This window comes from Cibotium barometz, chromosome 14, assembly GCF_041138505.1.
Source record: "Cibotium barometz isolate CiBa-2024 chromosome 14, ASM4113850v1, whole genome shotgun sequence".
Taxonomy (NCBI): Eukaryota; Viridiplantae; Streptophyta; class Polypodiopsida; order Cyatheales; family Cibotiaceae; genus Cibotium; species Cibotium barometz.
The window spans coordinates 47368320-47440408 of NC_141059.1; the positions used below are offsets into that span (position 1 = coordinate 47368320).

Sequence of the window (72089 nt, forward strand, 5' to 3'; positions counted from 1 at the left end):
GAATTTTCAAGTTTGTTAGTGCTTGAGAGGCCATGGAAGATCCCGCTCTTTCCCATGCCATCGTACCCAAACACCTCAGATGGTGACCAAACTTTGTGAGCATGTGGTGAGGGAAGCACATTGCGCTTTAGGCCCAAGCCGTAGGGCTTACCGAAGGGCTCGGGCCCCCTTGTCTGGGTACATGCGCCAACGATCAGCACATGCTCTCAAAGTTTGGTCACACCATTAGAGGATGTTTGGGTACGATGGCATGGAGAAGAACGGGAATTTCCATGGCCTCTCAAGCACCAAGAGACTTGAAAATTCCACACTGGGAACTAATTGATATGCCAAACATCCTCTGATGTTCATTGGGAACTCATTGATATACCAAACATCATCCAATGGTGACAAAACTTTGTGAGCATGTGGGCCCCCCCACTCGTCTTGCAAAGTTTGGTCACCATTGGAGGATGGTACGATGGCATGGGGAAGAAAGGGATTTTCCATGGCCTCTCGACCACTAAGAGACTTAAAAATTCCACATTGGGCGCTAACTGATATACCAAATATCGTTCGATGATGACCAAATTTTGCAAGCATGTGAAGAGGGACCCCCCACATGCTCGCAAAGTTTGGTCATCATTGGATGATGTTTTGGGTACGATGGCATGGGGAAGAGCGGGATTTTCAACAAATAATATGATAGCCAAAGAGTTAAAAAAATTCATAAACCATGAAAATCAACTAAAATGCAATGATCCTCAAGAAAGACATAACTCATAAAATATAAACATTAGTTAAGTACATTAGAATGTGAGACAACCTAGCTTCTTTGGGTTTAGCCACTAACTCAATAGATCAAAGCATAATGTAAATGAGCTACCTCAGCTTGTCTGAGGTTAGTCACTACCAATAAATCTAAGTACAATGCAAGTCAAAAACCTAGCTAGTCTAAGTTTAGTCACTAACAACGGGCACCCAATTAATATCATCATCTCTAACTGGTGGTCAACATGCACATTGAGGAGGTTGTGCCGGGTGCTGTGCTACGGGGGTGGTTAAATATCTACGGGAAGGTGTGCCTCAAAGGAAGGATCATAAGCTGGTGTTGGTGTACTCGGGAGCTCAGGAGTCCCAAAAGCTGCTATAACCCTCTCCCTCTCTCGATGCCGTGCTATTGCAAGATGTCTCTATCTGTAAACCTAAGATCTATAGTAAAAAATGGTATGTGCTCCACTCTACGCACGTGTAAGATCCTCTACTATAAGGAAACGCTGCTCATGTGAAGCAGTACTGCTTCCAGCACCATCCCTCAAGGTGCCATTTGACTAGCACCACCCACATGCTCGTGTGCTGTGAGCTGGCTCTCCCAAAGAACTCTCTGGTATCCATCAAACTCATGTGCACTCCACTCAATCTTTGGAGGCACCTCGGGCTCCTGAACTCTATTGTCAATGGCATCAAGTACTAAGTTGCTAGCTGATGTAAAATCTAGAGGCCTACCAGTCCTAGCATCGACTCGAGTGAAACCTAGATGAAGATCATCAATGTTGAGAATTCTGTATGTGGCTAAGATTGACTCGTGCTTTGGTAAGAGGGACATGCCGATAAACGTACTAGCTCCTAGGTGATGTAGGACAAATGGAAAAAATGTCCACATCCCAGAGCATATCCACCGGTACTATTTATGTCCTCGAGGCATAGAGCGCAGCAGGCGTCGCAGAGAAATGGTGGTGCATCCTGAGAGAGAGATCACCGAAAACCCTTTGTACGGGCCATGGATGCAAGGGAAAGTAAGGAACTATCACATTAAAAGACCTACGGAACTCCCAAATATGCAGGATTAGCTACTCTGCCCTGTGTTGTGTAATCCTCTCCATGATCATATGTTGCTCTGCCCCTCAGCGCTAGCACTCTCTACCTTAGTCCTGGCCTACTAAAAAATTAAAGCATATAAAAAAATTGATTAGTCTCTCTAATTAGATATAACTTAAAGAAATTTATAAGTTTAGACCTTAATTATAACTCTTTTACATACAAAAGAGAGACCTACCAGGATGTCAATTTCTCTCCCCTAGCGCGCCTTAATTATAACTCTTTTACATACAAAAGAAATTTATAAGTTTAGACCTTAATTATAACTCTTTTACATACAAAAGAGAGACCTACCAGGATGTCAATTTCTCTCCCCTAGCGCGCCTTTGTAGTGGCTATCTCTGTCGTCTGCAATGTTGCTCTAAGATGATCAATCTCTACTCTCACCTTTAGAAACTCTTGTGTGAGTCTCTCACTTTTTGATGTGGGACCCTACGTGACACAATCAACCACCATTAATTTTAAAAATATAGAAAAGTAGATATAAAGATGTAAACAAACAACTATGAAAAACCTAAAGAAGCAATGAATATATATAAATACCTCATTTGTCGGCATCGATCATAAAAATAGATGCACCACGTGTTGGATGCTCTCAGTGGTACTACGCATGCAAATCCCCACATGAGCAGTGTCTCAATAGTAGACAAAGGTACATTGTTTTTTGGAGTCCATCGAAACCATATCGTAGGGGTAATCATGGGCTGGAACTTCACCTATATCAGGATCTATTTCCATGGCATTTATACAAGTTCTTTTATTAGATCCTTCCAGGTAGAGAAAAACTCCTCAACTTCATTTAAGGCTTCTACATATTATTATAAGTATTGTTCTTCCCCCTTGAGACTCAGTCCAAAGGGGTTGTGTTGTATTTCACTGGTAGGCTTCCTGCAATCCATGAGCTTGCTCTTTGTATAGACCAAGGGTTTGATATTGGTGGATAAAGTATATTATATGAGTCAAGGGATCTTTGAAGTTTTATTGAAGATTGAAGAGGATAAGTGCAGGTTCAGCTTCTCTCCTTATGCCATAATTAATCAAGAGGTTATGCATGTCTTTCCATGGCAACCTGTTAGACTAATCAAGGATGCTATGCTTACCCTATATAGGTAGATTTGATTAACTTGCCATATTTTTTATGGCCTAGCCTTAAGGATATTGCATCTTCATTAGGAAAAGTTTTGTTTTCTCCATCTATTAACTTGCAAACAGGAATAGAGTTGGTTTCAAAAACTCTAGAAATAAATACTGGACTAGCATGGTAGTGATATACCTGAAATGGGGAAATTTGGTAGGGTCTTGCTTTCATTGTGGTAATTTAGGACATTTCACCAAAAATTGTTCCACCTTAATTGAATCTACTTTGACACCTAGAGCTATTCAGATACAACAATCTCATCCTAATATCATGTCTAATAGACCATATGTCAAACCTTTGGATAGAGGGAAGAGGGCCATTGACAATGATGGATTTACACCTGTGTCTTATAGGAAGGCTGCCATGAGATCTAAACCTAAATTTACCTCTGGTTATGCAAATCACAATCTGTATGTATCCTTAATACACCTCTAACTCTAGAAACTATTGCATCATTTAATGTTATTGACAAATTTGGGAAATCTTCTACTTCAGAGGATGCTGGTATAAATCTTGAAATTTATATGAATGAGGTTGAGGATGATATAGAAGTTATTAGCTCAGATTTGATCTAATTATTTCTCCCTGATTGTACATTTATCTGAGTATGACTAGGCTAAATCTTGGTGAGTTTATGTAATAAAAGACCTTTTATGGTTAATACTTTGCTGCTTAAGGATGCTCTCTTCAATTCTTATATATTGCAACATTTGGGGACTGAAAAAACCCTGGTATGGATAGCTTACCTAAAGCATTTATGATGGAATTCTAGGATGTATTGAAACCTATGATCATTAGGTTGATAAATGGTATATGGTTACATCAATGGATGGATCCCATCTACAAGAAAGGGGTCATAAAACTGCTACCAAAATAATTATTTTGTTCATCTTTTAGCCATTGGAGGCCCATAACTATGCTTGGCATAATGGATAAAATCTTGACAAAAGCTATCGCCATCAGAATGAAGGAAATATAGTCACCAAAGCCAATCAAGCTTTGTGGGAGGTAGACCCATTCTCGATAACATATTTACTATGCAGCTGTGTATTGAACATGCTTAGTTATCTAAACAAGAGCTCTTGATGCAGCATCTTGACTTTGCAAAGGATTTTGATACTGTGGATTGGAATTTCATAAAATATATTATGCAACAAATGGATTTTGGGCCTAGAATGTCTTTTGTGGTTTTCCTATTGGCTTATTCTTTTGTGGGGATTAATGGGAGACTCACTGATGCAATTCTGATCAGCAGATGAATGAGACAAGGATGTCCACTCAGTCCTTTGTTGCTTGCCATCCTCTTTTTTGTTTCTTAGAAGCTCAAGTTGATAAAGGAGAATTAGTTAGCTTACAAGTCCAAAAAAGGAAAATCATGGGACTTGGGTTTGCTGAAGTACTGCATTTGAATATTAATAAATCAATTTTAATTGACTTAACAGATGCAGGGTTAGAATAGTTCAAGCTATTCTCATTCCTTATGTGTTGTATTTCCTACCTCTGTTGGACTGGAAATAAAGTCATATTAAGAAGTAATTTTTTTAGGGTAGTTCTTCAGGCAGTAATCCCCTTGCTCTAATTGGATGGAATGCAATAACTCAACCCAAAGACTGGGTGGTCTTGGGATTCTGGATGTTCACATGCATATGCTAGCTAGGAGAGCCACTTTCCTTTTCACTTTGGTGTCATTGTTTATCTTCACATATTTATTTTCATGGTGTGTGGTCTTTGGATAATTGGACTAAACTCTTATCTAATGCTCCTCTTAAAATTGGTTACAATATTGCTCAAATGTTAGTTAGATCATGATGGAAGTTTTATTGTGCTAAGTTGATTTGGAATCGTACAATCAAATATACTGGGAATTCATTGGTTGGTGAAAATGTATTTTGGAATTTTATTTTTAAAAGCCTCCTACTCTGATCTTAAAGTAACATAGGAAATATCTATGTAAGAAAGGTGTGAATACCACATGGAAAATGATGGACTCTAGGGGGAGTTACATTTCTTTCTTTATAGTCAAAAGAAATCTTAGGTTGGGCATGGCTTACAAAAACTCTTGGCATCTACTTTACACAATGGTCTTTCAATTATAGGTAACTCACAAACACAATCTTGTAGATAGATTTAAAGATTGGTCCTTGCCTCATTCTGATGTAAACTAGTGGACTACTTCCACAAAGCAACTTTATACTCTTAAAAAGTCAGGTGTCTGTGGATGTCAAATGTAATATAGCATGGCATATTAAAAAATCCAATGTATGGTGGGGTGTATAGTTACTTAAGCTCTAGTCATTATTACGAGTTGGGCTTAAATTTAAGGTTTTCTTAAGGAGATTATTAATTGCATCTTTGCCCTTGGCTACTACCCTGGAGCAGAGCGGATTCTGTTAGTCTGTTTAGCCTGGAAGTCCCTCATGTGAATAGCCCTACACACAGGCACTTTTTACCGTGTTCTAGTGGTAGGGATTTTTTCCCTCTGTGAACACACTCTTGTGTGTTAGCCACATCATCCATAGGGCTAGGGCTTCTATTCGTACTCTTGTACTCCACTTATTTCTTATCATCATTATCGAGTACTTTCCAGCATCGAGCTTCGTCTCTCTCGCTCTCTGAGCTTTTGTCACTGTGTGTGCATATGTGTCTGTGTGAGTGTATAAAGCATCTTCTCCCTCATCCAATATTGGTATCAGAGCTAAAATTTATGGCCTCGGCTTTAGTGTCTTGCTTTTGGAGCATGCATGCATTTGAGTGTCAGCACCTACCATTGACATTCGCACCTCCTCCTGCCTCGACTTCCTGCCACCATTCGCCTAGACGCTCTCCTCATTGGCATGGCCACCTGTTGTCCTTTTTAGAGCTAGTTTCAAAGCTTGGTTGTAGAGCCATTACCTCCTTGCCATTAGTCTCTGAAGCGGTGAACTTTGTACATTGTTGGTGCTTTACATCTATGATGTTGTACATTCTTTCATCTTTGCTGTCGCATAGCTCCTAGGTAAGCTCTTGCACTTCTCACTTTCCATAGATCTAGGGTTTTGCCTCCTCTGTACATCGGTCAGTTTTCTTTTTGTTGCCATACATTTTGGCCAACCCCACACACTAGCACTACACCCAGATCAAGCTTTCAGAAACTTTTGGCATTAAATTTCGGCATCGAGTTTTTTTGTTTCTGTTGTTTGCTATTGTCTGAGTGTATTGGCTTTCAGTTTTTAACATTGGATTTCTGCTTTCGTCAATTTGACCTAGTCATACATTTAGCTTTCCATTTGGCACTGGACTTCTGTGTCTGTCAATTCTACTTTGTCAACCATTAATCTCCATTCATCAGCTTAGCGTGGTCAGCAGATCAACCTTTGGCTTTCCATAATCAGCATTTGCACGTTCAACATTTAGCTTCAGTTGTACTTGATCATTGATCAACCATTCAGTTGCTTCTATCGATTTTTCCCAGTCAACAATTGAACCTTCGATTTTCAGCTCACGACATCAAACTTCCTCGTCCATTAGCTATATTCGTTGGCTTTGACTGGTTAGCCATTCAGCGTTTGGATTTCCTCGTTTAGCCATTCTACTTTAGGCACTCTGCATTAGAGCATTCCACTTCAGCATTCAACTATTTAGCATCAACTTTGAGCATTCAGTGCTTAGCTTATGGCATTGCTCGGCTCTTCGATCTCCACATTCAGCCATTCGATTTTGGCCTTCAACATTCGACTCTTGGCTTCCCACTTTCAATGTTCAGCTAGGCTTTCCGTAGAGTCAACTCTCAATGCTTGACTTCCGCATTCAGCTTTCATCCATTAGCGTTCAGAACTTGATTACGACCTCCAAGTGAGTAGCTTGGCTTTCAGCTTTCAGCTCTCTGCATTTGGTAATCAGCTTTGAGCGCTTGGCATTTGACATTCAGCTTTCCCCCATCAGTAGTCAACACTTGATTACGGCTTTCACGTTAAGAGATAGCTTTTGACCTTTGGCTCTATTAGCATCATTCAGTAGTTGGTTGGGTTTACACCATTGGCCAGGTTTACTTTCTTGGTCGGGTTTACCCCCATCAGCATCATTCAGTAGTTGGTTGGGTTTACACCATTGGCCAGGTTTACTTTCTTGGTCGGGTTTACCCCCATCAGCACTCGCCTTTCTACTTTGGCACTCTGCTTTCAGCATCCGGATTTTGGACTTTCGCCTTTGACATTCGGCGTTTGGCTTTCAATTTTCGTCAATTGATTCAGTCAACCATTTCAGCATCCATCCCATCAGCGCCGATTCAGATTCCCCCTGCCGCGTTAGCTGGTTCCATGTCTGCCACACCATCAGCTAGTTCCACGTCCGTCAGTCAACTAATTCTGACCTGATGACTCCGCCTTCAGCTTCCGACTTGCTGCCTGCTGATGCCACATCAGCTTCTGACCTGCTAACTCTCGTTCAACTTCTAACCTACTAACTCCATTTCAGCTTCTGACCTACTAACCTGCTGATTCCGCATCAGCTTTTGACCTGCTGACACCACGTCAGCTTCCAACCTGCTAACACCATGTCAACTTCCAACCTATGGACAGTAGATTTCGACCTATAGTTTCTGCTTCCCCGTTGATTCTACCTACAGGTTTCAACCTGTAGATTCATATTTTGGTAAGTTTGCAAATGCATTGAGCAAACATTTGAGGTACTTTAAGCCACTTGAAGCTACTGCTTGTGTCAAATATACTTCAGTTTGCCCGTTTCTTTACAGTATAAAATGTCTCACGACTTAACAATCAGATGCAGGATTGTTTTGGCTCTAAATCAGTCCCCTGTTGTGTTGGCTGCCATTGAGTCAGATTCAACAGCCCAACTTTTCCATATTGCTCTAATGCCATGGGTGATGCGTTAATTGAAGAGGATGTGGCCATTGTGATCTCCCGCTAATAGCCGTCGAACACGCTCTGCCTCTGGTCATGCATCTTATTTTAATGATTCCACCCTTGTTGCTTTCGCATTACATGAGGAGCCACCTTCTCTTCTTGATGCCTTAGAAGATGATCATTAGGTTACAGTCATGCATTTAGCCTTCTGATGCCCTGCTAACATTCAGCAAATTTAGCAGAAATTGGCCTTAACGATTTGCTTGTGACGTTACAGCATGCATTTGATGTTGCAACAGACATTGGGCTTTTACACTATTTGGTTATCTAGTTTATAGCAATTGAGGAGGGCATCTTGCGAAGGTGGTTTTGATGCATCCCCTTATTATCAGTGAACATTCGGATACCTTATTACATATGCAGTACCCGTCTTGCAATTCAATATGAGTGTTTTCCAGCATCGAGCTTCGTCTCTCTTGCTCTCTGAGTTAATCGTTGTCTCTGTGTGTGTGTGTGTGTGTGTGTGTGTGTGTGTGTGTGTGCAGATCACCTTCTCCCTCATCCAATAGATTCACGGATGGGAAATGCAATAGATAATGTAAAATAGCACCATAGACATACAAGCATGCATTTTGATATTGCCTTGATGTCAACAAATGGTGGTGTCAATTGATTAAATTCTTGTTTGATGCTTTTGGTTACAAGCTGACAAGATTTTCTTTGACATTTGGTACATTTCAAATGGCTTCAGAAGATTTGCAAGTTATCTTGCAGATGATCAGAGTTTGGTTCCTATGGTTCATTTTGTTGACTAGAAACAGAGCTATGTTAAATCAACACACAACGTTTAGAGCTAGTCTTCCTTAGGTTATAATAAAGCATCAAGTACTGATGGATTGTATAGTAGCTGATCAGGGTCTCAAAAGAGACTCATCAACATAGTCCATATGACGTAAGATGAGATATTTGAAGTAATTTAAATTCTAATTTCAAAAAAAAAAGCAACCCATAAGACTTTGGATGCGATTTAAAAAAAAAAAGAATATAGATCTTAGAATATGTTAGTGTCTTGTCTATAAATATATAGAATATAGATCTTCGAATATGCTAGTCTCTTGTCCATAAACATATAGCATGCACATGCATAAGTATATGCAATTATGTAGATCTTCACATATGTATGTGTGTAATTTTGCACACTGTTCCCTCGCCTCCATGCCCAATTCTAGTTCTTCAAAACTAACAAACTTTTGAGCTAAATTTTAAGTAAGGCACCGTGAATTTAGTAAAAAATAAATAAAGCTCAGAAAATTTATATTTCACGAGTAAAACTGAAAATGTTGCAAGTCCGAGACTTCCAAATTAAACAACTACCAAACATCAAAAATATAAAAATTCAAGTTGAATTCAAGTTATCTTATAAAAAAAACAAAACAAAACCAAAATGTTAAGAACCAAGATGATGTGTCGAAATTAAGAGTGTATTAGCACTAATTAGCTTAGGCACATAAAACACACGCCCTGTGCGCATGCTAGCATGGAGCAGGGCATACTTATGGAAAGCATGGTTAAGAGTGTAGACAGATAGGCTTTGCCACTAAATAACTTTACCAAGTATCCACTGAGACACTTTGGCCATGGGATCACTGACCGGCCTCCAAAGCATGGTGATGGCAAAACACGTTGGAAAGCCAATGCAGAAGCCCACGAAGATTGCAATAAGGAAGTCATGATCACCAATATCTGCTTGCTCTAATGAGTGATTATTAGAGCTCAATGTCCTGCTGTCACTCGGACAGGGCTGGTCGAGAGGAAGCCCGCACAACCCCGGCTTGTTGCCAAGAAAAGCCTGAGGTGGGAATGTACTCCACTGGTTGCACTGAGGGATTAGACCCCCCAGATTGTTATGAGAGACATCCACAACACTAAGAAATGTGAGTGAGCACAAGGCCTCAGGAATCACTCCCACCAGATCATTTCTAGACACATCCAACGAGTTTAATTGCGTTAATTTGCTGAAGCTTTCTGGGATCTGTCCAGTGAGATGGTTGTTGGACAAGTTCAAGAAGACCAAACCATCAAGGGAGCCGAGCTCAGGCGGGATGGGCCCAGCAAGAGCGTTGCTAGAGAGATCTAAAGACACTGTGGCTGGGAGGAGGTAAGGGAAATGGAGCTCTTGTTCTTTGGCTTCTATTGAGAAAGTCTCGCTGTAGACGATACGTAAGGAATCGGAGGAATCGACTTCATTATACAGGAAGCCTTGTAAGAGGAGGTAGGAGAGGCTTTGGGCGGGGATGCTTCCACTCAGATTGTTGTGGGAGATGTCAAGCACCTGAAGCTGAGTGGTATTCCATTTTGTGGATGGGAGGGGGCCGGAAAAACCATTGAAACTGAGGCTTAACAGGCGGAGAGACTGAAACTGCTGAATCCATGGAGGTACCCCACCCTCTAGGCTATTGTGTGAGAGGTCCAAGATTTCCAGATTTGTTGCAAGCTTGCTGAGACCGGGCGGAATAGAGCCATTGACGAAGTTGTTGTCCAGCTTGAGGATTCTGAGATTAGTAAGGTTAGAAAGGGAGGAGATGGGGCCTCCGAGATTGTTTGAGGAAAGGTCTAGGAATTGGAGATTCGTAAGGTTAGAAAGGCACGAGACGGGGCCTCCGAGATTGTTTGAGGAAAGGTATAGCAATCGGAGATTAGTAAGGTTAGAAAGGGAGGAGACGGGGCCTGTGAGATTGTTCGAGGAAAGGTATAGGCTCTGGAGATTAGTAAGGTTAGAAAGGGAGGAGACGGGGCCTCCCAGATTGTTCGAGGAAAGGTATAGGAATTGGAGATTAGTAAGGTTAGAAAGGGAGGAGACGGGGCCTCCGAGATTGCTCCAGGAAAGGTCTAGCAATCGGAGATTAGTAAGGTTAGAAAGGGACGAGACGGGGCCTCCGAGATTGTTCGAGGAAAGGTCTAGCAATCGGAGATTAGTAAGGTTAGAAAGGGACGAGACGGGGCCTCCGAGATTGTTCGAGGAAAGGTATAGGAATTGGAGATTAGTAAGGTTAGAAAGGGAGGAGACGGGGCCTGTGAGATTGTTCGAGTAAAGGGCTAGGTGCCGGAGATTAGTAAGGTTAGAAAGGGAGGAGACGGGGCCTCCGAGATTGTTCGAGGAAAGGTCTAGCCATTGGAGATTAGTAAGGTTAGAAAGGGAGGAGACGGGGCCTCCGAGATTGTTCGAGGAAAGGTCTAGGCTTCGGAGATTAGTAAGGTTAGAAAGGGAGGAGACGGGGCCTGTGAGATTGTTCGAGGAAAGGGCTAGGAATTGGAGATTAGTAAGGTTAGAAAGGGAGGAGACGGGGCCTCCGAGATTAACGTTCCAGGAAAGGTCTAGGCTTCGGAGATTAGTAAGGTTGATCCTTCAGTAACAAAGCTGCGGCCAACATAAGCAAACATACCTTCCATCTTCCCCAGCGGCCATCCATCCCGACACACAAACGCCACCGCCACCAAATTTTGGAGAAGACGTATAAATACTAGAGAACGAGAGAGACTCATCACGCCCAACTAAGCGTTTTCACAAAGGAAAAGGAAAAGATGAACGTGAGATGGGACTGAAAATCCTAGTGCCTCTAATTCTATTTTAAAAGAAAAAAATCACCTTTTATTTGGTTGGCTTAGGAGGCTTTAAAGGAGTCATGATTTGAATGGGCGTCCCTGGTACATAACTGAGGGGTGGACATTTTAGGTTTAAGGTTCTATCCTCTATACAGGGATGGATCATTACCCCTTGAAACCAATCAAAATAGAACGACCATGGCCCGTTTTTTTCCTTCATCAATGTACACATCAATGGTAAAGTTTTCAAAGTCCTCACTAAAGTTTTAGAAGTCCTTTCAAAGTACACATCAATGGTAAAGTTTTCAAAGTCCTCACTAAAGTTTTCAAAGTCCTTTCAAAGTACACATCAATGGTAAAGTTTTCAAAGTCTTGGTCTCTATTTCCAAGGCAAGCTATAATTTCAATCCTTTTTTCCCCAATTATTTGAGCCTTGAAAAAACACACTAAAGCACAATTTTCACCTACACCATATGTGGAGTCTCACACATTCAAGACCTCCCGATGTGCTATAGTGGCCCACAAGTTAAAATTTGTTATTTAACATGAATCACAAATTGTGTTGTATTCGTTATACTTTGTTATTAGTAAATGGGAATAAGGTTGATTCATCATTAAGTCTAACAACATTAATAAGATGTACTATCAAGTGATGAACAAAAAAAGAAGATAGCATACAGCTACAAGTCATGTACCTTCTCATTTGCATTCAAGAATGTCTCGTGTATGAGTTTGGGATGACAATTAACTTAAGTAAGATGCACATACGGTAGCCTCTATCATATTTTCAACCTTCCATTGAGATATGAATTGCTTGGCATCACGTACTTGGATTAGCTAGGGAAATTTATTTATACTTTCCACCTTGTGGGAGTGAAGCAACATTTAGCACATGTTCTTGTGAGCATATGCAAGAAACTCATGAACAACAACACATCTCAACTCTAATTGGCATGCAAGGTCATGATGGTTAACCAAGTTTGATGAATTACATTAGCTCTTGTTGGTCCCCTCCTTTTAGAAGGGTATTCCCACTTCATCTCCAACAGAAGTCTCTATGGAAGAAATGCTACCTATACTCATATGCATATGCGACAAGCTCCTCTAGCATCTAGCAAAATGGAGTCCACCTTACCATAAAATGCTATCACCTTACCTCTCCATCATGGGTCATAGACCCAACAATCCATAAGAAAGCCCACTTAGTATTAAAATCTTATTTTTTTAAATTACATTTAAATTCTTTTCACCAAAATTAAAGAAAATTGTACTTTTGAACAAGCACATTTTAATATAATTACAACTATATCTTAAGAGAAAGTCTTCCTTCTCCCGCTGATTTGAGAATGATTTTTTGAAGATTAAATTAAATTTCAAGCTAAACTCAACCTAACTAACCTAAGCATTGCCACGGCATTTAACAAAGCGTTGATTCAAGGTTTTCACAAAGGAAATTAGTGCCTCTAATTTTATTCTAAAAGAAAAAACAAACTTTTATTTGGTTGGTGCAAGTGTTAGTGGGCTTAGTGGGCTTTAAAGAGGTCATGATTTGAACGGGCGTCCCAAGATTGGGCATCATGGTACGAAACGGAGGGGTGCACATTTTAGGTCTAAGGTTTCATCCTTTATAGGAATGGATCATTTCTCCCTGAAACCAATCAAAATAGAATGATCTTGGCCTGTTTTTTCTTCATCAATGTACACATCAATGGTAAAATTTTCAAAGTCCTCACTAAAGTTTTCAAAGTCCTTTCTAAAATTTTCCAAAGTCTTGGTCTCTATTTCCAAGGCAAGCTATAATTTCAATCTTTTTTTCCCCAATTTGAGTCTTGAAAAAACACACTAAAGGACAATTTTCACCTACACCACATGTGGACTCACACAATCAAGACCTCCTGATACGCTGTAGCGGCTGATACGCTGTAGCGGCCTACAAGTTCAAATTTGTTACATAAATCACAAATTGTGTTCTATTGGTTATACTTTGTTATTAGTAAATGGGAATAAGGTTGATTTATCATTAAGTCTAACAACATTAACAAGATGTACTATCTATCAAGTGATGAACAAAAAAAGAAAAAGAAAATAGTATGCAACTACAAGTCATGTACCTTCTCATTTGCATTCAAGAATGTCCCGTGTATGAGTTTGTGATGAAAATTAAATTAAGTAAGATGCACATGCAGTTGCCTCTAGCATATTTTCAACCCCCATTGTGAGAGATTGTTAGGCGTCACGTACTTGATTAGCTGGGGAAATTTATTTACACTTTCCACCATGTGGGAGGGAAGCAACATTTAGGACATGTCCTTGTGAGCATATGCAAGAAACTCATGAGCATGAACACATCTAGACTCTAATTGGCATGCAAGGTCATGATGGTTAACCAAGTTTGATGAATTACATTAGCTCTTGTTGGTCCCCTCCTTTTAGAAGGGGGTTCCCACTTGATCTCCACAAGAAGTCTCTATGGAAGAAATGCTACCGATACTCGTATGCACATGCGACAAGCTCCTCTAGCATCTAAGACCACCTTACCTTAAAATGCTATCACCTTACCTCTCCATCATGGGTCATAGACCCAACAATCCATAAGAAAGACCACTTCGTATTAAAATCTTTTTTTTTGAAAATTACATTTAAATACTTTTCACCAAAATTAATAGGAAATTGTACTTTTGAACAAGCACATTTTTATATAATTATAACTATATCTTAGGAGGAAGTCTTCCTTCTCCCACAGATTTGAGAATGATTTTTTGAAGATTAAATTAAATTTCAGGCTAAACTTAACCTATCGTTTCCCAAACCGTACAAGTTTGTAAGCTCACTGTCTGGGGACACCAACTCAAAGAAAGAAGACTTTATCTTTTACGTTACACTGAAATTCGTAAACTTATTTAAAAAATTACGGAGATGCCAAATTTCACGAATGAAAACAAACAAGTTGGAACAAAAGACACTTAAATGTGAAGCTTCAGTAACTTCAATTTGAAGCTTCAGTAATATAATTCATTATTCAGTAATATAATTCATTATTTGTAAATTATGGCCCTTTCACAAGAAAATGCTTGAAGGAAAAACGACATGTGCAAGCCGTTTAGTATCCTATCCAAGTTCCTAATATGCATGACATGCAATCTTAGTTCATTTTGCCATAATGCCTATTGGAGTGGTAATCCTTTCTGCAGAGTAGAGCTGATGATTTCCACTTCACTCTTCAGCAAACTACATCAAAAATGCTGAACCAAACCATGCACACAGATTTCAAAATTTTAGCTTTTCCAAAACATATTCTTGCTGTCTGTCTTCAATTGTCTCTGCCTGAGAGAGAGAGACACACACACACACACACACACACACACAGAGAGAGAGAGAGAGAGAATCTCGTATGTCATCACTTCCACCATCAAACTTTGACACATGCAAGGACTGGCGTGGCTCAACCAACGGTGGTCTTGTTCAAGTTCTCCAATTGGCCAAAAGCTGTCATGCCGGGGGGAATGAAAACCACGTCTCCTGTTCATCAACAAGACCCTGTTCACATAATTATCATGAATGTTACATACAAACTTCTTCCACTACTACGGTTAACTATTTTCCAACAAAATAGCAAGTGAAAAACCAAAATTTCATACCTCCATTCGTTTCAATACATGTTCAAAGCTGCCAACCTACATTTTATTTTATTTTTTAAACATAAGCCTCAGGTGCATATAAGAAAACAGAGAGAGAGAGAGAGAGAGAGAGAGTATTTTAACAGCATATCCAATCGTATTATCTATATGACGGCACGGAAGGGCAGGGAACACACACACTGAGGGTGGGCTTTGATCCATATGACGGCATGGAAGTGCAGGGAGTGGGACTTGAACTAAGGGGGGACTTCACGTTACTGTTTGATGTTAGGAAACTTAAAATATCCTACAAATCACTTTTTTAAGTTAACGTGTAATTACACAAGCCACTACCTGTATGTCAGTGTTCACTTGAAGTGACAGATGGACCTTTTGCTGCACTTTTGATGCTCTTTGAAGTGCTTGGTCTAAATCTTCCTGCAAATAACCAGTCATAGAATGAACGTTTTCTTATTGCCAAGGTAATAAATGAACCCCTGGATAGCTACCATTGAAGAAACTGTAACCCCTGGATAGCTACTGTGTATAGTTTGGCTCCATTGAAGTTTCAGAAAATTTTGTTTGATTCAAGCAATCTTGGTTTGCTAGATGAAAGTAGAAGAGACTATACCACACCTTGCAAAAGAAGATCGGACAAAATCGTGTGTCATTGCTTCTCACGATCAAGTTATTGGACTGCCATTACACAATTCAAATCAGCATGATCTCTTGGACAACTTATTCCAAAAAGTTTGCAACGTAAATCCAACTTAATGTCGAGTTATTGGACTGCCATTACGATTCAAATAAGCATGATATCTTATTGGACTGCCATTACCATTCAAATCAGCAAATAAGCATGATGCCTGGGCACAATTTATCCACTTTTTCCATTGGACTAGCTCTGAATGTCGATATTTAGGTTGATTAGAGCCACAAAACTTCCTTACATGTTCTGACATCAGACAAGCCGCAAAGCCACTATCTTCCTAGCAACCCCCGAGACTAGACAACCCCAGGGGCCTATCAATCAGCAAAGCCTTTGCCAGGTTTAGTATTGGGTCTTAGGCATAGTTAAAAAAGCAACTTCTTTTTCAGGAAGTAACTCCTAACTTAAGAAAGATTTGGTTACTTTAAGAAGAACACTTGCTAATGTTGGGTGAATAATTCTCATATAGCTCTTTCTTCTGTTCTCCTATCTTCTTGATATGTGATTCTTCTTAACCATTGCAACTGTACAAGACTCGAACAAGAAATTTCAATCCTCTTTGTAGCCTAAAATCTCCCCACAATTCATTTAACAAAATATCAATGGAACAAAATTACAGCAAAAAGAAAATTCATAATCAAAAAATAAGGTTGACTGTACCTGGAAGACCGGCACTCCATCAAACGATGTGCCTTTTTCTTCAATGTGCCCACTTACCTGGAGAGTGTTCCACCACAAGAATGTAGATTATCATAAGATTTGCCACAACCCACCCCCCCTCCCCCCAAATTTATTTCATTTAAAAAAAAAACTTGAAAGGCCATTAGATAGAGTGACAACAAAGTTAAATCCCACTAGTGCTTAATGGTATCCTCATGCAACTACACCATAGAGAAGAAGATGGTGTCGGACTCACACACTCACACACACATTAACCTGCACATTAGGGTTAGGTGCAGGAAGAAGAAGCTCACACAAAAATGAGAGAGAGAGAAAGACAGAGAGACAGAGAGAGAGCCAAAAGTGTGGTGGCCACAAAATGCAAGTCAACCCTTGCATGTGTGTCACATCCATATAATATAGAAGTACAAAATGTAGAGTGTTCTTTCACACTTGATATCCAAGGGGAAAAACCACATGGGAAAAAGTGCCCTTGGTTAAGCCCTGTTCACACATAGCACTACCATAAGTGAGCATATGCCTACAAATCCCCCCTGTACTGAAAGTGTGAACCTGTACAAGGTAGTAGATCACTCTCTGTATGAGAGTAAGCCCAAAGCTTTGCGGAAAGCTTCAAACTTTTCTCGAGGTAAAGCCTTTGTGAATAGATCTGCAACATTATCCTGTGTAGGGCCTGCATGTAACCTCTCTCTGACATAGTGATAATGAATCTCAATGTGCTTGGTACGTGCATGAAATACGGGATTTCGTGCCACGGCCATAGCACTCTGGCTATCAGTGAGAATGGCGGTGGGTGTTTGCTGACACTCATGAAGATCAGTCAATAATCTCTTCAACCATACACAATCTACTGTAGCTGTGAAGACTGCCCTGTACTCAGCCTCACAAGTAGATGTGGCAATAGTGGGTTGCTTTTTGCTCAACCAAGATATGCATGAACTGCCAAGAAAAAAACAATTCCCACTGGTGGATTGCCTGGTATCATAATCACTAGCCCACTGTATGCATAAAGCTACAAGCTGCCCCCCTTGGGATAGAACAAACCAAGATCCAAGGTACCCTGAAGATAACGAAAAATGCGTTTGACTGCTTGCCAATGCTTTGTGCCAGGGCTGTGCATGAATTTGCCCAACAAAGACACCCCAAAAGATATGTCTGGCCTAGTGTTACACAAGTAAATGAGGCATCCCACTGCCTGGCTGTAAATGCTAGCCTCAAAAGGCTCTCCAATATCATGCATAGTAAGCCGTACACCTGGTTCTACTAGAGTAGAAATGGGCTTACATTCATCCATGTGAAACCTTTTCAGCAAACTTTTTATGTACTTAGTTTGTTGCATAACAATACCATTATCTATATGCATAAATTGTTAGTGTAAAGGCCCCAAATCTGACATATCAAATTCAGCTTTCAAATCAGTTTTGAAATCTGAAATTTGTGCTTTGCTAGTACCTGTAATGAGCATGTTATCTACATACAAGATAACTAAGAGAATATCGGCACCGATTTTCTTCACATACAATGTGCTTTCAGTTGGAATATTCGCAAAACCTTGGTTGGTTAGATGAGCATGTATTTTAACATACCAAGCTCTTGGAGCTTGATTTAACCCATACAATGCTTTGTGTAACCTGCATACTTTATGTTCCTCACCAAGAACTACAAAACCAATGGGCTGATTTACATATACTTCCTCCCCTTTAAATCCCCATTTAAGAATGCAGTTTTGATGTCCAATTGATGCACTTTCCATCCTTTATGTGCAGCCAATGCAATTACTGATCTTATTGTAGTCATTCTTGAAGTAGGAACAAAAGTCTCCTCATAATCTATTCCCTTTTTCTGGGAGTAGCCTTTAGCCACAAGTCTTGCTTTGTACCTGTCAATAATACCATCAGACTTCCTTTTGACTTTGTACACCCACTTTGTTCCAATGACATGCTTGCCTTTCGGCAATTTCACAAGATCCCGAGTATTGTTCTTCATGATAGAAGAGATTTCATCTTGCATAGCTTGCACCCCAATGCTCATTCTCATGTGCTTCTTCATAAGAAGAAGGCTCTTCTGAATCAAAGAGACCACTAATGGCTAATGCAAACTCCCCATGATGCATATTCAATGCATGGCTAGAACTAGCCCTTGTTCTACCTGTGAGTGGAGCTACAAGTTTACTTTCTTACAAAGTTTTCAGCAACCATCTTGGCACCGACTTGGCTGTGTCTATGGCTGTTTGCTCTTCCTTGACAAGATCTTCCACTTCTTCCATAGAAGGGGGCTGAATGGCTGGCTCTTCCACATGTTCTACATGAAGATTTTCTTGTGTAGGGGCTGGCTGATCTGAGTCCCCCCTAATTGCAATGGGTAATAGCCCATCAAACATGTCCTGTATGCCTGTATCATTACTTTTATACAAGCTGTACATGGGCTGTACTGAATTTTCAGCAAATACCATATCTCTACTGACAAAAATCCTGCGTGTTGTTGGATTATAAACATGCTATCCTTTGCTCTCATTGTTGTAGCCCACAAAAATGCATTTCATTCCTTTATCATCTAGCTTTGTTCGGAGTTGTTTTGGAAAAAATGCATGTCTTGTTGGAGACTCAAGAGGCGGCATATTATCAACCATATGATGCTTTTGGAAAAGCATCAAACTCTGAAAATTTACATACCCAAAACGAGCATGCCATAGCTCTGCATCATGCATAGTAGGAGTGTGGGCAGCCACTATATTTGCATCATAAGTACGCTTGTCATAGTTGTCCAGCTTATACAAGTCTTTGTATCGAGTTCTAGAAGTGACTATTTCATAACCCTTTGATGGGTCTTTTACCAAACACTTCCCATCTTCAAATTCAACCTTTAAACCTTAATCGTTTATGGCTGAGACGGAGAGCAGATTTTTCTTTATCCCTGGAACATACAACACATTTTTCATACATATATTGGCACCATTGGCTGCAATAAGTATGACATTGCCGATTCCCTTTACTGGATATGTGGTATGATCTGCACATGATACAGTGCGGTCATTTGAAGCATAAACCAAGTGCTGAAATACATCTTTGCATGAAGTGATGTGGCTCAAAGCACCACTATCAAAATACCATGATACATCCTATCTGCCAGATGCAATGCAAGACATATCATTGTCTGAAGCACTTGGTGTCTCACTAGTGCATGTGACCAAAAAAGTGTACTCTTCCTGAATTACATTAGCTGATTGCTGTGCTTTGTCATCAGAAGAGTCTGCTACTGCATTGCGTGCTTCTTTCCTTTTCTCTTGCAATCCGCTTTCTACATTCACTGATGTAGTGTCCAGCTTATGGCAGTAGTGACATTTGCCCTTCTTTTTGGGCTTGTTTGCATCCCCTTTGTCAGACTTTTCACCACTAGAAGAGAGCTGTCCATAACTAGCCTTGCAAGACTGTTGTCCCCCATGCCTAAAGCTCTTTGCTTTACCCTTATCCTTGGCTGTAAATGCCTTGTCTCCACCACGGTTTCTCGATAAGTTTGCTCTTGTTTGCTCTTCCTGCAAGAGTAAACCCACTAGCTCTTCAAAAGTGACAGGATTACCACCTCCTCTCATAGAGAGGTTGAGAGAGGTATGAAAGCCCAAGTAGGAAGGTGGTAAAGAATGAAGAGTGTTGGTGACCAGCTGTTTGCTTGGGATAGCCTCATCAATGTTGAGCAATTGTTCCTACAAATCTTTCACTTTGGTGAGATAATCTGCCATGGAGTCACCCTCATCCATAGAAAGAAGATCCAATTGCCTCTTCAAGTAGGCAACTCTTGCCTCGTTGCATACATTGATACATTGCTTCCAATGTGTCCCATGCAAGCTTCGATGTCTTGCAAGAACGAATGTGCAGAATAATAGTCCTTTTCACTGAAAGGACTATCAATGACATGGATTGTGCATCCCTAGAGTCCCATCTCTTTTGTTCTTGTGTGGGAGCAGGTTCTACCTCAAGAGCTCTTTGAGTACCTCCCCTTTGAGGCGTTGCTGGCTGTATGGTAAGTGGGCGTGTGTCATCACCACACACGATGTCCCAAAGCCCTTTGGCTATCAGCAAATTACGGATCACGAAACTCGAGAGGGAGTAGTTAGATCCATCCAGTTTGTCCTTTTGGGTGAGCACACCAAATACATCTGTAGCATTTTGAGCCATGTAAACAAATTATACCTGCAAGCAAACCAAGCACCAATGTGCACTCCCAAGCAAACAAAAGTCATGTGTAAATTTTTGCCTGCAAACTGAAGCAAGTGTAAACCTGCACCAAATTGTCCAATTACACACAATGTGTATACATATACGACAAATCACAGCTGTAATGTCCAATTACATGCTCCAATCTGAATTTGTCCAATTACACACAATGTGTATACATATACGACAAATCACAGCTGTAATGTCCAATTACATGCTCCAATCTGAAAAGCCCCAATTTTTATGCACTCCAATTGCTTCAATGTGTAGTTAATTGGCCAATTTTCACAAAAGCCCCAAATTTCTGTAACTGAAAGAGGCTCAATTTGCTGATTTTGACCTCAATTTGAAAAACACCCAAATTCCAACCCAAATAGCATGTATGGCACCACCTGCAATTTTCTAGCAAAGGGGAATTTTGGCAAACTCCTAAAAATTGTTGAACCTGCCTTGCCCTACAATGGTTGCAAATTTTTTAAAAAATTTATGGGTTCAACACATAATAATAAAAATATGAAGCAAACCTGCAGCAGGCGAGCGAAGCACGCACAGCATAGGTGCCACTCGGGCAGTACACGAAGGCTGGCCGACGGAGGTAGCAAGTATAGGCATGCAACAGGCGGTGTCAGGCTGCACGTACGTGCGCCAGAATGGAGTGACGCGCAGGACTGGAGCGGAGCTGGCAGGCATGCGCGTCCGGGTTTGTAGGTGCCACCGGAACAGTGCGGATGGAGCAGGGCGCGATGGACAGGGAGCGAGGAGGAGGAGGTCGCCACAGTAGCTCAACCGCGGGCAGGAGGCAGAAAGCGGCGGTTCGCTGGGCAGTAGCGCGGCCGGCTGAGGCAGCAGGACTGGGAGGCGCCACCTATGAGTTGAGCGGCGGTGGTCCTCTCCACACTAGTGCCGCCAGCAAAGGCTGAGCCCAACGGAGCAAAGGATGGAATAGGTCGACGGACGGAATTCCGCAGCAACTGACGGACGAACTGCTGGCTATCAACGAAAATTCACAGTGTGCTGCAGATTTCACGATAGAACTCCATAGGCAGCCCATAGCTCTGATACCAATTGTTGGTGTCAGACTCACACACTCACACACAAAAACCTCCACATTGGGTTAGGTGCAGGAAGAAGAAGCTCACACAGAAATGAGAGAGAGAGAGCAAGAGAGAGAGCCAAAAATGTGGTGGCCACAAAATGCAAGTCAACCCTTGCATGTGTGTCACATCCATATAATATAGAAGTACAAAATATTATATGTAGAGTGTCCTGTCACACTTGATATCCAAGGGGAAAAACCACATGGGAAAAAGTGCCCTTGGTTAAGCCCTGTTACACATAGCACTACCATAAGTGAGCATATGCCTATAGAAGAATCCTCCCTCTCTATTTCTACCAATAAAGCTCAACATGTAAAATGTATGTTGAGTTTACAAGTGTAGCACGCTACCTAGATATCCCAATGATGTACTCTATTGACACCATTTTTTCCCCCGGGAAAGAGATCCTTCTATTAGTTAAAAATTGGCAATCCGGGGGTTAAATGTACATGATGCTCATAACCCTCATAAGAGGAAAAAACAAATTGGGGAGGGGTGGTTTCCCTCCATGGTTGGCTGCTCTCGAAGGGAAACTACCTTCGGGGTGTGTGTGTGGGGGGGGCGTGCACACCAACGGCCTGTAATGCCAAGTAATCTATATCAATCCTAATCATTGAGAAAGGGACCCATGTGTCGTGTGCGCAAGACGGCCTCTCGTCGTCTGCACGTGCTACAATTCGACCTGCCCTGAAGCTTCCCCCACTCACTGTAGAGGGTATGAATGATGTGACTCCTGTTGTTGGAGGGGTGAGAGTACCCTCGATGGCCACGCTGCAATGGACCTACCATATGTGCAATGTAGCTATGCTACTGATGATCTCCCAACTCGGATTGGTGCCCGGAGACCAAGTCTCTGCCAACCTATCGAGAGTGGGAGCTGTATCTATCACCATTTGGTCCCTTCACTAGTCTACGGGGATTTTCCACATAAGTAAGTTGGAGCATTTATTGGCAAATTTTGGCCTAAAAAATGGCTATACAGCAAGAGAAGCATGGGATTTTATTTATCGAAGTGACTTATAATGCTTATAAGTCAATGTGTTCATACATTATTAATAATGAAGGGCTAGATATATTTATTATTTGGGGCACGGAAGGGTGGACAAAAGGAGGCGCCTACATGAAACTTGGGCCACAAGCTTGGGAAAAGCATAAATTGGATGTTTTGGGCCAGCCCAGCTATTTTTGGCAAATATAGGGCTGGTCGACTCTATTAAAAAGCAAGGAGGGGTTTTCTTTTTTAGATCATGCGATTGCAGCTTTTGGCCAACTGCAACCTATCCTTCTCTCTCTTCCTGCGCTGGCCGCACAGTTGACTGCAGGTGCTTTCATTTAGCTTGTTGTATAGAACAGCCATACAACACGTGTACTTGGTAGTCTCCAAGCGCTGGCATGTGAAGCATACTCTTATGCAGTCCAATGCAATGGCTTATACAGTTTGCGGACAACTACTTTATAAGACGGAGGGGATGTCACCATTTGGTCCCTTCACTAGTCTTGTGACTAGTGCGGTGCATTCGAGGAAAAACTCCGCACATGGCCTTACAGCAGTGCACAAGCCCATCCATCCCTAACATTCAAGCGTAGCGAGTGCAGTAGCAAGAAAACTTCCGTCCCAAAGGCAGGCTACCTCCTTTAGGTTCCACGACGCCTTGAGAAGCGTTACGCTGTCGTGACGTGGGCGGTGTTGCTGGGAAAGCACGAGGCTTCTGGCTGTGAGAGTAACAAGTCACCAAAGACGGCATTCACATTCTCATTTCACATAACCTCTTGCTTGATTACATGACAACACAAAATCTACATGAGATACAACTCAAGGTGCTGATTTTTTACATGAAGAGAAGGTATTCACACCAAAACATTAACTGTCTGTCCCCTCTACTCCTCCAAAAACAGAACATCAATCCCTCCCATACTTATGTGGCTGGAATATGAGATATGCATTATTTGTAAGCACATCCATTGTTTAAGAAAGCATTAATTGGTGGAGTAGTTTGGCCAGATTCAGTCCTCACAATACCTGGACCTGCTCATTTATTTCGGCATCATTGGAGCACTTCCTCATACCTTGGTGCAGCAGCTTGAGCAGGCATCCTGGGCCTAGTCGTTTCCCTCCTCAACCTGGCTGCAGCCCTCAGACTCTTCCACAACTCCTCTCTGCCAACCTGCAGAATCACCAGCAGGGCCTTCCTCTACCCGTCGGTCCACTGACCTTGCCAGCTGCGCTCCCTTCAGTTCCAGACGGCTGCAGCTGCATATCACCAGCTCGGCCTCCTCTTACCAAGCGGCTCCACGCCTCTGCTCCTGAGAATCACCAAGCGGCCTTTTTCTCTCGTATCTGCAGCAGCTGCACTGCCTTTTTACGTGTCAGCCGCCAGCCTTTCACAAGATGCCTCGTGTCAGCCACCAGCCGCACACAACCAGCTTCCTTGTACAAGGCGGCTCTTCTCACACGTCGGCAGCAGCAGAGTCCCCCCTGTGCTTGTAGCTACCCATGCTCCAAAAGCCACACCAGCTCAACTCCACTGCAGAATTACCTGCTTCTCTGCGTCTGCAGCCCGACCTGCTCTCACACCTTTTATTCTCTACAGTCGCTGTAGCCTCCGTCCGTAGAACCCCCTTCTGTGTATATCTGCTGCTGCACACCCCACCCCTACCTTGTGTACTTGCCTCTGGTTATCTGCAACGCCTCAGCAAGCTGAAGCTCATCATTTGAACAAAGCTGCGTCAGCGAGTCCCCAGTAGCTCCACACGGCCCGGCGACTCTTCTCCTTTCCTTTCTGCTACAGCGCCTTTGCTAGGCGGCTATTCTCTCACGTCGGCCCTCCAGCAGCACTGCCGACTCTCCCTTGGTTTTCTCTTACAGCTGCGCCAAGAGCCCCCCACCTTCTAGTCGAACAGCTTTCTCTTCCTGCGAACACACAGCCCTCTGTTATCATCCACTCTCTGCAGAGAATGACGAGAGCTCTCCCTCCGTCTCTACCCGTCCCAGGCCACCATACTCTACGCCAGCTCGCCAGCTGCGCATCACTCCCACCTTCGCCAGCTTCTCGAGTGTACCCGTTGGCGGCCATCAAAATCCCCACGTGGCCATGCCTTTTATGGCCACCTTTTATTATCTTTATCTCTTCTAAGGCCTAAGAGAATGGCCACACTCACATTTCCATTTCACACCATATCTCAAGCAACCTTGGCCCTTCTTTCTTATTAATTGCCCTTCATGCCATACCTCTTCAAGATGCAGCATACGAGTGCCCGCTCATTTCTTTGGGGACGCGTACACACTGAGACGGCCATCAAGCAGCTAAAGTCACCCCTACTGACCTTACTCCAGACAGGCTTGTAACAAGCTCAACACCAAACCATTTCACCTGTACACCTGGCGACGCCCTCAAAAGCAAAACTCTCCACACACCATACATCCCGTATGTACACAGACACTTAATCCCATGCATCTGGATTTGCATTTAATGGCCTCACATGCATGGTTTCACACCATAGACGTGCCATGGCACGACATCCACCCCCTCTAAACCTGCACATCCTCTGGTATGTGCCACACAGGTCCTGGAATTCAGTGTCCATGCATTATTTACACACCAACATTGGTATATGTACAAGCATCCAACTAGGCGTCTTAAACCCTTAGCAATCACATCTGAATGGTTCTGCTTTTCCACCTGGATCAAATACCAATCGCTTTTGGCATATGTGCCATATCCTTTGCTCATATGAAGCCCTATCCTCACTTAGATTCGCTGCATATGCATAATGACCCTCATCATTCAAAGTGGGATGCTCTTCAAAATGATTTGCTTCAAAATTTTCCTCAGGCCATGTTTGAAGCCTTTGCACCACATATTGTATGGCCACACCAAGTAACAACTGCATTAACAGCATGGAACACACACTTGGTAACATCCCATCCAAATCTACCGTGCCCGGATCCAGCTCACCCGCTGACAAACATTCATTCTTCTCATCCAAGAACGGAAAAGCATCAACACATACAAAGTCCAGCAAGGCATCATCGAGAATAGCCTCCAGATCTGAATCAATCTCATCACAATCATTTGGCTTACATAACACCTGCACATCCTCACTTGCAACCAACAGTTGACTAGCATCAAGCATAGAAGAGCCCAAAGCTGATGGGGATCTATTATATACCATGAAATCATCCAATGCATCATCTAAGATAGCATCCAATCCAGGATCAATCACATTGAAGCCATTATCATCTTGCAATCCCACATGTTGATTATCATGAACATTCATACCCCCGTAACTATATCCATTTGGTTGCTCATATGCAGCCTCATGAGGCTCTGTGTCCACACTTTGCATATCCTGCATGTTATCTCCCAGTATTTCTTGATACCTGTCTGCAGATGGGCTTAGATTTATGGGTCCCTCACCCGAGTATCCTTGAATCTGTATGTCATTGAACCCTGTATGATCCAAAAAGACAGATTCAATTTCCCTCTCCAAATCATCATCATAAACAGGCTTCCAAGCTCGAGATTGTTGCTCACAAATGTGGTTGCAAGGTAACCCTGACACTGATGACATAGCATCACCCTGTTTATTGTTGGAACACCCTGTTAGCATTCGAGAATAACCTAAATCCAAAGAACCTTGGCAACCAGCTTCAGAAGCAACATCACTGTTGGAATCACCCATATCACTCACCCCCTCTAAATCAATCACACATACTTGTGGCCCGTCTGCATATTCATGTACATCATCCTGCTTATAAGCATCATAACCAGATAAGAATGCAGTAATGATAGCATCTTCTTCTTGTCTTAGATCTTCAAACTCTGCAATCATGCTTTCAGCAAGAAGCATTGGTTCCTGCTGTTCTTCACACATATGATACGACACCTGAGGAATACCCTTCGAATGAGCACTTTCGTCATGAGAATCCTCAAGTTTACACAGCTTACATGCTTCTTGAGTACCTGTCCTGAAGCTCTCTGAATCAAGTGTCTCCTCAAGCATAGGCATACACACATCATTTGGTATGATCATAGGACCCTGTATGTCTGCACCCTCAAACAAGGAAGATAGATTATACTTGCAGAGTTCACCCACTGCATCTTTATGAGGCTGTAGCAAAGCATCACTTTTGGCACTGTGAAGGCCTTGTTGCTCACTAATGGCTTTTTGCAGTCCCAATTTAGCATAAACAGCCTCCACAATCTCTGTATCAGCCTTGAATAGCAATTGATTGTCCTCCATAAGACATGCATCGACAACCGCTTCTAAATTGGCTTGGATTGTTGCTGGAACACTATCACAGCTCACATTATACCTGGAACTTGCATAAATAAGTGCATCTGCAAAATCACTCCATCGTTTGGAGTGATACTCTGCTAGTTCCAGCACTTCATCTTTTAAATCAGGACTTACAAGGTATGCAAAAGATGCAATCATCTTGTTTTCTGGAACCCCTTGATTCTTCATCTCTGTCTCGTAACACCTTAGATAGCTTTCTGGATCATAACCATCAAATATATTGACCCTGTCATATACCAATTGCACCGCAATTTCCACTGCTTCCTGATTTCGCTTTTCTTCTTCAATCTTCCTGAACCGCTCTTCAAGCTCTTTCATCTCTGCATATAAATGCTCCATTTTGCTAGCCATCTCTACGTACTCTCACCCCAGCGGTTTCACGTCGGGTTCACCAAAGCTGTCGTGACGTGGGCGGTGTTGCTGGGAAAGCACGAGGCTTCTGGCTGTGAGAGTAACAAGTCACCAAAGACGGCATTCACATTCTCATTTCACATAACCTCTTGCTTGATTACATGACAACACAAAATCTACATGAGATACAACTCAAGGTGCTGATTTTTTACATGAAGAGAAGGTATTCACACCAAAACATTAACTGTCTGTCCCCTCTACTCCTCCAAAAACAGAACATCAATCCCTCCCATACTTATGTGGCTGGAATATGAGATATGCATCATTTGTAAGCACATCCATTGTTTAAGAAAGCATTAATTGGTGGAGTAGTTTGGCCAGATTCAGTCCTCACAATACCTGGACCTGCTCATTTATTTCGGCATCATTGGAGCACTTCCTCATACCTTGGTGCAGCAGCTTGAGCAGGCATCCTGGGCCTAGTCGTTTCCCTCCTCAACCTGGCTGCAGCCCTCAGACTCTTCCACAACTCCTCTCTGCCAACCTGCAGAATCACCAGCAGGGCCTTCCTCTACCCGTCGGTCCACTGACCTTGCCAGCTGCGCTCCCTTCAGTTCCAGACGGCTGCAGCTGCATATCACCAGCTCGGCCTCCTCTTACCAAGCGGCTCCACGCCTCTGCTCCTGAGAATCACCAAGCGGCCTTTTTCTCTCGTATCTGCAGCAGTTGCACTGCCTTTTTACGTGTCAGCCGCCAGCCTTTCACAAGATGCCTCGTGTCAGCCACCAGCCGCACACAACCAGCTTCCTTGTACAAGGCGGCTCTTCTCACACGTCGGCAGCAGCAGAGTCCCCCCTGTGCTTGTAGCTACCCATGCTCCAAAAGCCACACCAGCTCAACTCCACTGCAGAATTACCTGCTTCTCTGCGTCTGCAGCCCGACCTGCTCTCACACCTTTTATTCTCTACAGTCGCTGTAGCCTCCGTCCGTAGAACCCCCTTCTGTGTATATCTGCTGCTGCACACCCCATTGTTGGAATAAAAGAAACTGGTCAAAATGGACGCTGTTCCCTAACTCTGCAGAATTTTTCCCTCCCTTTCCAAAGTTTGTACTCAATGGAAGACCAGTCTCTGTAAGATGGATTTTCCCATCTTTGAAAAACACAAGTTGATTTTTAAGAGCTTCTTTATAGCTAGCACAATCCTTCTTTGCATGCTCTGGGTCATCACACCATATGCATCTATATGTAAACCCTTCTTTGCTTTGAGGTCTTTGCATAGAAGCCTGCCCTAATGGTAGACCTTTTTCTTCAATCCTGGACATCTTCAATTTTAAGTCACGCATACCTTTGATAAGCTCATCCATCGGCCCATCTATCTTTGGAATTGTAGCAGCTGGTTTGGGTAGATTCTCAGGGGTAACAGCAGCTATGGGGGGTGCAGAGCCCATCACCATTTTATCCCTCCTCCGCTGCCGCTTTGCTAACATAGTGACTGCATCCTCAACATCATTCCAATCACTCTTTAATCCGTGCTCTGTATCCTTATCCTCAAGGAGGATTTCCAATTTCTCCTGGAGATCTTTCCCAGCTGCTTGTAAGAAGAGCTCTGTTTTTTCTCTGTCCAAAGTTGCACGCTCTATCCTTGACAACTGGGCATAACGCTTCTCAAACTCTCTTAGCAATTCTGTGGCAGAAATTCCCATCTTAGATTTTGTGACCCATTCCAAGAAAGTTCGTTTAGTCACTCGCTCAGAATCCTCCATAAAATATTCATCCTTTAAAGCAAGCTTGAACTCTTCCCAATTTCTGCCACCCTATGCTGTCTGCAATCCTTTTATGCGCTCTCTTATTTCAGGAACACATACCAGCTCGAAACTTCGAACCATGTCCTCCTCAGTCACCCTGTTTAGCTCCATCTCCTTTATATAATTGCGCAGGTACTTTGTAATGTCCTTCCCATCAAATTGATCCATCTTTTTCACAATTGATTGTAATGCTTTGGTCGTGGAAATTTGTCCTCTTTCAGCAGCTTGTTGTTGTTGCATGTACATGGTAAACATCTGAAACATCTGCATAACTCCGGGGTCAAAATGAACCCCCTGACCCTCAGAATTCTCAGCCATAGCTTCCCTGTATATTTCACCACACTCTCACCCCTACCTTGTGTACTTGCCTCTGGTTATCTGCAACGCCTCAGCAAGCTGAAGCTCATCATTTGAACAAAGCTGCGTCAGCGAGTCCCCAGCAGCTCCACACGGCCCGGCGACTCTTCTCCTTTCCTTTCTGCTGCAGCGCCTTTGCTAGGCGGCTGTTCTCTCACGTCGGCCCTCCAGCAGCACTGCCGACTCTCCCTTGGTTTTCTCTTACAGCTGCGCCAAGAGCCCCCCACCTTCTAGTCGAACAGCTTTCTCCTCCTGCGAACACACAGCCCTCTGTTATCATCCACTCTCTGCAGAGAATGACGAGAGCTCTCCCTCCGTCTCTACCCGTCCCAGGCCACCATACTCTACGCCAGCTCGCCAGCTGCGCATCACTCCCACCTTCGCCAGCTTCTCGAGTGTACCCGTTGGCGGCCATCAAAATCCCCACGTGGCCATGCCTTTTATGGCCACCTTTTATTATCTTTATCTCTTCTAAGGCCTAAGAGAATGGCCACACTCACATTTCCATTTCACACCATATCTCAAGCAACCTTGGCCCTTCTTTCTTATTAATTGCCCTTCATGCCATACCTCTTCAAGATGCAGCATACGAGTGCCCGCTCATTTCTTTGGGGACGCGTACACACTGAGACGGCCATCAAGCAGCTAAAGTCACCCCTACTGACCTTACTCCAGACAGGCTTGTAACAAGCTCAACACCAAACCATTTCACCTGTACACCTGGCGACGCCCTCAAAAGCAAAACTCTCCACACACCATACATCCCATATGTACACAGACACTTAATCCCATGCATCTGGATTTGCATTTAATGGCCTCACATGCATGGTTTCACACCATAGACGTGCCATGGCACGACAACGCGCTAAGGGATCCACAGATTTGGCCTAAAAAGAGACAATTCCGTTTTCTTTACATCTATAAACGAAAATTCATTCCATTCATAAAATGTTCCGAAGGTTGCGAAAGCGCATAGCGCTTTCGTAAGATTTCAGCATTTTTGGAAAATCTTTCGGGTTCAACTTGAACAAAGAGAAGGGAAGAAGGGGGCATCGGAAGAGGTCTCGCCCGCTCCGCACCGTTCTCCGCTTGTGAAAAAGAAGTATTGGTACATCGATCATTACATGACCTTGATCGCTACGCTTGATTAGATACATATTTTCTGAGATAGATGCTAGGATAAAGCGCAAAGCTCTTTCTCAGCTTCCGCTCCTACTCGTGCTGGGAAAGTGCCATGTTATTTGGTTGGTGAGAGGCGTCGGCTACAGACATAAAGATTTTGGTACCGGCCCCCCTATAGTATAGCCTGGTAAGAAAATTGCCGTATATAGATGCGCCATTCGTTTAGCCAGCTTCCAGTCTCTATTCACTTTGAGCCCTTCACAACCCCATCACCCCCTCTGCTTAGTGTTTCACACACTAAGCAAAGCCAAGATGTGAACGGGGATTTTCCACATAACCTCAAGCACAGAGAAACGTGAGACTGCTGGAAAAGATGTACTCAATAATGATATGAAAATGAAAGTACAAGTGAGTACTAAAAGGTCTAGGACAAAGTACAAGTGAGTACTAAAAGGTCTAGGACAAAGTGCCCAACACACGTGTGTTCACACGGGGAAAAAACCTGTGTCTAGTCACAGGGAAAAAATAACCGCGAGTAAGCTGGGTTCACACCTGAACTAGCCGGGAGTGGACATGACCAACAAACTCCCCTCAAGTGAATGGTGTGAGCGGGTAGCAGCAGGGTGATAAAGCTGTGGATGCTGCCCTGCACTATGCTCCACAGTAAGAGTGAACTGTAGTGCCAATGGAAAAAGCAAGCACTATATGACGGGGAAAAGGAGAATCCCCAATGTCATAGTGCTAATGCTAAAGCGCAGTAGTACATAAATGCATCACCAGAAATGCATGGCAAAGATCATGTGGACATCAACTGCATCAAATCAAGAGGCATTGCATAATACCCCCCTGAAGGCAAGTACCAAATGCCAAGCTGAACTACATGTAATCCACATCAATGCTCTATAACTGCACCAGTGATATAAGCATAAGAAGAGGTAGCAGATATACGCATGTGTAAAGGCAACAGGATCCAGAAGTCAAGCCTGTGAGACATGCAATGTGCAAAAGTGAAACTCATCAATGGAGGATCCGATGAGGAAAAATCAGCAATGGTAGGGCTGATAAAAATTCAGCAATGGGAAAAGCTGAAAATGGGGAGAAAAAGTGGGGGCTCAAGGCGGGCATCAACCAATGCTATGAGAGGATAGGTAAACTCTCAGCGATGCCATGATTAGTGGCATGTATGGCAAGTATAAAGATGCATAATCCCACAATGAATAATATACATGTGACATGTCAAAACCATGAGAGCAAGCCAACACTGGCCAAGTGTGTAAAAGGCACTCCCAGTAAACATCACAAGTGAGAAAGTGACAATGTCAACACTGTAGAAACAATCCCGGTGCAAGGGAAAACAGCATAAAAGGCATCTCCAGTAGACATCACATGAGAGAAAGCATCTAGCATAGACCAGCATAAGGGTCAACAAGCATAAGTGACCATGAGACATCACCAACTGCATGTGGGCAAGTAAAATCCCCCCCTGAAACGCATCTGCTAGACAATGCATACCATGGAGTACAGACTATAGAGCATAGTCATCAAAAGCAACGGCATCAGAAGACATCTCTCCAGGCGATGAAGAAGTAAGGGTCAAGGCTGACACGTGTAGCCAAATTGGCCTGATCTGCACCTGTAGAAGAAGATGCCAGCTTCTTCTTTTTTTCACTCTCAATACGCTTCCTGCATTCCTCTATGGTGTGCCCTGTTTTCGTGCAATAGTTAGCGCTTTTTCTTTTCAGGCTTGTCCTCTGTCTTGGGAGGATCCGATGGGCTAGGTTTAGGCCAAGATCTATTCGCACGAAAGGGAGCAACCATTGCTAACTCAACAGACATCATGTTGTTCCTATTGGAACAAGATTGCTCTTCACTGAGCAAGAGAGTCACAAGGTTGTCAAAAGTGACCACATTAGGTGCATTGCCAGCCAACAACCGCAAAGTGGTACCAAATTTCTGATAAGAGTCAGGCAAGTTACGCAAAACCGTCTGAACAAGATAGCTATCTGTCAAGACCTCATCAATGTTAATGAGTTGCTCTCATAGGTCTTTCACATGCGTAAGGTACTGATCGATAGAGTCACCTTCAAGCATGCGGTCAATCTCAAGCTTGCCCCGAAGGTAAGCTACACGAGCCTCATTGCGACCTGAATACAACGCCACCAAGGTATCCCAAGGATATGCCTGTGGCACGAGAGAGCAATCAATGGGCCTAAGCATCCCTAGCATCCCAGAAGGGTGAGCGGGAATCACTTCACCTTCCGCTGGAGCAGGTGCAAGAGGACGCTCCTCAGTGCCATCCACATATAGCCATACATTCTTGGCAACCAATACATGACGCATCATATAAGCCCACATAGGGTAGTTATCCCCATTGAGCTTGTCCTCTTGAGATAGCATTCCAAAGAGGTCACTACTGTTGGCCATGATAACACATCAAATCTATCACAAGTCACCACGAGTAGGCAATGCCCAGCAAAACTGTAAGAATGCGGAAGATAAATAGCAGGATAATCAATGGACTGAAAGGGAACTCCTTTACCACGAGAAATACATATGCATGTCCCAAATCTGCAAGTGTACTGCACGATGATGCAAATCTGTCAAAGTGTCCACAATGGCATACATATACTGCAGCAAACCTGGAATTTGAAGTTACTTTGGGCAGAACTGAAATGCAAGTACTATATAGTTGGACCAAAGTTGAGGCGGTAATAATCGTGCAGCGGCGCAAATACAGTCGTACGACGGTACAGGATGCGATAGAGGGCAGTGACGACAGGACGTCATACGGCGGCGCAGGCGACGGCTTCCTGTGAGGGCGACGACAGAGGCGACGGCACACACGCAGGTTCGCTGCAGGTACGGGGCGGGGCGACGCAGATCTGGGACGGCGCGGGCGATTTGGAACGCGACGGATCTGAGAGGTGACGACGGGCGACAGTAAGGCGGCTGAGGGCAAAACCCTAACCCTAAATAGCAAAAACCTTAATGCTACAAACCCTAATGCCAATAGGCTGAAGCTCAAGCTCTCAAGGGCAGCACGGGGCAAACCCTAATGCTAACCCTAACCCTAACCAAGCTATGATACCAATGTTGGTTGGGTAGGAGAGAAGCTAGCCTGCACACACACACACACAACCTCAAGCACAGAGAAACATGAGAGTGCTGGAAAAGATGTACTCAATAATGATATGAAAATGAAAGTGCAAGTGAGTACTAAAAGGTCTAGGGCAAAGTGCCCAACACACATAAGTGTGTTCACACGGGGAAAAAACCTGAGTCTAGTCACAGGGAAAAAGTGCCCGTGAGTAAGCTGGGTTTACACCTGAACTACTCGGGAGTGTACATGACCAACAAACTGCTCCCTACACAGGAGGCCTACAAATCGGAAGATAAAATACACATTTTTTGATCGCTTAACTAATACAAATAATGCACAATACTTGTAACATTAAAACTGGAAATGACAAAGAACACTAGACACCATCACTGGGGACGAAAAGGACCGCCCCCCCTCAATACAATTTGTATTTCTTGGAGTATTTATATGTACAAGATTTCACGAGCCCCAAGGCAGATTTCTCCATAACATGGAGTGAATACGACTGAAAACAATAAGATTTCTATCGATGAAGTATCGGTTTATCGGAGTAGCCCAAATCACAAGCAGTCTCCCACCTTCACTGGGTCCCTCACTGGTCTTCCAAGACCGTGCACCAACAGGCACGCCCGTACTAACACCTGGCAAGGTGAGACACTGCAGAGGGAGTGGTAACTGGTGCTCCCAAGTAAGCTTCGCTCTTAGTTTCCCTCAAACCCCAATGACCTTCACTGGCTCCTCTGAATGTGAGGGCGCGATCAGGGTACTCACGGGAAAGATCACCATCCCAGTGGCCTTCCATGGTAAAGGCAACCGATGGTGATCATTGCCTACACAAGACTTGGAAAAACAACATTTAAATTTAATATTATCTAAATTTGAAATACAAAAACAAGTATTTGATTTTAGATTCAAATTCAGATCCAAGGAGAGAAGAGTGTCCCCTTTAATGTGCTCCTGGTTGGTGCAGATAGTAACAATCAGCAGCTACCGATGATGAGTACAAGAGCAACAGCAACCGGTACTAATGGCGGGTGTAGGAGCAACCACTTGCGGTTATAGGAGCAGCCACAGGCATGTACTGATGCAGCAGCACCCGAGTGCTGGAGGCAGGTACAGGGCAGCAGCACCCGGGTACTGGAGGGCGGGTACAGGGCAGCAACACCCAAGTGTTCCACAGCCGGAGTTGGAAGATGGGAAGTTACCCTCTATATGGAAAGAACGAGAGGCTCAGGTACAATTATTGGATCGTGTCAATGCCCATGTGCGTTCTTTTATCTTCCTTCATTGCACACCACAGGTGCTTAATCATATAAAGCATATGACGCTGGTCAGAGGGATTTGGCAACATTTGGCTTCTCTGAATAACAGGGTATCACCCATGGAGCGGATCTCCTTGGAAGTGCGGATGCGGGTGATGAATCCTGCAAAGTCGTCGACAATGCGGGAACACATCAACGAGTTGCAAGCCCTTCAACAGGAGATTCTTTAGGCAAGGAAAGAGATATCTTCAGAGGACATGGCCATCACGTTGTTATTCCATTTGCCCTCTCAGTACTCAGCATTTTACTCCTCTTTGATCACCAATGGCAGGCTCAGTACCATCACATGGGAGGAGCTTGTGCCTATGGTCTTGGACCAGGAAGAGCATTTTACGAACCCTCCACAGGGCGGAGGTTCTGAGGCCTTGACTGGCCAGCGTGTCGAAAGGCCGTAACAACAACAATAAGGGCAAAGGGAAGTCTTCATCAGAGAAGTCTTCTAAGAAGAAGCCCGATTCATACTGTGAGAAACTAAAGGCTGAGCGGACCTGTTAACGATTGTGGCGAGAAAGGCCACTATTGGAGAAAGTGTCCTAAGCGGAATACCAGGAAGAGTGCGGACTCTTCAGCTTCAGCTGCAAAGACTCCAGCCTTTGTGCACTTGAAGATTTTGGACACATGATTCATCTTCTTCAAGCAAGGAGGCAGTTGGCTTCACCGCCAGGGATACTCGAGAGTGGATTCTTGATAGTGGTGCTTCCAAGCACATGACTCCTTCCCATGAGTTCTTACAGGATCTTAAACGGCAGTTAGGTCTCATTTTCATTGGCGACAATTCCACTATACCAATTCATAGTGAGGGCAGGATGGAGATCATTCTCGATGGCAGAGGAGGGAAGCATTCCTCTCGTGTTCTTTATGTCTCCGCACTTGGTTTTCATCTATTGTCAGTGCATGACGTTTGCAAGACTGGCTTCCGAGTGGAGTTTGAGGAGCATTCTGTTGCTCTACGAGACAGAGAAACAGGCCAGGTTGTATGGGAAGGCGGAGTGGAGAACGATATCTACAAACTCTTAGCGCTCTCCTCTCTGACAGGCACTCAAATCGGTGACTTGTGGCACTTTCGATTTGGCCACTTGAATGTGGCTGCACTGTGGCGGGCTTTCCAAGACCAGATGGTGGATGGCTTGCCGAATGTTGATAGCAAGCGAGGACGTTGTAGTTCTTACATTCGTGGTAAGCAGCACGCGGAATCTTTTCCGAAGCAGGCTTCCAGGCGGGCTTTGAAACCTTTGGAGTTGGTACTTGTGTGGACCTATGCAGACCCCATCCTTGGGAGGTTCTTTGTATTTTATGCTGCTTGTTGATGATTGTAGCAGATTCAGATGGGTTTATTTCCTTTCCCAAAAGGACCAAGCTTTTGCTCGGTTCAAGGAGTGGCATGTGATGGAGGAGAAAGAGTCTGGATTGCAGATAAAGACTCTTCGGGCTAACAAAGGAGGAGAGTTTTCTTCCAATGTGTTTGTGCGGTTTTGTGTGGAACATGGCATCAAGCGGGAGCTAGCCAATACACGTTCGCCTTCAGAGAATGGAGTAGTTGAGCGAAAGAACCGGACTGTGGTGGAGATGGCCAGGACGATGTTGGAGCATCGTATCTTCCTCGTCCACTTTGGGGAGAGGCTGTGGCTTCAGCTATCCATATCTTCAACCGATCTCTGACAACTTCAGTACCAAAGATGAGTCCCTTTGAGGCTTATTTTGGCAGGAAACTAGATGTCTCCCGTTTCCGTGTGTTTGGGAGTGATGCCTATGTTCACATTCAAAAGAAGCAGAGGAGGAAGCTTGACTCCAAGTCCCAGAAGCTTATCTTTGTGAGATATAACTCTCTTTCCAAAGGATACAGGTTGTATGACGCGGAGCGGAACGAGAGGTTGTCGTCAGCAGAGATGGTCTTTGATGAGCATGTTCCAGCTTCCACTATTGATGAGCCGCCACTTGCTGGTGACCCAGATGGGTCTGATGATGATTCCCAGTTTATTGTTCCAGCATATTGTTCTAGAGCAGAACAACCTCAATCATTTGTAGTAATCATTTGTAGAGGTTGAACTCACAGCTGGAGATGAGCCCCTGGAGCAGGAGTAGGCTCCGCGTTCTGTTCGAGTACCCAGGTGGTTGTAAGACACCCTTCGGGAGTCACGTGTTACGGAGCTTTCCTCCGAGTGGACCACAGAGGAGGGACCTCGAAGATCGCATAGAGTTCCTGACAAAAGCCATTCAGCGGAGCTCTTACAGGTAAACTATGCTTTGATGTCTCGTATCATGCGAGACAAAGAGCCCACTTCCGTCAAGAAAGCGCTTTCTCAAGATACTTGGAGGAAAGCCATGCAAGTGGAACTGGATGCCATAGAGAAGAATAAATCTTGGGAGTTGATTCCGAGGCCGTCAAAACGGTCAGTCATGGGTGTCAAGTGGGTCTTTAAGACCAAGTATATGTCAGATGGGTCAATGGACAAACACAAAGCCAGACTTGTGGCTAAGCATTATGCTCAACGGCTTGGCATCGACTATGAGGATACCTTTGCACCGACAGTGAGGATGACCCTGATTCGGACCGTTCTTGCCCTTGCCTCTTCTTTGCCTCTTCTCAGCGGTGGGCCGTATATCAGATGGATGTCAAATCCGCGTTCCTTAATGGTGACTTGCAAGAGGAGGTGTACGTTGAGTAGCCTCCAAGCTTTGAGGTTCTAGGATCAGAGGGGATGGTTTACAGGTTGTGGAAAGCCTTGTGTGGTCTTAAGCAAGCTCCCAAGGATTGAAATCAGAAGATTGATTCCTTCTTTCTAGAGACTGGATTTCAGAGATTAGTTGCAACTTGCAGATCCTAACTTGTATCTCTTTCGGGAACGCGGATTGGTCACGTTGATCATCCTTTATGTGGATGACCTGGCGGTCATGTGGAGCACATCCACTTCTTGGGATTGGAGATCTAGTAGACCCAGAGGGGCTTCTTTGTCTCTCAACAGTCATGAGTTGCTTGAGGCCTTTGGGATGGAGAACTGCAAGCCTATCACATCACCGATGGACCCGAACACAAAGCTTACAGTGAATGATTCTTGTGAGCTGGTTGATGCCTCTGTGTATCGAAAGCTGGTTGGTTCATTGATCTGGTTGCTAAACACCAGATTGGACTTTATCTTTCCTGTGGGGCTATTGAGCTCATTCATGCAGACGCCTTTGAAGTCTCATTGGGACGTAGGATTGCAGATCTTGCGGTATCTGCAGGGTATGAATGATCTTGGACTCTTCTACGACACTGGAGAAGAAACGAAGGACCAAGTCCGACTCCAAGGCTTGAGTGACTCGGATTGGGGAGGAGATCGAGACACGAAGAGGTCTACATCAAGAGGAGGTCTACATCAAGCTATGGATTTACCCTCGGCTCAGGAGCTATATCATGGAGCAGCAAGAGGCAGCCGACTATTGCCTTGTCGTCTACAGAGGCAAAGTAGCGGGCTGCTTGTGGTGCTCCTTGCGAGGTTGGGTGGCTACGGAGGTTGCTTGGAGAGATTGGGTTTCCACAGAACGAGCCCACGGTCATCCAATGTGATAACCAGAGTTATATCGCTATTGCTCCGAACCCGATCTTCCATGCCCGGACCAAGAATGTAGAGATACAATATCACTTTGTTCGTGAGAAGATTTTGACTGGTGACATCTTGCTTGTTTATTGTTTGACGGAGGACAATGCAGCGGACCACTTCATGAAGCCTCTACCTCAGGCTGTGATCCGGCAGCACTCCAACTCACAGGGGTTGGTTCCACATCTAGGAGCTGAGAGGGGGTGTTAGTAGTCATCTCCTGCCTATACATTACACCAGGGCCTCTGTTGTGGGTGTGCCCACCCATTTTAGGTGTTCCCCCATTTTTCCTCACTTTCCATGTATTTTTCCATTTTTTCTAGGTGTGTGAGGGTTGTCGGCTGTCATCTTCTACTAGCCAACGGGTGGAGTTGCTACCCGACCTGATCCAGTACTGGCCGACTGAGATATTGCTGGCTGAATGTGTTTTTTTTGCTGGTCATGGACATCTGGGTGTTGTCAGCTTGTTTTGGGCTGGCCGACCAGTAGCCTGGGGCCATATAAAATGACCCATTCCCCCCACACTTGTTATTATACCATTCTGGGATTTTTCTAGTGTATATACAGAGTTTATAAAGCTTCTCTCTTCCTCTCTCATTTGCATTTTGCTCTCTACAGTAGTTGTCTTCATTTCCGCTGTGCATTCTGGCATGTAGTACCCCACTTAGCATGCTTGGAGAAGACCAGACTCTTGGCCGCCCAAGCTCTCACTGCAGGGTAGCACTGCTGTAAGACCTAGCACGATTGTCACCTTCGTAGACCATAGTTCAAAGACGGAGACCACCTCGTCACTTTAATTTTTTTTAAAAGTACGGGTTTAAAAAGCATGGTACCGGTACGGTACGTATTGAAAGTAGCAAACAGATGAGTACGAGTACAAAATGCAACTATGGCAAAAATGTAAGCCTCTATTTGAAATCTTTTAGAGTCTGTCATCAGTGAGCATTTTTGTGATCATTTTATAGATTATTGATGTCAAGGTAATGGGACGCCAATCAGATAAATTTTGACATAGTTGTTTTTTGGGCACCAATTTGACAAGCCCTTCTTGCCAAGAGGATGGCATAATCCTTGCAACCATGATTTGATCATTGATTGATCATAAGCGACAGCATATGCTCGAGTATTCCCCAAATTGAAGAAAGAATTCAACAGTCAAACCATCCCAATGTGGCGATTTCCAACAGCCTAAAGATTTATTAGCACCACTAAGCTCTGTATAGTTGAAAAAGGAAGTTCAAGGTCTCTTGCTTCCTGTGCATCCATAATTGACACCACCTCTGAGAGGATGTGACATAGCGGAAGCCTTCATGCCTTTAATTGCAGCCCTTAAGCACCCTGTAGGAACCTTCATGCAAAATGCATGAGAGAAGAGAGAGAGAGATAGACTGGCTTTCAATGTATGTATGATGTACATGAAAAAGGTTACGTGCTTTCCAAAAAAGGACTAACGACTACTTATGACAAATCTCCAAAAGGGAGAGAGATGAATTTGTTGAATTATTGGCCCAACTATTCATAGGTCCCTTTTATGCAAGTCAGTTTGTAGATAGCAGTCGGCCTGTTCATATACATCCACGACTGAGAAAAATGCCAAGATTACTAGTTGGCTGGGCCTAACTATTTATAGGTCCCTTTTATGCAAGTCAGTTTGTAGATAGCAGTCGGCCTCTTCATATACGTCCACGACTGAGAAAAATGCCAAGATTACTAGTCGGCCAGCCTTCTGGGGTGCCCACATTAAATGTAATGTTTTCAGCCTACTAAGAAGGGTGCCCATCACCTCGCTACTGCTGTCAACCAAGCCTGGGACTACATATCCAGCCGAAAATACCACCACTTCTGAGATCTACTCCAAGTCTGGTAAAGAACTCGGCATCTAGTTCCAATCATAGTCACAAAAACACCCGTTTCTAACTTTTGAAACCTCGAAACCTCGAAACTTCAAAACAGTTTAAAAAAACCTTGAAACCCTCTGCAGTACGACAATTTTGCCCAAATTTCAGGTTTCAATTTTTTTTAATGGTTTTTGAGGTTTTTTGACGTTGCCCTCGTGGTCCATACACGCCCCAACAGGCGGCTACAATGGAAAATCATGCCATGTGCAACTCCCCTTGGTCTAAAAAACCTCAAAACTAAAAGAAAATCATGTTGATGTGCAACTCCCCTTGGCTACATACATACCCTAAACTGATGATTCTCTTGTCCCACTGAAAAACGCTTAGATACTTGCTTTCTAATGACCCATAGCTTGCACTTCGTTGCACTCGATTCGACTTTTGTATATTCTTGCATATGGACCATGCATAGAATGACCTTCAGACTTGTCCTTATAAAGGTGTCTCTATAGGACTATGGCCAACTACCCAAACTAGGCCAAATGAACATGACCATAACAGGATGTGCCCAAACTATCCACACCTCTTCGGACCATGGATGCCTAGCTGCCCACTATCCCAGTGCACAAAACATTACCCTCTTGGTCAAAACACACCCCTGAAACTTGCCCACAGGCGGTTGCAAGGAAAAATCATGTCCATGTGCAACTCCTCCTTTGTCTAAAAGAACCCAAAACCTCGAGGTTTTTTTCATCATCATACTATGATTTTAGGTGGCTTTTATATGTTTTTTTAATATTTATAATTAATAAAATAATTATTTTTCGAAACCTAAGGTGATATGGTTGCACCTAATGCTTTGATACCAATGTGACACAGCAGAAGCCTTCATGCCTTGAAGCACAACCCTTAAGCACCCTGTAGGAACCTTAATGCAAAACACATGAGAGAAGAGAAAGATAGACTGGCAGTATATGTATTATGTACATGAAAAAGTTACATGCCTTCCAAAAGAGGACTAACAACTGCTTATTATGACCAATCTCCAAAAGGGAGAGAGATGAATTTGCTGAATTATTGGCCTACCTATTTATCGTTCCCTTTTATGCAAGTCGGTTTGTAGACAACAGTTGGCCTGTTCATATATGTCCATGATTGAGAAAAATACCCAAAAATGCCAAGACTGGAGGTCGGCTAGAGCCTTTTGGGATGCCCACATTAACTGTAATACTGTTGGCCTGCTGAGAAGGGTGCCCACCACCTTGCTACTGCTGTCAGCCAGGCCTAGGACGGCATATCCAGCCCATGAATGGCCCTATACCATGCGTGGATATCTCCTAAAAGAGGCTGAACCATGCTGAACACTTGGGTCTGCATGTGTGAACCCGACTAGTGCCCTATTTTGTTGATCATTTTCGTCCAATTCATGTCAGGCATAAATCATCTGCATTTCTTCATGGGACGATAAGAAACAAATTTGGCTAAGCTCTTCAAGAACTTGCAGTTAATTTTTCAGCCCAGTGATTCGTTGTCTTTCTTCCCCTAAGTACTATTTTCCATAATTTGTTATTACTCCTTGTATTCGCATTGCAAAATGATACCAAGGCTCAAGCAATGTCAATGTCCTCATACATTTCAACTTTTAGAGCATCCACAATAGCACACACCATTTCCTCAAATGGGAGGCGAGTGACATAACTATTATTTACCATTCAAAGTCATTTGGTGGGCAGCTGTATATCATCAATGGGAGCATCAAAATAACAGCCATAAGGGAGCATGATCAAAGAGTCCCAGGGAATAGTCAACCCACATATGGCATGCATGAAGATCAGCATGATCAACTTCTAAAATATACCAACGACCCAAACGAGCACGATAATCAGTAATTTACATCTTAGCAAGTTTCTTTCCACATATCTATTGCATTTAGACAACATAATGCATTTGTCCATGAGGTCCCGTCAGCTGCAATCATGTGAGAACGACCACAAGTATTGTCCTCTTGCGTTGGTGAATTATTAAAATCACACACAAAATAGCATTAGTCATCCATGGATTATGCATAAGTTTTTGCCACAGTAAGGCATGGTGAGTAGATACTAGAGAAGCATAAACCGATGCAAATTCATAAGTTTGCCCATTTAAAATGCATTGTAAAATGGTCACTCTACCACCTAGATCATTATAAGCCAATATTGTATGTAAATCATGTCGTATAAGTACACAAACACTAGAAAAAGTAGCCAAGCCTACAAAATATATATTATAGTCATGGAAATAACCAACTTGTCAAGTGAGAGCATGCTGATTATGTTCCTTTAAACACACTATATCGGGTTTCATCCTATATACATAGTTCCAAAGTAGCCTCCAAGTTCCCGGATTATTTAACCCATGTACATTATATGTCATGCATTTTATTAGTGCATGCATGTTCATCGGGTGAAAGTCATGTCAATATTAGCCAATAACGATCTGTAATTTTTGCATTCCACCCTAAAGTACATCAGCCCACAACATTCCAATATCAACATGGGTAGAAGTGGATGCCTTACTTTGAGATCTAGCTTCATGGAAAGAAGGATTGGTTACATTGGCTCCTAGAAAGGAATTGGGCATTGGGTTTTATCCACCTTGGGACATAGTGTGTGTGAACACGGTTGGTTATAACTTATAAGTGAGTTTTGGTTGCCCAAAACTTAATGAAGTATGTACACATACCCACTCTTGAGATCAATTTGGCTAAAGCATGCCGCCGATCCATCCAACTTGTCAAGGATGTCGTCCATGCGTGGAATTGAAAACCGATTCTTGATGGTGAGCTTTTTTCAAAGCTCCATAATCCACACATATGAAAAGATCCACGGGTGAACAATATGGAGAAGAGCTTGGCTGAACCAAACCCTTCTCAAGAATCTCATTTACCTGCATCATGATCTCTTTTTGGGATGCACTTACACGGCTGGCCTATTAGGTGGTGAGCTACCCGGCACAAGATCAATGCGATGATCTTCCAATCGTATGGGTGGCAACTCATTTGGTAACTCATCAGCAGAGCAAAACAATTATTGTACTCTTGCTTTGGTTGAGTACCTTTTCATAGTGTGTACTCTTAGTTGGGTTCACACTATAGAGAACCCTAGTATGTATTTGGTTGAGTACCTTTTCATAGTGTGTACTCTTATCTTTGTATATGGTGTGTTGAGTGTTGTGTGAAGAAGAAGAAGAAGATTTTCAGCCTCTCACCTGGTGTTCTCTTTTAGGGTTTTGTGAGTGTGTGTGCTTGCAAGAGCTCAAGCTCTCTTCTCCCCTGCATCTTTCAGACAGTCCTTGTGGTTGGCATCATTTTAGGAATAAAAGGTGATGCATTAGGCATAGGTACATGTGCCCTATAAGCATGAAACATGGCTGGCCCCTCAACACACATTTATGCATTTTCACCCATAGCTTCTCCCTCACGAGCATACTCGAAGGCATGAGTGGCATGAGAGATACGCGGAATACGTGCACCAACAGAAAATTGCAGCCCATGTTGCATGTGTTGTGCATGCACATTTTCAGCCGCCGGCAATGGCATTTGACATACATTTTGACCATTGCCATAAACATTGTATCCTTCACGGGCTACATAGGGTACTCTTGCATGGTGTGAAGTTGCCAATAGTTCCTCTCTAATAGCATGAGGATTCATCCTCTTAGACATAAAGTTGTTGCTCGGGCACTTGTTGGGATACCAAGGCATGTGGGATGGTTGCCTTTTTTGCATAGGCATCCTCGGTACGAGCCAAGTATGCACGTGTTGCATCACTCGGTTGCATGTGCAACTCTTGAGAAATCATTGCCATTGCATAATCCATATAAGATTCAGCTTTCTTGGCCTTCAAACGATCATGTACCAATGGATTCTCATAGTGGTAGAGCTTCAATTCTTCTCGTTGTGCATAAAGAAGAGCCTGCATACGAGTAAGTTTAGTCTTGGCCATGGACTCTTCTGCTTACATTTTCTATTTGCCGCGAGATGGCTATCCCACATGTTCCTGTTTCCTAATGTACACCACATGAGTTTGTTCATCTTGTAAAGCATTGGAAGCATGCATTTCATTGTCCCCGCCTCTTGTGTTAGCTTCTCCAACATTCACTGTATGGTTGTCCTTAGTGTTCTAAGTGTAGAGATAGCTAGTGTTCTAAGTGTAGAGATAGCTAGTGTTCGCAGTGATCCTCTTTCATGATAGAAGTGAAAGAGAACCGTATGCTCTGATACCAGTGTAACTTGGTTGAACACAATGCTAATCAATACACTTAAATACACCAAGATTTCATGGACAACATACTCAATACAAAAAGTAATTTGCTGAATTGACAAGAGACACACAATGAGCCGGAACGGTCGGCCCCTCCCTCAAATAAAGTATCTTGAACTTGGGAGAATCAAGTATATAGTGTCATGGGCATTTCTGACCAGATTTCCATACCAATGTATATGAATATAGTATTGCAAACAATGTGGTTGTCGATATAAACTTGCAACTCACGCTACCCTCTCAAGTGCCCATATTCCCTACCATCTGCTCTCTTTTGTTTCACCAACACATGTTAGCAATAATCTGTAAGAGAGCACGTAGGACAAGAGAACACTACACAAGGTATGTGATCATGGAATCCGGTTCCTCCTCTTGCTACTTGCTTACCAATTGCAAGTAAAGTTGACGACAATGGAAGTCTTCGCGATGGAAACATTTGGAGTGTTGAAATCTTCGATTTGTCGCGATCCTTTGGGACAAAAGTCTTCAAGAGGATGAAGGGAAAGCTTCCCCTATGGTTCAATTAGAGAAAGGAAGGTTGAAATTAGGGTTTTCAGCAAAAGACCAGAAATTACAGCAAAAATAAGAGCTGTTTTGCTGAATTTTAGTCATTGGGAGTGTGTGGGAGAGTGAACATTTTCTGGAAACACTCTTGGAAGCTTGGAAAACTCACTAGCAAGCTTGGATATGGAGTTGGGAAGGAGAAAGTGCAGAAAATACAGCCAAAGAGGCCTCATGAAGGGGGCATCTACTTCTAGAGAGAGAGAGGGAAGAGAGATGGTGAGTTGTCCACTCTAGGTGTCAAGTGGAGATGACAAGTGTCTTGTGGTGCAAGCTAGAACGGACACATGGTTGGTTGCTCCCTTTGTAGAAAGTGGATAAGGTCTGGGTGATGGGGATTGGGTTTTGTTCACCTTGGGACATCAGTGTGTGCGAACATAGGGTTGGTCATAACTTATCCACCTTCGAACATCAATGTTCGCGAACACAAGTCCTGGTCATAACTTATAAGTGAGTGTTGGTCGCCCAAAACTTAATGAAGTATGTACACACTCACTTATAAATTACTGCTAATTCTTGAGGCTAGGTTTATGACCAATACTTACCACCTGTCACATGCCACATAACCATGTCAGCAGCAGACAGTTTCACAGGCACGTTTCACGGGCGGGCGTCCCCTTACTTGGAACTGTTGGATTATATCATCTCCAGGGGGTCTACATCACCTTTTTCATGCTTGTATTGGCCATTTATGAGGCCTTGCATTAGCATATCTTAGCGGAGATTCAGTATTTTTCTACCATTTTTTGGTATTTTTGGGCATTTTATGTAGCATTTTTTGCTACGGCCATGCTGTCGGCTTGCTACAGTTGGCCGACCAGCATCCTGAGGTAGTATATAAGGGTTGGCTCCCTTTCCCTTAGTTCATCTCATTTTTTAGCATTCAGTTGAGGTCATTAGCAGCTGCTACTGCTTCTCACCATTGTACAGCACCTATGGGCTTCCCTCGTGCTCAGATTTCAGCAATAAACATCAGTTTCCAGCATTTATAGGCCTTGTACTTGGGCCTACATCTGTGTTTTATATTTGCTGCACTTTCTTTCATGGTATTAGAGAAAAATGTTGACTTGTGAGCAGAAGAAAGCTGCGTTTTCTATTTTGGAGCAGAGACAGTTTGTTGCGTTTTTTGTAGATTTCAGCATAGAAGGTACTGTGTTTTCTTCTGGGAGCAGAGGCTTCCTCAAGAGTGCCGCGTTTTCTTCATTTGACACTTGGGACTGTTGTATTTCTGAATTTTCAGCAAAGATTGCTGATTTTTCTGATTGCTGAAGCCCTCTTCTAGGTGCTGAGGACAGGGAACTACATCTTGGAGAGATCTTCTTCCTCTCCTTTTAGTTTCCCACGCTCCCTCCCTTGTATTTCTGAATTTTCAGCAAAGATTGTTGATTTTTCTGATTGCTGAAGCCCTCTTCTAGGTGCTGAGGACAGGAAACTACATCTTGGAGAGATCTTCTTCCTCTCCTTTCAGTTTCCCACCCCCCTGCCTTTCTTCTTGCTGTGCACAGCCTGAGAGGAGGACTTGCTGATTTTTTTTTTCAGCCCCTTTCTTCAGAGAAGTTTTCTTGTTAGAGGACATGGCTTCACGAGATTTCTCTACTGCTACTCCTTCTCTTGTTGATATTCGAGCACCATCACAGCCTGGATCCCCTGCTCCCACCGCTCCACATGTGGTTCCTATTCCCAATCTTTCCTCTCTGAGTTTCTCTCATCCAGGTCTTGCTCCCACTCCTACCCACATACCATCCTACAATCCTCCCCAAGTCAGTGACTTCATGAAGCTTTCCGCAACCAACTATCATACTTGGTCTTTCTGCACTCAGTTGTTGTTGGAAGGAGCCGGTGTGTGGATGGCTATCTCCACATCTCACTTGGTGGACCCTGCTTTGAGAAGCATATTGGATGCTCGAGCTCGTCTTATCATCATCCATTGCATGACTCCATCCATACAGGCACAGGTTGTCTCCTCTCGGAGTAATGCTCATTAGACGTGGACAGAGATCCTGAGAAGGTATGGGAGAGTTTCGACAGTAAAGATTGCCAAATTGGAGTCAGATGTCACGACCTTGTGACAGCCTCACCACCTTCCGCCCCAACCGATGTGCCAAGATGGTGAGACGCCTACTCTTTCTGGTCTTGACCGTTTCTATGGGGATAGTATGCAGGTGTGCACGGGGACGGCAGCCTCACCACCTTCCGCCCCAACCCATGTGCCAAGATGCTGAGACGCCTACTCTTTCTTGTCTTGACCGTTTCTATGTGGACGAGGAGTTGCAAAAGGGGAGGCATATTAGCATCCTTGTCGTCATGACATGTTCCGATCTTGCGCTACTGATCTCAACTTCACCCAGCCGAGCCAGGCTGACAGACTCAGTGAGGATTGCATATTGCATGCTCCTGCTTCAGAACCCCTCCATCTCCGCCCGGATTGAGGAGATCTGGACCTCCCATAGTTTTTCTCCTAGACAGGCAACGACCAATCTGGATGCTGTGCGGACTAGCTCCTTCCTTCAGACCTCCGCCCAGGAGAGGCTCAGGGCATTCAGAGAGCAGGAGAGAGGAGCATTCGATGCAACTTGGCCTCTCTGCAGCGACTTCAGGAGCAGACCCCAGAGAGTCCTTGGGTTCACGCCGAGATGGAGGCAGCCTGCACCTCACTGGAGAGCCTGGAGGAGCAGCAGATTGAGTATGGATACGCTTCTTTCTGGAACGAGTCCTTGGGTTCACGCCAAGATGGAGGCAGCCTGCACCTCACTGGAGAGCCTGGAGGAGCAGCAGATTGAGTATGGATACCACACATGGGCTTCTTTATGGACCCAGGTGGGGGACAAGACATTGCTGGGTTCACTCCCAGATGGAGGCTCTGGACCCCCACTTTTGGCAAGAGGGGATTCGGGCTATTCATCGGCCCGGCAGATCTATTGCATCAGAGTCTCAGTAGGTCCGAGGAAAGCCTCAACCTTTTACAGTGGTTCACTGCTGACCCAGGACCCCTCTTTCAGTGAGGGGATTTGAGCACTTGCCTCTATTGCATCGGAGCCTCACCTCAGCAGGTCCAAGAGGTGGCCTCAACCTTTTACAGTTCCGTGCTCACTGCTGACCCAGACTCCCCTAAGAGAGAGGTGGCTCATCAATGAGTTTGATGTCGTGTTCATCTTTGTGTCTCTGTGCACCTGTGGACACACTTGGATTCTCCACACTTGGATTCTCCATTCTCTGACATGAGCTAGCAGCCGCATTGGAGGCCTTTCCGTGCAGGAAGTGCCCAGGAGAGAGAGTCTGCCTGGTGCCATCCCTCTTCCTCCGCCATTGGGACCTCATGGGAGCAGGCTTTTGGGCTGCTTTCAATGACGTTATGCAGACATGCTTACTCCCCGAGCGCATATCCAAGGGCCTGATATGCCTTATTGTGAAGGAGGGTGGTGACCGCATGGAGATCTAACAGTGGAGACCCATCACCCTCTTAGGGACAGCATACAAGATCCTGGCCAAGGCAATCAGCCTGCACCTTCAGCCTTCCCTCCCAGATTTGATCCATGCTTCCCACACTGGCTTCATCCAGGACCGCAACATCCTGAATAATATTATCATCTTTTGGAGGTGACAGCTACAGCCAGACTTAGGGGGAGGGCAGGGCTGTTTTGCTTCTCGATCTTGAGAAAGCATATGACAGAGTTGATTGGACCGTTTTGGAAGGGACCATATTGGAGAAAAAATAAATTAAACTTTACTCGACAATTTCTTGGGAGAACACGCGTCTCCCACAAATGCCCCACACACATTATGAGTGAAATCTTGCCACTCACACACACGCAGACCCAACATTTCAACACATGCTGCACAAGAGGCAGGCTGAATTGAGCATAGTGGGCAAAGTGGTCAGCACCGTGGGCACCGCCTCCTTGCAAGCCTCTGTGGCTGCAATATACTCGGCCTCTAGTAGATAAGGCAGTGCACTTCTGCATCTTGGATATCCATGACACAACACCTCCTGTGAATGTAAACACATAACCGGTAGTAGACTTCCGGTTATCTGGATGACCGACATAATCCGAATCCGTGTAACCATGCACTAATGCATCCTGTTTGCCAGAGCAAATGCACATATCCTGTGTGCCCTTCAGGTATCTCATGACACCTTTCACTGCTTCCCAATGCTTCTTGCCAGGGTTGGCCATGTATCTACTAATGTATTTACTAACCACTCCCACTGCAAATGCAATGTCCGGCCTGGTAGCAACCATGGCATACATGAGACTGCCACAAGCTGAAGCATACGGAATCTTGGCCATATCAGCCCTGCCACTAGCTGACTGTGGGCTGTCCATAGCACTGAGTTTCACATATGGAGGCAAAGGAGTACTAGTCTTCTTCCCCCTGTCCATATTGAACCTCTGCAAAACTTTGCCAATGTATTCCTTCTGAGACAAATACAACACATGCTGATTTTTGTCCCGAAGTATCCGCATACCCAAAATGTGATTTGCATCACCCAAATCCTTCATATCAAGGTCTGATGCAGCCTCTTCTTCAAGGCATCCATCTCTTTACGAGATTTCCCGGCAATCAACATATCATCAACATACAAGATGAGGATCAATAGACTGCCATCCAAAGCTTTCTTGGTGTATAAGCAGTGATCTATGTCACTCCTCCTGAAATTCTGGGATTTCATGAATGTGTCAAATTTATGATACCATTCCCTTGGTGCCTGTTTGAGTCCATAAAGACTCTTTTTCAGCTTGCATACAAGCTTCTCCTTTCCATTCACTGCATAACCCTCTGGCTGTTGCATATATATCTCCTCATGGAGATCACCGTGAAGAAAAGCAGTCTTCACATCCAAGAGAGAGAGAAACATATGTGGGGATAAGTCAACTCACAGTATGAGTGTGTGACTCCCCTATCACACATGTATATTTGCTCTAGTACACATAGTGCACTTAGTACATTAAAAGTACTAAGTGTACTATGTACTATAAAACTTATGGGCTTGTACACACAATAAGGGTGGGCATAATGCCTTTACCCCAACACTTATGATCACTTGTTTCCCGCCCTTATATGAGGCGAGTTTGTATTTAGTCCTTCGTGGTTGTACTTAGCCCTTTGTGGCTGTTTTCTCTTTAACTAATTGAAGGATCTTTTTCTCGGAAAAAAACATGTAGCCCTCTTAGAGGCTGTTCACACAACTTTATGCTTTTGGACTTGGATAAGGCTTGTTCTCCAACAAACCTGTCTATTCTCCTTCGATCCTCCTCTCCCAATGTTACATGCACTTTGCACTGTAGTGTATGGTGACAAGATGGCTCATCATCAAGGAGCAGATGAGGACAGTTGTCTGCTCACTTTTTCTATTGGATTACATGCCAGATTAGAGAGATCATAGCACCCCTTGGAGGATTGTAGAGGGTGAGGGTGATTGGTTTTCGGGACACGTGCATGGTACATAAATCCAGCATCGGGCAAGGTGGTCAAGGAGAGATTTTGGCGGTTATGGATTTGGGAGTGACTCTGGATGCCCCTTTCTTTGCATATACAGCAAGGCTCGGCCATAGGATCGAGATGTCGGAGATAGATGGCACATTGGCAACAGCAGCAAACTGGCAGTCTTAGGGCCTATCACAACGCTTCCTTTTAGATTTTTGCAAGAGGCTTTGGGACAGCTTTCGGACGAGGAAGATCACTCTCTTCCTCTGGTGGACAGCACACAGGAGTCTGGCAGTGGGTACATGGGCTGGCACAGTCAGAGGGCGGTTAACAGCTTGCCTGAGGTGCGGCCACCCCCAGGAGTCTTAATGACATTGTCTCGGATTGCTCAAAGCCTCAGCAAATTTGGCAGCGGATTCTCCACGTCTTTGCTATGGACAGGGCATCGACCCGGATTATCACTTGGGGTTGTTGCTTGGGCCACCGAGGCTAGAGTTGTTAGGACTTATGAGGAGGATGGGAGAGGCCATGCCCTTAAGGTCTCCCACCATCGTTGTTGCTTGGGCCACCGAGGCTAGAGTTGTTAGGACTTATGAGGAGGATGGGAGATTTTGGCGGTTATGGATTTGGGAGTGACTCTGGATGCCCCTTTCTTTGCATATACAGCAAGGCTCGGCCATAGGATCGAGATGTCGGAGATAGATGGCACACTGGCAACAGCAGCAAACTGGCAGTCTTAGGGCCTATCACAACGCTTCCTTTTAGATTTTTGCAAGAGGCTTTGGGACAGCTTTCGGACGAGGAAGATCACTCTCTTCCTCTGGTGGACAGCACACAGGAGTCTGGCAGTGGGTACATGGGCTGGCACAGTCAGAGGGCGGTTAACAGCTTGCCTGAGGTGCGGCCACCCCCAGGAGTCTTAATGACATTGTCTCGGATTGCTCAAAGCCTCAGCAAATTTGGCAACGGATTCTCCACGTCTTTGCTATGGACAGGGCATCGACCCGGATTATCACTTGGGGTTGTTGCTTGGGCCACCGAGGCTAGAGTTGTTAGGACTTATGAGGAGGATGGGAGAGGCCATGCCCTTAAGGTCTCCCACCATCGTATTGCAGTATTACTAGTCACAGTCCCACCTGCAGGTGTTTGGTGTCAAGGCTCATTCCAGCGCTGGGAGATTCGTAGTAGCATAGCAGTTTAGCACATCTGGCATCATGCTAGATGTAGCGAGACCATCGAGGGTACCCACACTCCACCGGCTGAGACCATCGCTTCTCATAGACTGGCCAGCCAGAGGAGAAGCATCTCTCCCCCTTATGATCACTTGTTTCCCGCCGTTATATGAGGCGAGTTTGTATTTAACCCTTCGTGGTTGTACTTAGCCCTTTGTGGCTGTTTTCTCTTTAACTAATTGAAGGATCTTTTTCCCGGGAAAAAACATGTAGCAACCTCTTAGAGGTTGTTCACACAACTTTATCCTTTTGGACTTGGATAATGCTTGTTCTCTAACAAACTTGTCTATTCTCCTTCGATCCTTCTCTCCCAATGTCACATGCACTCTGCACTGTAGTGGATGGTGACAAGAGGGCTCATCATCAGTGAGCAGATGAGGACAGTTGTCTGCTCACTTTTTCTATTGGATTACATGGCAGATTAGAGAGATCAGAGAACCCCTTGGAGGATTGCAGAGGGTGAGGGTGATTGGTTTTCGGGCACGTGCATGGCACATAGATCTAGCACCGGCCAAGGTGGCCAGGGAGAGATTTTGGCGGTTATGGATTTGGGAGTGCCCGACCTCTCACGCGGTTGGAGTGGGACCCTGAGAGTGGACGTGGCATGATCCCACAGATCGGGTGGAGACTTTGGATGCCTGTTGCTTTGCATATACAGCGAGGCTCGGCCGCAGGATCCAGATGTCGGAGATAGATGGCACACCGACAACAGCAGCACATTGGCATACTTAGGGCCTATCAGGCTTTGGGACAGCTTTCGGCCGAGGAAGATCACTCTCTTCCTCTAGTTGACCGCACACAGGAGTCTGGCAGTGGGTACTTGGCTGGCAGTCGAAGTCCAGTCAACAGCTTGCCCGAGGTGCGGCCACCCCCAAGAGTTTCAGCGACATTGCTTTGGAATTGCTTGAAGGCTCAACAGATTTGGCAACGGATTCTCCCACCATCGTATTGCAGTAGTACCAGTCACCTTCCCACTTGCAGGTGTTTGGTGTCCAGGCTCATTCAAACGCTGGGAGATTTGTGTTCTAGATGTAGTGAGGCCATTGAGGGTACCCATACTCCACCGGCTTAGACCATCAGGAGCATATGGCTCGACATCATTCATACCCTCCGCGTTCAGTGGGGGAAGCTGCAGGGAGGTTCTGACCGCATGCGGACGCGGCGGGAAGCCTTCTTGAGACTTTGGAGGCCTAGCCCTTTCTTCACAGATAGAGGCGGTGGCCCCATTTGGCACTACAGACCACTTGTGTTGTTGTTCTCCCCTCCCCCCCCCTCCCCCTGTATGAGATAGCCTTCTCCTCATAGAGTGGCCAATCGGAGGAGAAGCATCTCTTCCCCTTATGATCACTTGTTTCCCACCCTTATATGAGGCGAGTTTGTATTTAGCCCTTCGTGGTTGTACTAGCCCTTTGTGGCTGTTTTCTCTTTAACTAATTGAAGGATCTTTTTCGGAAAAAAACATGTAGCCCTTTTGGACTTGGATAAGGCTTGTTCTCCAACAAACCTGTCTATTCTCCTTCGATGGTTCTGTGCATGGTGACAAGATGGCTCTACTCTGAGCACAGAACCATCTTCTTATGGAGCATCTCCATCTCTTGGAGGCAACAACAACAAAACCCACTCCTCCACTTATCCCCGACTTCGTCACCCTCTTCTTTTAGATGGAACAACAAAGACGAGAGGATGAAGCCAGATGGCGGGAAGAAAAAGCAGATAGATGGGACTATGAGGAAGCCCAACGCAAGCTTGAAGAAGACCGGCATTGGACATGTTACTTGAACACCAATGGGAGGCATTGCATCTGATGTATCTAAGTTTTCGCACCCATAGGTGCCACCACCCAGAATCCCATGACATCAACAACCGTCATTTTCTATTGGCAAAGCTAACGGATCCTCACGACAAAGTCCATGTAGCAGCTCTCCACTTGAAGGCAATCACTTGGTGGCAACATTGGTCTAGTATCCATACAGACCATATCACAAGTGTCACCCGTGCTTCAGTTTTCGGGAAAGGTTATCACTTAAGCACAACAGTTAGGGTTATCTGAGTAGGCTAAGATGGATCAATTCATTTGTGGATTAGATCCTAACATCCGGTTCACAGTTTGTAACTTTGAACCCAGCACATATGATCGAGCTTTGACTCTTGCTCAAAATGAAGAAATGAGGATGAACAAAGGTAAGCCTAAACAACCAGAGTCTAGTACCAAACCCTAATTGGGGAAGGGTAATTCGTCTTCTAAGGACACTAAGATGAATCCAGCAGTCCTAGCTCTAGTTCAGCGGGTAAGGAATCCAATCCTAAGAAAACCCCCAAGGAAAAGGCTAAAGCAGGCATCATTGAAGGATATCTTCCTCTAGTGGAGCAAAGGAAGTACCAGTTAGACAATAGATGTTTTTTTTGTCATACCATTGGGCATGGTAAGAAGGATTATCAAAAATGGCAAGCGAAGCAAGCCTCCAAAGAGCCTTCTGCCAACAGTTGCTGCAGTATTTTCCGCTCCTCCAGAACCGCATGCTACCACACCAATACGGTTCAGCTCTTACCTATCCCATGCCATCCGTGGTGCTTGATGCTAAGCAGGAGGGTGAGGCTACAACCACACAGAAAAGCCTGATCCGAGCTTATGGCTCTCCCAAGGGCCGCCATATTCATAGTCTTTTTGACATGCGCAGTTCTGAGGACACTCTCTCTCCCCAGTTGGCTACCAGCATGAGCTGTACTCTAGTGCCCTATCATTTGGAAGTGGATAGGTTTACACCTCGTCTCTGCACCCACATTTCTCTAGAGGCATAGCAGTTTTCTTTTCAAGTTCAAAGGGTCTCATTTCAACGAGATTTCATTGTCTTTGCTCTTTTGGGGTGTGACATGATCTTAGGAATCCAATGGTTTCATCGTTATGAACCCATTCCCAATTGGGAGCATGACACTTTTATTATCTCTAAAGATTTTCCTGAGCTTGTCATGATTTGTGGGGATAGGAGCATTCTTGGCATTCCTATGATTTCTCATTTCCAGGCCCGACGAGCTGTCCTCAAGGGAGTGGAAGGAGTTATGCCCAGACAGCTTCTATCTCATCGATAACAATTGGCTCATCTTCTTCTTCAGTCCCTCAGTTGACAGATCTCCTTTTTCATTTTTAGACATTTTGCTTAAGGATAATCTCCTACCCAGTATTCCACCCTCTCCTCATGAGGATCATCATATTGATTTGGTCCTTAGGGTAGAACCTCCTACAATTTTCCCTATTGTCTTTCCAAGACTTTCAAGGGCAAGCTAGAACAGAAGTCAATACTCAAACATTTGAAACCTGTTCCTTATGGACGCGTTTTCACAGTCAACACAGACCACCAAGCACTTAAGTGGCTCTCGACGATGCCAAATGCCCAGTGGAGTGATTAGCACACGAGATGGAGTCGGCTATTCCACCAGTGGCCGATGTTGTTAGGAGAAACACTCGCATCCAGACCATTTAGGAGTTTACCATTCTCAAAATCTTTGGAAATGACTTGGATAGCATGACCAATCCGCATGTCGATTCTGCAGAGTTTGGTACTCAATACAGTTTGGCCCTCAATTTTGAGCTTGGCCATTATTCAGTTCACAGATAGGCAAATAAGTCTAGACGAGATGTCCACTTTAAGGAAGGGGATAAGGTCTATTTGCATATCACCAAACAGAGATTGAAAAAGGTGGGCAAACTTTGTCCCAAGCTTTCTTTCTGTAGTTTTGGACCCTTTCCTATAGTTAAAAAGTTAAGTGATGTCGCCATGAAATTGAAGTTGCCTAATAGTTGGACGATCCATGATGTTTTCCATGTTTCTTTGCTAAAACCATATGTTAGACTTTGATGTTTTAGATGAACAGCAACTAGACGTGATAGACCAATCAGAAGTCGTTGAGCCTGAGTAGATCCTTCTGCATTGTTGGAAGCATGGTCCCGGTCAAAGACTCTGTCAGTTCTATACGAAGTAGTGAGATCGAGGTACCTGCAAAGCAGTTTGGCTAGACGAAGATTTCTTTCAAGAGTATCCCCAGTTGTTGGTGGACTACTTGGAAGCCGAACGTGTTGCTAAGCAGCGAGACTTGGTAGACGAATTAGAAGTCATTGAGCCTGAACAGATTCTTCTTCATCGTTGGAAGCATGGTTTTGGTCGAAGACTCCGTCAGGTCTATACGAAGTTCCGAGATCGAGGTACCCACCAAATAGTTTTGCTAGACGAAGAGTTCTTTTAAGAGTATCCCCAGTTGTTGGCGGACTACTTGGAAGCCATGAACCTGCCGCCAAGCTAAGCAGGAGGGAATGTCACATGCACTATGTAGTATAGTGCATGGTGACAAGATGGCTAGATGAAGATTTCTTTCAAGAGTATCCTGAGTTGTTGGCGGACTACTTGGAAGCCGAACGTGTCGCTAAGTAGCGAGACTTGGTAGACGAATTAGAAGTCATTGAGCCTGAGCAGATTCTTCTTCATCGTTGGAAGCATGGTTTTGGTCGAAGACTCCGTCAGGTCTATACAAAGTTCCGAGATCGAGGTACCCACCAAGCAGTTTTGCTAGACGAAGAGTTCTTTCAAGAGTATCCCCAGTTGTTGGCGGACTACTTGGAAGCCATGAACCTGCCGCCACACTAAGCAGGAGGGAATGTCACATGCACTCTGTACTATAGTGCATGGTGATAAGATGGCTCATCATTAGTGCAACACTGTACAGCAGTAGAACCCTTTAGGATTTGATGTTTGTCATACGTCGTGACCCCATTGTAATCCTGAGTACAGGATATGTCGGACACGAGCTATGTAGGTCATTCCTCAGCCTTAGTGAGTGAGTGAGTTAGTCAAGTCTCTTAACCCACTTGGAGAGAATCATTCATGCATATAGAGTCAGTAGACAGCCTAAACCATTGAAGAAGCCTTATAATGTCATCAAGTATTTTTACCATGTTTTATAGCATTTTTTACAGCATTTATTACCATTATTCCTCCATTTATCAAGTCGTGTAGCTTTATTTAGCTAGTCGGCCATCTTCACAGCCAACCGACGTGCATATAAATAGCATTGCTTCACATCATTCATTCATCATTTCATAAAGATTCCAGTCTTCAGTCTCTTGGAGCTTCATCGCTTGAGCATATAGAGCATACATCAACAAACGAATCAGCTAGCATTCAGTCAAGGAAGGAAGCGCTTAAATACCTGCGTTTTCAGCCTTCATACAGAATTCTTAAGCATCCATACATATCATCGTTTTGCTACAACCCTATTGGTGAAGGTAAAGCACATTCATTCATTCATTTTCAGCACATAAACACAGCCTAGAACAGTCCCAATCAGATTTGCAGCCTTCCTACATTCCATTGGAAGAGTGCATAGGCTTGAGATCGGTCATCATTGGTGCTTCTACAACCGTGTAGAGTTCGGCCTGACTCTTGGTCTTTCAAGGTCTTGCGTTTGGCTTATCTACAGTCCCAAGTCAATCCATTCATTCTCTTCAAAGATAATAAAGCAAATACTCCTAGCAATAGGAGGGGGCCCTTTAGTGGGTAATTTGGGACCCAATAAGGTGTACAGTTCTATATCTCTCTCCCCCATCTCTTAAAGTTTGAAGTGATAAAAGTGGATTGCTAAAGGCTCGCGAAACTCAAGATAAAGAAGGCGGTGTGAGACTGTGTGACAGGAACCTTCATTACGCATAGTTCCGCTGCATGTTACACCCAAATCAGGTTAGTAAAATTTCATGTGGCACCAATGGCTTACTCTCGATCATCTGTGAAAGTATCATTACTTGCAATCTGCCTATCGTTCCTTTAATCCTCCTCTTCGAAAAAGAAGTGTCATACATCACAGTAGGCCCCGTGAGGGTATCAAGGAGCCAGTGCCTTGGTACTAGATTCTTTGAAGTGAGCTTAGAAGCACACACCGACTCTGCAAACAAGGCAAAGTAGCATAGCCTCTCACACCAAACGGGCTCGGGAAGCTGGTCGCATGATTTAAGATAGGCCAGTAATGTATACGTATGAAGTGACTAGCTCAGCCGCCTTGCCTCTATATAAGGACTACCTAGTTGCAACTTGATGTGAGGTATTAAAGAGCATGATTTAGGTTTTAGCAGGATTTACGGAAGATCCCTCGCAAGACAAGCCCTGAATGCATCAAGGTGTCTATGCAACCCCTCTGCTGAGATCAAAAGCATGTAGTAGAAGGATAGGTACACTGTCTGAGCTAGCTTTTGCTCCTAGGTGTCTGCGTTTGCGTGAGAGAGAGAGAGAGAGAGACAGAGAGAGAGAGAGAGAGGAGAGAGTTATATTAACGTCTATGGAAGACCCCAAGGGCCTATGAGACCAAAAGTAATACAATGGTACCATGGATATATTGAGCCATGGAAAACTAAAAGAAAAAGTAAAATGAAAACATCTGACAGCACATGTGATCATTCAACAGATGATTCTGTGTAGAGTGAGATATGTTGTGATTAGCTAATGACGATACCCGCCTCGGCCAGAACCAATGTGATGGTGGAGAGAGAGGAGTTGTAATGTGAGATGGCTATATGTGGTGAGAATTAAGGAAGTATTAAAAGGGGATTTTCATCTTTCGACTAATTTGAATGCCAATGCCATTCAATTAGGAAGCCTCTTATTAAGTATGAAAGATCCACTAGGGCATGTTCACTAGGAGGATTTGACTCTATTGTGTTTTTGTAAGAGTTTGAGCTCTTTCAAGTGCTTGCACAGCCTGTAAGGGTTTTGTGCCTAAGCATAGTTGTAAAAACTTGGTGTTGGCAAGGTCCAAACCCCGTTCTCACGTTTTTTACCTGGGAGAAGCTGTTGCCAACTCCACTGAGATGTTTGCATCCCAACTTGTGAGCCAACCTTTTCCAACCGTTTTGACAGCAACATTGGAAGCATTGGTTGGGAAAGGCTACATTACTAAGCTTGCACTTGTGAAAATAATGTCTTACCTAGTTGTCAAATGGAAAGATTATGAGTGCCATCCTAAGTGCAGCTGTGTCATTGCCATTGTGGTGCATGATGCATCTTTAAGCAAGTTGTAATCTTGCACAAGGTCCTCCTACTTGTGCAGGTAAGCCTGTCTATGGAACACAACTAACCCTATGACATGGACATCGTGCGGATCCGTTTTCATTTTCATTCTTTGCCGTTTTAAAGAACTTTGGGGATTCCACTCTATTGGGACATTTTGACAACTATGGTTAGGAGAATAATCTGGACTGTCATCTTTATATTGGGGCGTGCAGCTACGATTTCCATTCTGTTGGGACATTTTGACAACTATGGTTAGGAGAATAATCTGGACTGTCATCTTTATAGTGGGACATGCAGGCTCGTAGCTCCCTGTGGCTAACCAATTTTTCCTCTGTTTGTTTTTCAGCCACTCAGTCTATCCAGTCCCGTACGAGTGTTTATGATGGGATGTATTCTATCCTGCAGCTAGAGAATGTGTTTAGCATCGGGAATGATCTAAAGGTTCCATATTTGGTGTGGCTAAATGTCCAGGTATGATGATCTGTTTGAAGTTTGAGAATGCCCATATCGTAAGATATTTTGGTCCCTCTGATGCTCCTTTCTGTTGGTTCTTGCACAGTACCCAGGTTTTTTCAAGGAGCATGGACTTGACATGGCACCGTTTGTGCTTTCAGCAATTGAAGCAGTGCACATTAATTATATCTCGTCACCGGAAGTTAGCTTTCTAAAAAGCATAAAAGCAGCCTCTCAAAAGAGGAAAACAAAGCTAGTTTTCGAGTTTTTGGATGCAGCAGGGGTGGAGCCAAGTACGAATGCAACGTATGGTGATCTTTTGAAGAATTTGGTGGCTATTGCAGGCTTTGCATCGGGCATTCTTGTTCCGAAGGGCTTCATCTGGCCAGTTGATGACGAGAGTCTGTATCTGGAGCCATCGACAACACTAGTGCAGGATGCACACAAAGCGGGTTTAGAAGTGTATGCATCAGGCTTTGTTAATGATGCTCCTCTACCTGTGTATAATTACAGTTTCGATCCCATACAAGAGTATCTACAGTTCGTCTCTGGCAGTGGTCCCATAGTGGACGGTGTCATCACTGACTTCCCAATAACAGCCTCAGAGGCCTTTGGTTTGTGTTTTGATTTTCTAGACTCCTATGAATGGATTTTATGCTAAACTGATTTCTCTCAACTTATGTTAATATTTTACTCCAATAATGCAGGGTGTTACAGTAGCTTTTCTCAAGTGGCATCATCAGAACTAGGTATGAATACTGCACCAATGCTGCAGCTTCTCTTGATGCTAATCTAAACAGGATTGCTTGATGTTAATACGTTTGTGTGCTTCTCAGAAAACAAGGATGTGGGACCTGTTATAGTTTCCCACAATGGAGCAAGCGGGAATTTCCCTGGCTGCACACAGCTTGCGTATGAGGGGGCTATCAAGGATGGGGCAGATTACATCGATTGTCCGATCCAGATGACCAAAGATGGTGTACCAATATGTAGAGAATCTCCAGATCTCTTGTTAAGCACAGATGTTTCACGTCACTCCGAGTTTTTTCCATCACGGCTAAGTAGCATTGCTCAGTTTCAGGAGTCCAAAGGTTTATTCTCCATCAACATGACTTGGAGTGAGATAAAAAATCTGAAAGGTGGGTAAGAGATGCTTTGGTTGGGTCATCTTGTTAATTGATGCGGGGTTGTATGGTGTCCTCTATGATCCTTTATCTGATGGCACTTTTGAATGTATTGTGTGTTATTGCAGCTGTGATGTACAGTCCTGAGCACGAATTTGGTGTCCTTCGAAACCCTGCTTTTGACAGAACACAAGACATCCTTAGGTTGTCCGATTTTCTGGCTTGGGCATCCCAGAATGCATCAAAGGCAGGAGTTTTCATTAACATCCAAGTAAGATTTTTTTGCGGTCTGTGTGTGGGCGTGTGAAAGAGAGAGAGAGTCGTGGGGCCATGCGTGGGCTCAGATTTGGACCATACGTTCTTTCAAATGTAATTTGTTTTACTACTATGTCTTCAGAACAAATCTTTAGAAGGGTTTTCTTTCATGTCACCTCATCTTTTCACTTGACAGTCTACCCTGATGTTTTACCATCATGCAGAACGCATACTTCATAGAAACATCTCTACATCTTGATGTCATCGGCTCTGTTATTTCTGCCCTTGATGCTGCTGGCTATGGAAAGTCATCCCGAATACTAATACAGTCAGAAGATAGTGCCGTGCTTAAGCGTCTCCAACAGTTGACATCCTATACGCTAGTGTACAAAGTCAAGTCAGAGAATGTCTCTATAACGAAGGAAACTGTGCAGCAAATCAAGCAACTGGCATCAAGTGTAACTTTACCAAGAGGATTAATAACGCCAGCAAATGAGTTGTTTTTTTTGGATAACTCATCCAATGTGATTGGGCAGTTTAAAGCTCAGAATGTGACTGTGTATGTCTCTTATTTGAGAAGTGAGTTTGTTGCATTGCCCTTTGATTATGAAGGAGACCCCACGCTAGAGCTCAACACCATGGTGCAAGCAATTGAAGTTGATGGGATTATCACGGATTTTCCTGCAACAGCCAGAGCCTATTTGGGTAATGTCCCAACCCTCAAGGGTCTCTAATAACATATATGGTTGTCCGGTATTGCATGCTAAAAACTGTGTTGCACAAAACCTTGCAGGCAATGAGTGTCGAAACTTGAACCCATCGGCGGATGTATATTCAATGTTTTTAGTGACACCAGGGAATCTGATGACACAAACTGTGCCTCCAAGTAATGTTCCACCAGCTGATCCACCAGCTTCTGAGCTCGCTGTTACAGAGCCTGCATTACCTCCCTCAGTAGTCACAGTTGTATCGCCTACATCTGCCAGTTCTGAAGCACAGGCACCTGCAACGACATCAAATGCTGGTTTTGAACCGTTTCCCTTCTTGTCTACTAGTTTGGTAGTCTTGCTCAGTATGGTTTACATCTTGGTCTTCTGAGCTCCTTTTCACTCTCACATGCCACCAGACCTTTGGTTCGTTTATGAGCTGTATACTGTAGAGTAGGTCTGTTCCATTGAGTAGGCTTGAGTTGAGCAATGACAGCGAACTGTTGGTGATGAACGTGAAGATTGTATCTTCCATCTGGCTGGATAAATGGAAAGGGAAGACGGAAAGGGAAGTTTTGCCTGGGCACGTACACTACTTTGTATCTACATTTCTGTCATTTAATGCATTTCTCATATTTATCCCGGTGTTTGAAATGTGCTTTCCCTGAAGTCATGGTAGCCGGTCGAAGGAGCGAGAATTTGCCATCAAGAGAGGGTACAGAGACTGTCTGCGTCAGAATGGTTGCACCATTGTGACAAGTCAGCCAGCCCTTAGTTCACTCTAACATAGCTGAATCAGCAAATGGCCATTTACCATGTGCCTGCAAATTCTGACTTATGCTAGCTTGTCTGTATCATGAAACATGTCAGCTCCTATCCTCGCTACCCCTGATGGATGGAAGATGGGTCATGTGTCACACTGTCGCAACCCACTTTGCAGTGCACTTCCTGCACCCATTCCCTTGTCATGGAGATCGCCCCTTCATCATTGTTTTGAAAGAGAGAGCAAATGGGCTCCAACACCATTCCCTCGTCATGAAAGAGAGTCTACCACTTTGCAATGGACTCCCACCCAGCACACATTCCCTTGTCATGAAGATAAACCTTTTTATCAATGTTTTGAAAGAGAGTGTACCACTTTGCAATGGATTCACAGCACCCATTCCCTTGTTATGAAGATAATCTCTTTATCAATATTTTGAAAGAGATTGCATCTTGAACCTTCAGTGGTTTTTGGGGATTTTCAGGCACCCATTTTTGAAGTGCACGCGTATGTGGGCTGTTGGCTCTTTCTTGTTTTTAAGAACCAGTAGAAATTCTCCAAACCCCTCTAAAATTACACTCTAAGTTCCTTATAGTACATACATTTTGGGCACCCTGGTTTCTGTCTGTATACCTTCCTTTTTGGGGCACCTCAAGTAAGCATCAAATCAAGTCTTCGCCCTGGAAGATGGGCAGCAGGCTAACCCCTTGTTGGGCACGTGAGATTCAGCATCAAATTTGTTTATTGGAAGTGTGAACTTTAGATTTGGCTGTAGTGGAAGGTGGGCACGTGATTTTTGTTGGGGTTTCCTTTGCAGTGTCTTGGAAGATAGCAAGAGATGCTGTCGATGAGCTCTGACTCTGTGCCTATGCCAGAAAGTTCTGATTGTGTGGCACAGCAGAGTCCATGTGCTTGCTATTGATGGAAATCTGAGGCAAGAAAATGATTGAAAAGTTATTCAAGAACTCAGCATACAAAAAATAAGGTTTAAAACCTGAACTCAGTAGCTCATTCCATCATCATGAAGGCTTAAGTGATTGTGTGTGTTTGCGCTCTCTCTCTTTGGTATGATTTAATTACTTTGTTGGCCTCTAGAAAATGGATTAGAAAGAGGGCTTGTATGATGGATGTCCTTCCAGTTGGTGAAGAAAAAGAGTCCTGAAGCATTGTAGCAACCGAAGGCAGAAACTGTTCCCACTTACCTTGATGATCATTCAAATGCTAATTAATTGATTGTAGATTTTTATTTATAATTTTTGGAATTAAATTGTAAATTTCAAGGTCGTTGTGGACACTCGAAAAATGCGAAGATCTCTCTCTAAAACTATAGCTCTAGTCAAATCACCAATGAAATACCAATGTCAAATGAACAACACATCCTTGGGAGAAAATGAACATGAAAAATTTACTAAACCTATCTACAATAATAGTCAACCTATCTACAATAATAGTCAAGCAAGTTTATGACAAAATCCATAGATGTCATTAGATCAACAGTGCATCCCTTTTTCGTATTCTAAGTAGTTTTTCTCAATTAGATTTAATTTAACAGCGCATCCCTTTTTCGTATTCTAAGTAGTTTTTCTCAATTAGATTTAATTTGAGACTCATGTAGGCAGTATGGAATTATGCTAATGGCATGGTTATTGGCATCCACGATGATAAGAAATGGGTCATCTCAAGAAATTCTTTAGCAAGGACATGCTTGAGAACATTAAAGGAATTTGTTGAAGATGGGCCATTCACATCTTGTCTTCTACTATTTACTCCTTTCTATAGATATCAATGAGAGTCACTAGAATGTCAAAGGTTTATCTATATGGGTTTGATATGTAAATGCCAATAAAGAAATGTCCCAATGGAGCAACATACGTCAGGTTGGAATGTTCCAATGGAGCACCTCTTGTACTTTTGTGGGTGCTTTGATACAGTGCACCTTGGTCACAAAGAGCTACGATTTATCATTAGTGACTAGAGCTATAAGAGTTCTTGACTCTGTGCTTAATTTCAATCATGAATCTTAAAATTGACTTTGATCCTTTCTAGTCCTCAAAACTTTTTCATGTTCTTTGAGCTTAGTTTAGGACTCACCTTAGTTTAGAGGGAGAGAAGAGAAAACATAGTGCTATATTCATTGTCTTTGTAGCTAAGCATCTTATCAATTGCAATACAACATTGGAAGTGGAGCCATACAAAAATCTTATAGCTAATACAAATAGATTTCTAAAGAATCTCAAGCCATTAATCAAAGGAACAAGCGATCTCTCCTTGCTTGCAACCTCACCAAACATGCAACTTCAAAAAATTGCCTCTTGCTCAAGCGATTGGTTTTCTATTCCCACTCTAATTAGATAGACCTAAGCTCCTCAAACAAAACCCACGTTGCAATTTAATGGGGGTGCAATGAGAAATCTTCTTAGTGGTGGTGGCCAACAACATCAACTAGTGGTGGTGTTAAACATCATCAACACAGTAGAAATATTCTTAGTGGTGGTGGGCCCAACAACAACACAATAGGTATCAACTAGCATCACCTTACACAGTCTCCTACATTGAGATTGGCGATGGCTACTCTACAAACTAGTGAGCAAGTTTTTTCTTTCAAACTTGAAAACTGTTAAAATTGGAAACCCTAAGAATGTAAGGTTTATTTCTCTCCACTTGAAATATCCCTAAGAGGTTAACACGCAATAAAATTCTCTTTACTAACGAAGGCCTCAACAACATCATCACCAAAAATCTTTATTAACAAATTACTTGAACTATTTGTGCTTCACAAAAAACAAAGATCTAGATGGATTTGTCAAGCCTCTCATTTTTGTGAGAAATGGATTTATCACTTTTCTTCATTACTCATGTACCCATCTAGGTTCCACTACAATTTTTGTGGGTGCTGGTCTACACAAGGATTTGATGCGCAAAATGAAGGTTTCCTTACACATCCCTTATATGTGTAAAAAGGGTATAATGTAGTCTAGGAGTCAAGTATAGAATTAATTTAGGAAGCCCTAAAAATTGTAAAGTATCCAAGATGCCAACATCAAGAAGAAGTAACAAGGGCCTCCTTGTTTGGGAGGTCTTGGGTAAAAGGTAGTTGAGATATATGTGGTTGGCTGCATTAGAATCATGCATGTATAGCACAAGTTGTCTTTTTTTTTTCCTTGGAACCTCCTCTAATTTGCATTGAGGGAGAGTTCTAAAATTTTGAGTTAAGTTACAATGCCAAATTATAAGGGTTTAGAGTGGTTGAGGAAAATTATTGTTATAGTAGTGAATATAGTTGTATTTAAAGGGTGAGTGTAAATATAAATGATGCAATGCGAATGATATCATGGGTGACAAGATCCTAATGCATGTACATGCAAGCCCCTCACTTTATGTGTTAATTTAAATGCTTTGATCCTTGTTATGAGCTACTTTGCCGCTTCCCCATAACACAACTTGTTAGATGTTAGTTGATTCTCAAGGTTTTGTGTCCTTGTCTAATTAATAGTCTCACATTGGCTCCAAGCCACACTCTTGCTACAAAATTTGTGTGCTAGTCATAACAAAATCAATGATGATGGTGATAATGGCACATAGAGTATTTGTATCCCTTCTCCTCCATGCCAAAAGAAGAGCAAAAGTATCGTTTTGATTTGGATTTACAAGATCCAAGGTATCCTCCGACCTCTTATAAAGCCTAATAATGGTCTCCCACAACTCATAAAAGGATATAATTGACCTCAACTTGAACTTATATAGTGTATAGTTAGTTCCTTGGGGCTACATTATATTTGTAGGTTGAGCCATTTCTCTAAATCTTCTACCATGGAGCCACTTGCAAACAAGCATGACTTAGAGCCTATCCTCTCATACATGTAAGGAAACATCATCTCTACATTCACACAAAGAGTAGGATATTCCATAAGACAAAGGACTTAAAGTAAGGGAGATCGAGAACAATATTGAAAAGTGATGGCACCCGTGCACTCCAACAAAGGAGCTTTAATGACAATCTATAGAGATGAAGGATGCCATGTAATAGCGAGGGTGCGCAATGTAGTGAAGATAGATCTCAAATGATGATATCAATATGATAACGGAGGCCACCAAATTATCTATATATAGTACCTAGTGTTAGTCACATTGTAGGTCAAGCAAGGTTGACCACCCTACGACTAATCCAAATGGACCAAACCAACCACATCATCCAACTTTGATAACTGTAGAACTAAGCAAGGGATTGTAAGTCATGTTATAGCTTCTAGACCCATGGTTAGAGGAGGGGAAAAAAATTGTCCATATATATAGTACCCAAGATGGTCATATTGTAGGTTAGCCACCCTACTAATCCAAATGGACTAAACCAACCACATCACCCGACTAGGATAATATTAGACTAACAAAGAGACAATAGATCATGGTAAACCCACCCAAGATCATTTGGGAACCACCCATTTGGGCCCAACACAAGATGTTTTCTAGAATACCTATACCCTTGAGTATGATCTACCTAGCTCTCTCATTTATCCTAATTAATGTGAAGAAAAACATAAGTAAGCTCTCTCCTAGCCATCTATGGCTAACCCAAGTGTGCAGTGAAGAAAGACAAATAATACAAAAGGACAAAACTAACCACATCACCCAACTAGGATAATATTAGACTAAGAAAGAGACCATAGGTCAAGGTATAACTTCTAGACCCACCCAATGTTGTCTGGATGCACCTTTTTGGGCCTTGTAACTTGAGGACTAGGTGTCCTTGATAAGACTTCTACCCTTGATTATGAAACACTCTCATGCATCCTAATTAGCTTAAAGCCAAATATACATAAGCTGTCTCCTAATGATCTAGCCACCTATGGCTAACCTAAGTGTCTTCTTCTATGGCTAACTTGAGTGGCTAACACAAAGTAGCTTCTCCTCATATGAGGGGCCTTACAAAATGGGGTAATGCTACCCAATGACAATATGGGTGGAGCATTGGTATTGAATACATGGAAGGAGAAGGCAAGAGGCACAAGGTCCGTTTCTAGTTTAGAAGTAGGGAAGCCATTAGATTCAGAAGGATCAAGAGGGGGAGCATGAGAAGGGATGTTTTTTTAGGAAGAAATGGATTCTAGGTCTGATACCATTGTTATCTTTAAATCCAAGCAATTTACCAGTTGGCTTGCAAAGAAGTTCAATGAAGGGGTAAAAAGAGAAAGGGAGGTTAGGTACTTTTACACAAGAAGAGATGAGTTACTAAGGGTATCGAGATGAAAATTGGGACTCCAAATGAAAAGAGGGATGAGATAGTTTCTAATTGTCCATTGTTTAGCAAAAAATACCTCTTTAGCCATTTGTTTAGAGAAAAACTTAAAGAAAATTTGGCTATTTAGGATACACTAGGTTTTTTCCACTATCAATTCTCTTGAGGTACAAATTGTGTGAATCCAAGTTTTGAAGTGGTTAAGAAGAGGATGAAGGCCATGAATTTACCCTACTGAAAGTTTTCATTCATAAATACACTGAGGAATTAATCAATTTTAGAGGAAGGGATAAAGAAATACCTTAAGCCACTCTAAATAGGATTCTTTTTGGTTCTTCTTTGTAGGCCCACCTTGGGACGTTTTGAGCCATCTTAGATAGGATTCTTATTTTGTCCTTTATCTTTGTCGTGTTTGTAGGTCCTCATTTCTAAGAAACATCCTGAGAGATGGTGGGAAAAAAAAATGTTAAGCTTCCTTTTGTAAGAACCTTTATGCCATATTATGCACCTCCCTTGAAATTTGGTTGAGTTGTGGAGAGAGCCTTATCTCAATGTAGACTTTTTGAGCTTTGTCTCAGGATCAAAGGTAATATTAAAGAAGATATTGAAGAAGAGTGGCCCCGATGAGGTAGTGAATGATCCACCATATCAAGCCTTAGATTCATATATATATATATATATATATATATTTTGTGGTGGTGGTCACCTTGATAAGGGAATGAATAGTCACCATAGCTTTTTATCCTTAATGAGGGGGTGAATAATCCACCTCGGGATTATGGATAGTAAGGTGGCATTAAGATAGGGTTCTTGTGAGCCTTTCTGAGTGTTGATTGTTTCTTGCTGTCATCTAGTTGGGTAGAAAGAGAGGGGGGCACTCTCTAGAGATTCCTCCTTGACAAGAATGTGGATGGGGGGAAGCTTATAGACATGGGTAATGACATTGTGGTGAAAGGGATGCCATGGGGAAGGGCGCCTACTCGGTTCACAAAGTTCTGGAAAGAAAAAGTAGAGGTAGAATAAGTGGTAATGGCAAGATAGCTAGAGACAAGAGGGTGAATTATGTTATCATATGTAGCAGGTGCAATAGCATGCACATGTGAAGAAGAAAACAAAGCCATATATTTGATGAGGAGTGAGAAGGAGGATAAGAGAAAGTTGATATGGAACAAACATTTAGCAGATGTTAGTGGAAAGAGGGTTGCCATGTAGGGAAAGGGGAGAGGAAGTACCACATAAGGTTGTATATTTCAACTAATATAACATGGATGTCACAATAACTGGAATCTACCTTTTAGTGGGGAAGGTATATCTTGAGCATATCAACTCTTAATTTGTCAGAGGTGGTAGATTTAGAATCTACTTTTCAAGGGCTTTCTAATGTTTTGTCATATGTGGGGGTTTTGACGTAAGATATATAAGGTTTATCATAGCCTCCTTTTTTCTAGAAAAGTGATGACATGGCTCTTCTTAAAGGGCCCTTTTTTTAGTTTATTTTTTTCTAATGATTTATCAAGAAGCATAACCTATCTGATGTGTTTATTAGATTTGTGGACCATTTTGAAGACCTCGGGGGAAAATGGGACAACTTCTTTGGAACTGAGCACCCGCTTGTTCTACTTAAGAAAGACATGTTTATTCAGTCCCTTCATACAAGTCTGACGGAGAAAGTAGAGTTGAAGAGGCTCAAAACCTTTGAAGAGGACTTGAGAATTGCCAGAGAAAAGGAATGGAAGTTGTAACAAAGAATGGCTAAAAAATAAAAGGAAGGTCAAGTTGAAGGAAGGCCAGCTGAACTTGGGGAGAGAAGAGCAGAAGGAGATGCTCGAGTAGTCCCAATGGTTTCTGATCAGCTCATGCAGGGTATTAATCATCTCACAGTAGATGGAAAATTTGAACTTCAATCTGCTGCAAGGAGGTAGTAGATTGAACTTCAATCTGCTGTGCAAGGAGGTAGAAATGCCCCTAGGGTAGGAGATAGAGATGATATGAGAGGCAAGGGAAGAGAAGAACCAAACATGAATGTTCAATGTTTTAACTATATGGAAAGGGGTCATATATCTCCTCAATGCCCTCATCCCAGGAGGATTGGAGGTGATGTTTATCCCTTAGCACCTAGGTGGAGCACGAAAGAGAAAGTTATAGTGGAAAAAAGCATACAAGTGTAAGATGCTAAAGGTTTTATTTCTAAGACGTTTCTCTCAGACATCCAGGATTGTCTCAAGTTCTATTTCTAATTGACCTTGGACTAGGGAAACGACTTGCTCATCATCTAAGAGATGGTTAGGGTCTAGAACATACTTTTATAGTAAGAAGCTAATGTGGAATACATTATGAACCTTGAGATGAGGCATAAGCTTGATCCCCTATTTTTTTTATAAGATGCAGATGAGGAGGTAGCATAAGTTCATAAGCTTGTTACCCTATTTTTATGGTGATCACATAAGTATCTCCCAAGCTTATAAAAAGGTAAACTTTAGCCTTTGTGCAAATCTCTTTCAAGATCTAGAACCCTCTCCCAAGCTCACAAAACATACCTCAAATGTTAAATACTAGAACTTCTCTTTTACAACATCATCAAATTCTCTTTTACAACATACCTTAAACCTTAAATACTGGAACCTCTCTTTTACAACATCATCAAATTCTCCTCTTGTCCACTATAGTCAAATATCTTAAGTTCATAAAAGTTTCAAGAAGAATATATTGCGGGTGTTGTATTACAAATTGAACATGCTAATGTGATTAGAGAAGATTTTGGAAAAAATGTTTGGAGTTTAGAAAGCTTTCTTGAAAGAAATGTTTACCCAATCCTCACAATCTTAATATTTCTATGTCCTTTAATATATTTTTAATTTTCTTTGGGGAAAATGTGCACAATTGTAGAAAATAAATTTACCTTGCAAGTATAACCTTTCTTTCTCTAACGCTCTTCTAAGATTTTTTTTTTCTTCAAAAGCTTTATCCTACCCATGGCACTCCAATAATGGCCTTGTATGGAATAAGAAAGGATGTAACACTTGTTATATTTGGTTAACGACACATGTTAATTCATTATTCATGTTTTTTGTAAGTCCAAGTAACGTCTTTTAGGTTCTTCTCTATTGTATTTTTTTTACTAATATGGGAGACTATCCATAGAAGTAAGGTCATAGAATTCTCTCACGTATATTATAATGAATATAAAAAAGATAAAGGAAATTAAAAGGGTGTTAGCACTAAGCATGGGTTGAGGCCAAGAATAACCTACTAGTGAACATAGACATGGGCAAGGTCAAGATGGATGTGGATATGCACAATGTGTGCCTATACCTCACGAACCACTACAAGCCCCAAGAAGGAAAAGCTATTCCTTGTCTATTCTATGATATATCAAAAAGTACCAAATTTCTATGGAGACTTTAGTAAGGCAAACACTCTGTGTATGGAGGCTTTAATATGGCAAACACTCCTTGTAAGTCTTGTACTTCTATTCTGATCTTTAGTAAGGCAAACACTCTTTGGATAGAGGCTTTAATGTGGCAAACACTCTTTGTAAGACTTGTACTCCTATTTTGATCATTGTATGTAAGAGATTTCACTTGGAGGTAACCAAGCCTAGGTAGCCCTATTTGTTGAGGATACCAATCTTTGTGAAAATGATGTGAAAAAAATAAAGATTATGGCCATAGACATGGCCATGAAAATCATGACCGTAGACAAGGCATTACTTTGTAGACTTTTTCGTTAATAGACACTAAGATTTGTTGCCACTTATATGTTGGTCTATGACCAAATTGTTCACTATTTAAAAACTTATTTTTAATGAGTACTTTACAAAATTTTTAAGTCATGAAGTGAACATACTCTCATGATTGATATTTTTTATAAAGTCTATCTTGGGCCTTCATTTCGTCATTCACTTTAGGAGCATTAATCTATTTTCCTCTCACTTCCAAATATCCCTCCCTTCCTCATCTCTATCATATGGTAAGGACTAAGAACCAATCATGACATTTATGTATTAGGAAATGTTACAATGGGAAGTAAACATCTATCATTTAGAAGCTTTAATTTAATAAGCTATAAATTATTATTTTGTAAGATTCCTCCCCCAACCCCTTTTTGATGTCTAGTATATTCCCCTGTAATCAATTCCTTTTCTAAAATATAAGAGATCTTGTTTGTGGCTGTTTTAACCTAGAGAGAGAAAATATTCTAGAGAGAGAATATTCAGATTTTGAATATTTTTGGATAGAAAAATATCTCTTATAATTCAGACGAGTTCCCCTGAAACAGAAATTTAAAAAGAATTTTCCAATGTGCAATTGGAATTAATTGGAAATAGGTATAAAGAACCTTAGCCTAAGGGTCTAGATTTTCATAAATCTTTAGACTATGGTCCAATTAAGGTTCCTATGGGCCAATAGCATCAATCCATGTGTAGGGAGGAGATAAATCCAATTTGTAAAA

General features: G+C 43.2%; 2 protein-coding genes across 2 annotated transcripts; one reads left to right on the forward strand and one right to left on the reverse strand.

Annotated features, from left to right (window-relative positions):
- Window positions 1-9283: 9283 nt before the first annotated feature.
- LOC147632111 (uncharacterized) lies at window positions 9284-34593 on the reverse strand. The gene is made up of 9 exons (XM_086808003.1): window positions 34433-34593; window positions 28323-28423; window positions 27998-28089; window positions 27853-27950; window positions 24292-24392; window positions 23967-24058; window positions 23822-23919; window positions 22326-22525; window positions 9284-10563 (listed from the first exon to the last, which is right to left on the reverse strand). Exons 1-9 carry the CDS (start codon window positions 34591-34593, stop codon window positions 9434-9436), a joined length of 2073 nt encoding a protein of 690 aa, XP_086664129.1. The 3' UTR covers window positions 9284-9433.
- A 24575-nt stretch (window positions 34594-59168) lies between these two features.
- LOC147632112 (glycerophosphodiester phosphodiesterase GDPDL7-like) lies at window positions 59169-62280 on the forward strand. Its single transcript, XM_086808698.1, has 8 exons — window positions 59169-59353; window positions 59449-59573; window positions 59662-60169; window positions 60263-60304; window positions 60392-60694; window positions 60808-60950; window positions 61159-61639; window positions 61728-62280. Exons 1-8 carry the CDS (start codon window positions 59266-59268, stop codon window positions 62030-62032), a joined length of 1995 nt encoding a protein of 664 aa, XP_086664824.1. The 5' UTR covers window positions 59169-59265; the 3' UTR covers window positions 62033-62280.
- The last annotated feature ends 9809 nt before the right edge of the window (window positions 62281-72089 follow it).

Coding starts and splice junctions, on each gene's coding strand:
- LOC147632111 (XM_086808003.1), bottom strand. CDS start 34,593: ATGGAAGGCCACTGGGATGGTGATCTTTCCCGTGAGTACCCTGATCGC. Junction 28,424..34,432: donor GCAGTGTCTCACCTTGCCAG/GTGTTAGTACGG, acceptor TGGGGTGTGCAG/CAGCAGATATACACAGAAGG. Junction 10,564..22,325: donor CTTGGCATTACAGGCCGTTG/GTGTGCACGCCC, acceptor ACAATCTCACAG/GCCCCGTCTCCTCCCTTTCT.
- LOC147632112 (XM_086808698.1), top strand. CDS start 59,266: ATGGTTAGGAGAATAATCTGGACTGTCATCTTTATATTGGGGCGTGCA. Junction 59,354..59,448: donor GGGACATTTTGACAACTATG/GTTAGGAGAATA, acceptor TTTGTTTTTCAG/CCACTCAGTCTATCCAGTCC. Junction 60,951..61,158: donor GAGTTTTCATTAACATCCAA/GTAAGATTTTTT, acceptor ACCATCATGCAG/AACGCATACTTCATAGAAAC.